At 46.3% G+C, this 53,374-nt stretch overlaps 4 protein-coding genes and 1 non-coding gene across 9 annotated transcripts; 2 read left to right on the forward strand and 3 right to left on the reverse strand.

Annotated features, from left to right (window-relative positions):
* The first annotated feature begins 5,249 nt into the window (after window positions 1-5,249).
* Window positions 5,250-5,355, forward strand: LOC118642957. The gene has a single exon (XR_004961866.1). It is a non-coding gene; the product is annotated as a U6 spliceosomal RNA (small nuclear RNA).
* Window positions 5,356-7,898: 2,543 nt separating this feature from the next.
* On the reverse strand, window positions 7,899-9,690 carry LOC118642298 (selenide, water dikinase 2-like). Its single transcript, XM_036279990.1, has one exon. The coding sequence runs from the start codon at window positions 9,544-9,546 to the stop codon at window positions 8,185-8,187; it is 1,362 nt and encodes a 453-aa protein (XP_036135883.1). The 5' UTR covers window positions 9,547-9,690; the 3' UTR covers window positions 7,899-8,184.
* A 13,669-nt stretch (window positions 9,691-23,359) lies between these two features.
* LOC118642315 (zinc finger protein 771) lies at window positions 23,360-33,705 on the forward strand. 5 transcript variants are annotated; one of them, XM_036280027.1, is made up of 3 exons: window positions 23,360-23,435; window positions 24,114-24,263; window positions 32,641-33,454. In XM_036280027.1, exons 2-3 carry the CDS (start codon window positions 24,123-24,125, stop codon window positions 33,451-33,453), a joined length of 954 nt encoding a protein of 317 aa, XP_036135920.1. In that variant the 5' UTR covers window positions 23,360-23,435; window positions 24,114-24,122; the 3' UTR covers window position 33,454. The 5 variants fall into 5 exon arrangements, with proteins under 5 accessions (XP_036135920.1, XP_036135921.1, XP_036135919.1 ...); XM_036280028.1 differs by having other exon boundaries at window positions 23,402-23,439; XM_036280026.1 differs by lacking the exon at window positions 23,360-23,435 and adding an exon at window positions 23,667-23,732.
* A 2,597-nt stretch (window positions 33,706-36,302) lies between these two features.
* On the reverse strand, window positions 36,303-39,436 carry DCTPP1 (dCTP pyrophosphatase 1). Its single transcript, XM_036280307.1, has 3 exons — window positions 39,307-39,436; window positions 38,492-38,602; window positions 36,303-36,790 (listed from the first exon to the last, which is right to left on the reverse strand). Exons 1-3 carry the CDS (start codon window positions 39,405-39,407, stop codon window positions 36,490-36,492), a joined length of 513 nt encoding a protein of 170 aa, XP_036136200.1. The 5' UTR covers window positions 39,408-39,436; the 3' UTR covers window positions 36,303-36,489.
* A 9,773-nt stretch (window positions 39,437-49,209) lies between these two features.
* Window positions 49,210-51,794, reverse strand: LOC118642833 (selenide, water dikinase 2-like). The gene has a single exon (XM_036280813.1). It carries the CDS (start codon window positions 51,648-51,650, stop codon window positions 50,298-50,300), a length of 1,353 nt encoding a protein of 450 aa, XP_036136706.1. The 5' UTR covers window positions 51,651-51,794; the 3' UTR covers window positions 49,210-50,297.
* Between the last annotated feature and the right edge of the window lie 1,580 nt (window positions 51,795-53,374).

Here is a 53,374-nt window from a genome sequence, read left to right on the forward strand (position 1 = left end):
TCCTTTCTCCCTCTATCTCCTCTACCTCTCTCCCTTTGACTCTCTCTAAAAAAATCAATGGAAAAAATATCTTTGGGTGAACACTAACAACAAAGGAAGAAGGAACGAATTGGAGAAGGGCAAGAACAGAATCAGGGATATGAGTGGCTGCAGTTGTCCAGGCAAGAGACGATGTTGACTTGGATCAGACTCATGGGTGGAAATGGAGAGAAATGGACAAATGGGAACATATTTTTGAGGTAAATATATTGGTTTTGTTGGTTTTGAACTAGCAGGATGGGAGAAAGGGTAGAATCAAGCATAGCTTACAGGTTGGGAGTGTTGAACAATTTGGTGGATGGATGACTCATACAGGGACAAAAAAAATAAGGTGCAGGATTGAACACATGTGGCTTAAGGAGTCTGAGTTATGACAAAGCAAGTTGAAGATGTATGTCAAGTTGGCAGGAGGGTGTATAAACCTAAGCACTAGCAGAGAGATCAGGAGAGATTTAGATTTGGTAGTCTCAGACATTTATTTAACTATTTATTTATTTATCCTCACCCAACGGCATTTTTCCATTTTTTGTCCGGATAGAGTGGGAGGGAGAGAGAAAGAGAGAAACATTAACATGAAAGGGACACATCAAGGGGCTGCCACCCACACAACCAACTAGGGCCAGGGACAAACTGCAACCGAGGTACGTGCTGTAAGTGGGAACCAAACCCGGGTCCCTCTGGACCGCAGGCTGACTCTCTAATCACTGAGCCAAACCGGCCAGGGCTAGATTTGATAGTCTCAGACATTTAGACAGTACTTAAAATCATGGAATTGGAGAAGCATAACTAATGTGACAGTCTATGTAGACAAAACCATGATTCCGGGTACTCCAACATCTGGCAGTGGAGCAGAGAAGAGGCAGGTGAGGTAAGAGGAAAATTGTCAGAGTATGCTGTTATGGTGGCTAAGAGAGGCGAGTGTTCCAGAAGGAGTGGGCATCTGATCTGGACGCTGCTGAGCTGCTGGGTGAGACTACTGGATTAGGCAACATGGAAGTTGGATATGGGATATAAGAGAAGAGAGGGAGTCCTGAGTAACCCCTTGAGTTTCTGGCTTGAGTAAATGGATGGATAGTTTTGCCATTTGCTGAAAAGAAGACACAGAGGACCTGGACGTTAGGGAACATAATAAATGTAGTTTGGGACACGAGGAGTCTAAGGTAGCTCTAGGACATCAGATGATGTCCGGCACACAGGTAGACATACAGGCCTGAAGTTCAGAGCATTGAGTTGTCCTATGGATCTGTGAACTTCAAGTTTCAGGAGGCGATACCTCCCGTAGAACCTTGCTTGGTGTTTGCTAAGCTTCTGCAGACAAGAACCCAGACTCTTTTACTGGAATATAAAACACACTTGGACAGCAACTTTTTCAGGAGTCTTCTGCACCTCAGATTTTTGAAGGGTCAGGGACTAGCACTTCTAGAGCTCACAAGCTAGATGGTCCTTGGAGATTGACAAGACTGAGGAGGCATTCTCTCCGGGACTGCCTCGCCCTCCTCCCTGGCAATCCCTGGCTGAGCTGCAAGGTTCTTGTGAAGCATCCTGCAGAGACATCCGAGTTCTTTGCTCCACAGCATCGTCCTCTGAAGACCAACCAAATCCAGCTCCAGTACAGCAGGGAGCTGAGGGTCAAGGGAGGCGCTCATGAGGGAAAATGAACAGACCTGCACATATGATTGGCCCTATCACAGGGACTCCTCATTCCAGGCTTTTTCTGCACCCTCCCCCACATCCAGTCAGTTTCACCATTCTCTGCAGTCATATCTACGGAGCCTGACCTCCCTACTTTAGTCAGGGCCACAGTGTGCTTGGTCTTACATTTTATCCAAGCTTGTGATTAACCCTTTATAAGGCTTTTCCTCCCCCTCCAGAGTTGAGTGCACTAGTCTTTTCAACTAAAGGTGTTTCTTCAGTGCAGGCTAATAAATGTCTGATGACAGGATGGACAGGCTGCGGCGGGCAAACATGCCCACGCACACACATGCCCTTCTGCTACTCAGAAGGGTTTCCCCACCTTCCACATTACAGCCAAGTGGGGCAACTGCTCCCAGTAAGGCTCTTTCGGAAACCCTGGAGTGGAAGAGGCGACAGCAGGTGGAGAACAAAGCAGTAGAAGCCCATGAGCTGTGTGGGTGTTAGGGGGTGGGAGAACCTGAGCCAGTCCAAGATCCCAGAGACAACAGTGTGTGATGGATACTAGGAGTCAGATGATTGGGATTCCATTCACAAATGCCCTTGGGAAGTTTGTTTCTCTTCATTGAGCCTCAGTTTCCTATCTAAAGAATCATGGCCAACAAGGCCCCTTCTTGTGTGTGGTGGGAGGACCAGGACACTAAGCATCTTGTCATGGTTGTATCCCCAGCCTATCCCAATGCTATTCTAATGAAAGGTGGGGCCATAGGCCTTGATTTTCAACTGGGGGATGAGAGAAAGGGTGTTGCTATCACTAAAATTGTTTGTTCTTGCCCTGGCCAGTTTGACTCAGCGGTTATAGCGTCGGCCCATGGTCTGAGCATCTCAGGGTTGATTCCTGGTCAAGGGGACATCAGGGTTGCAGATTCAATCCCCGACCCAGGTACAAGTCATGCAGGAGGCAACCAGTCTATGTGTCTCTCACGTTGCTGATTTGCTCTCTCTCTTTCTTCTCTCTTTTTCCTCACCCCTCCCTTCAACTCTTTCTAAAATCAGTAAGACATGTCCTCTGGTGAACATTAAAAAAAATAGTTGGCCCGGACAGTGTGGCTCATTGGTTGAGTGTCATCCCACGAGCCAAGAGTTCGCTGGTTCGACTAACGGTCAGGGCACGTGCCCAAGTTGTGGGCTTGATCCCCAGTGGGGAGCATGCAGGAGGCGGCCAATTGATGTTCTCTCTCACTGATGTTTCTATCTTTCTTTCTCTCTCCCTTCCTATCTCTCTAAAATCAATAAAGAAAAAAATTTTTTTTAAAGTTTGCTCTTATTAAATGTTTCATGGGGACTCATGACAGGCTTTTTAGGAATCTCCAGTATAGTCCGTTTGGGAGTATAGTAGCCAACACTCTTATAAGCCCTTCCCCAACTTACTTATCCAGTATTGCCCCCTTACAACATGCTGAAGTCCAGCTAGATATTCCCCACTCTCCCCCTTCCTGCCTTTGCTCACACAGTTCACTTCATCTGGAATGCCCTTTCCCCTTCTCTGCATATCCAAATCCAATTCTTCCCATCCTGTAGAGCCCTGCTTCAAAGCCACCTCCCCTGAGAAGCCTTGCAAAACTTCCTCCAAAAGGACATAACTCTGTTTCTTTTATTTTTTTTTTATCCTCACCCGAGGACGTTTTTCCATTTTTTGTACAGACAGAGTAGGAGGGAGAGAGAGGAAGAGAGAGAGAGGGAAACATCGACGTGAAAGGGACACATCGAGTGGCGGCCACCCGCACGACCAACCAGGGCCGGGGACAAACTGCAACCGAGGTACATGCCCTTAGCGGGAACCGAACCCGGGTCTCTCTGGACCGCAGGCGGACGCTCTAACCGCTGAGCCAAACCGGCCAGGGCATGTTTCTATAGTACTTCATCCACTCTAGCTCTCATGACAGCACTTTTCAACTTAATTTGGGGGTGACTGGTGTCCCTATTCTAGATCTCCTCCTAGACTGGGTCTCCTGGAGAACAGAAGCAGTGTCAGGCTTTTGTTTCCTCAGGGCCTGGTACTTGGAGAGATGAAATAAATACTGATTTATAGACGCACATCTCATGGGATCAGTTCCCTGACTTCCCTGCCATAGGTGGGTATGGCTGCACCTATTTTATGGATGAGAAAACTGAGACGCAGAGGCCTGTCTGAGATCACTCAGAAAGGCATGGGCTTCAGCTCACCAGCACTCCTCGGTGCTCCCCAGCAAGTAAAGACGTCTTCCTGCCCCCACAGGGAAGTGAAGTAGGCCGCTGACCCGTGCTTGCTGTGTGCCGAGGTCACCTAGTCACTGCCCTTCTGTCCCTTCTCTTCATCTTCCTCAAGCTTCAGCTTCCATCTTCTTTTTTACCATTGGCTCCCTTTTCCTTTTCTTCTCCTTCCTTTTCCCTCATCAACTTCCTTACCTCTGTTTGTACCCTTGATTCTTTTCTAATTTCCGTCCAAGGCCCTGTCACCTCCACTACCTACTACCTCCATTGTGATGCGCAGCCCCTCCCCAAGGAAAAGTTGGATGCCTGCCTTGCTCTCAACCCCTTCATTCATACATGCATATAAGTTCTGTGGTTTATCTCTCCTCTCCCCTCCCCACCCCCCTCTTCCGGGGATTGTCAGTCTGTACCCCACTTCCACGTCTCTGGGTCTACCCCGTTCCTCAGACTGTTATGTTCATTATATTCCACAAATAAGTGAGATCATGTGATATTTGTCTTTCTCTGCTTGGCTTGTTTCACTTAGGATAATACTTTCCAGGTTCCTCCATGTCGTGAATACTGTATATTATTATATTTTGTTTGGTATAAAAGGTTGTTTTTTTATTTTATTTGTTTTTATTTTTATTTATTTATTTTTTATCCTCACCCAAGGACATTTTTGCATTTTATCTTCAGATAGAGCAGGAGGGAGAGAGGAAGAAAGAGAGAGAGAGAGAGAGAAACATGGATATGAGAGAGACACATCAACTGGCTGCCACCCACACGACCCCAACTGGGGCCAGGAACAAACTGCAACCAAGGTATGTGCCCTTAGCAGGAACCAAACCAGGGTCTCTCTGATCTGCGGGCCAATGCTCTAACCCAAACCGGGCCAAGTTTTTTTTTAAATATGTTTTGATTGATTTTAGAAAGAGAGGAAGTAAGAGAGAAGGAGAGACAGAGAAACATTGATGTGAGAGAGAAACTTCAATCTGTTGCCTCCTGTAGGTACCCAGACTGAGGATTGAAACTGCAACCTGGGTATGTGCCCTGACTAGGAATTGAACTGGCGACCTCTTGGTGCATGGGTTAATGCTCAACCACTGAGCCACACCAGCCAGGCCTTCTACTGAATTTTAAATCTTAGCTATATTTGTATATTCTAAGTGCCTTCTTATCTTCTCATGGATACTTGTTTTACTTTGCTTGCTTTTTTTTCTTCCACTCCCTGTATTGTTCCTTTCCTGAAGTTTTTTTGTTAGCTTTGACTTCTTTCTAGTTGGAGTCTTGTCTTACAAGACTGCTCTTATTTAAGAATTAGGCATTAAAAAGAACGTGGTTGAGTGCTTGCTTCGGGAGAACATATACTAAAATTGGAAGATACCGAGAAGATTAGCATGGTCCCTGCGCAAGGATGACACACAAATTCGTGAAGCGTTTCATATTTTAAAAATAAAAATAAAAAGAATGTGGTTGAGTGAAGCTTGTTTTTTTCTTTTTTAATCCTCACTTGAGGACATCTTTCCTTTTTTTTTTTGTTCAGACAGAGTGAGACGAAGAGAGAGGGAGAGAGAGAAACATTGCCATTGCCCTGGCCGGTTTGGCTCAGCGGTTAGAGTGTCGGCCTGCGGTCCTGAGAGACCCAGGTTCGGTTCCCGCTAAGGGCACATACTTCGGTTGTAGTTTGTCCCTGGCCCTGGTCGGTTGTGTGGGTGGCAGCCACTCGATGTGTTCCTTTCACATTGATGTTTCTCTCTCTCTCTCTGTTCCTCTCTCTCCCTCCCACTCTACCTGAACAAAAAATGGAAAAATGTCCTCGGGTGAGGATAAAAAAAAAAAAAGAAACATTGCCATGAAAAGGACACATCGAGTGGCTGCCCACACGACCCACCCAGGGCCAGGGACAAACTGCAATGGAGGTACATGCCCTTAGCAGGAACCGAACCCAGAGTCTCTCTGGACTGCAGGCCAACACTCCAACTGCTGAGCAAAACAGGCCAGGGTGAGTGAAGCTTTTTATTTATTTTATTATTATTATTTTTTTTATTCTCACTCGAGGACTTTTTTTTTTTTTTTTTTTTTTTGATATTTTGTTCAGATAGAGTGGGAGGGAGAGAGAGAGGAAAAAAAAAAAAACATCGATGTGAAAGGGACACATCGAGTGGCTGCCACCCACACGACCAACCAGGGCCGGGGACAAACTGCAACCGAGGTATGTGCCTTTAGTGGAAACTGAACCCGTGTCTCTCTGGTCCGCAGGCCATCGCTCTAACCGCTGAGCCAAACTGGCCAGGGCAAGTGAAGCTTTTTAATTGGGAGATTTCCCACCACAGGGATTCTGACTGGAGTCTTCTTAAATGTTTATATTTATGTCTTTTTTTGTGAATATTCACTTTCTCCAGGAGCAGCAGAATAAGCTTCCAACACAGTACTTTTAGCAGCTGAGGAAGAGGTTTGGAACCCCATTTTGCAGTGTTTTTTTTTATCCTCACCCTAGAACATTTTTGGATTCATCTTCAGATAGAGTAGGAGGGCGAGAGGGAGGAAGAGAGAGAGAGAAATATCGATGTGAGAGAGACACATCGACTGGCTGTCACCCACACAACCCCAACCAGGGCCAGAGACAAACTGCAACCGAGGTATATGCCCTGAGCAGAAACTGAACCCGGGTCTCTCTGGGCCTCAGGCCGACACTCCAACCGCTGAGCCAAACCGGATAGGGCTCATTTTCCAGTTTTGTTTTTTTGTTTTTTTTTATCCTCACCCGAGGATATTTTTCCATTTTTTTTTTTGTACAGATAGAGTGGGAGGGGGAGAGAGAGAGAAACATCGACGTGAAGGGACACATCGAGTGGCTGCCACCCGCACGACCAACCAGGGCCGGGGACAAACTGCAACCGAAGTACGTGTCCTTAGCGGGAACCGAACCCGGGTCTCTCCGGACCGCAGGCCGACGCTCTAACCGCTGAGCCAAACTGGCCATGGCTCCAGTTTTTATTCTAGCTTTTTCTCAGGCCCCTTGTCCTCCGCTGTGCCTGGTGTCCTTGCCTACACAGTATTTTTTTAATTCACATTTTCCAGAAAATCAACCTCCTTTTATCGGCAAACCTAAGGAGCTGTCTTCTGGCTGTGTGAATCGGTATTTGAGATGTATTGATCCTGTATAAACTTTCAACCTGTATGTTTTTATCCCCACTCATGTTCAGCTCCCTTAGTACTTCTGGAGCACATCTCTCCATTGTTAGGTTCTCTAACTCTGAAGGTATTTACACTTTGGCTTCTTCTGTTCCCTAAGTCAGTTATCCCTCTTCCCCCTACTTTTCATGTTCCAAGAACTGTTGGCACTTTTGCTATTTCCTGTCCCACCTTCTAGTCCTTGGGGTCTATGTGTTTTGAGTCCTTTGCTGTCAACTCAGGAGAAAGATGCAAACCTAGATCTGGGTGTGAAATCACCTAGGCCAGGATCAGGAAAACTCTCTACTTTGCCTGACTCTAAACGTATCAACTGATTCACTTGAGAAGACTGTGAAAGACTCAGAATTCCAAGGATCCAAACTTTAGCCAGAAAAATTTTCAACAGTCCTTTTTATTTATTTCACTAGAAGTCACTTTATTGATTATATCACCAGGCATTTTCAGCACAAAATTTAACAGCTTAATGACCACCAAGGCCTGGGCTCTGGGACTCACTCTGCCTCTCCCAGTCCTTAAAGGGGGTTTACAGGAAGAGACATCATTAACAGAGACCAAGTCAGATGGTTGCAGATCCTCCTTTCCCAGTCATTGGACAAGCTGCTCAATTCTTGTCCAGAGCAGGAAAGAGAGTATTTCAGAAAAATTTAAAATAGAACATGACATTGCATTTTAAGATCTTTCTTAACAATTTATATCATTTATCAACAGTGCTGATCCAAATTTATTTGCTTCTGACATTGCATATATATATATATATATATATATATATATATATATATATATAATCTTTTTTGCAATTCCCTCAAACTGGAATAGCCTCATTTTGCTCTTGAAAAGAGGAAACAGGTTTTTCTGTTCCTGGTCTAAGCCAAATTTGAACAACCCTCCCCCAAAGTTCAAAATGTTACTTCTGGCCATGGAATGTGCAGCTTATGACCAGCTGATTCAAATCACCTAGACAGGCGAACTGTGAAACTTCTATGCAGGCAGCCTTCTTTGGAAATTTGTTCTTCAAATCAACTCTTCAGAATCCACTACTGTGAACAAAGGCTCAAAGGTCCAAACAACTTGTGCTATTCCGTCTCATGAGTTAGGTTCAGAGGAGGCATTGGAATGGTCCAGGGCAAGAGCTGTAGCAGTGGCCCCACGAGGTAGGACCTCAATAACTCGAGGCTTGTCAATGATTCGGGCCGTGCGGTTTCCCTTCTCCACAATGCCAACTATCCATGCTTGGTGACCCTCTCCATACTTGGAAGATTTGATTTCAGAACAAAAGCGAGCAGCCTGTTCCCTTGGCAAGCAAATTAGTAACCCTCCAGAAGTTTCTGCTGAGGTTCCCTGAAGGAGCCCAAAGCGCCCACTGGCCTTGCTGATGGCAGCCATCTTGGCAATGATGGGCAGATTATGGATGACAAAGGACACCTCGTTTCTTTGTTGTTTTGCAAGGTTCTGAGAGTGCCCCAGAATGCCAAAGCCTGTGATATCTGTGGCTGCATGGGCATTAAATGTGTGCATTAACCCAGCAGCAGTTCTGTTTAGGGTAGCCATATTGAACATGGCTTCCTGATAGGCCAGCTCTACCTCTTCTTTGGAGACCACCATCTTTATCTTATTCCATCTTTCAGGATTATCCAGCCATTGGTGGGCATTGACGGCAACTTGGGTTCCTAAGGGTTTGGTTAACACCAGCACATCCCCAACAACTGCACTGTCAGGCATTATGAATTCATTGGGCTGACAAACCACGGTGGCAACCCCACCCACGATAATCCAAGGGTTTACCACAGTTTGTCCACCAGTCACTGCAGTCCCTCCTTCCTCAGCAGCATCCCGAAAGCCTTTGACTATGAGCGGGGTTATCTTTTCCCGTTCCTCCTCAGTCATACTCTGGCTGACGCTGAGTAACATTAACATGTTGTCACATTCAGTAATGCCCATGGCATACAGGTCACTCAGCACGTTGGCACAAGCTATGCGCCCCATCATGTAGGGATCTTCCACCAAGGGGTAAAAGAAGTCCGTGGTCTGCACCAGTGACAGGCCTCCGTGCCTCAGCGGTATGACGCACGAGTCCATCCCAATGCCCAGGGCTGGGAAAGTTGGGCTGGATTCCGCCGTGACCGGCAGGCCGGCTTCCTGGGCCGCCTCTTCGTGGCCTCCGACCAGGCCCCGGCCCAGCGGCGGCCGCTCGTCCGGCCGCGTCAGTCCCGCCAGGAGTTTGAGCAGCGTCTCCTGCGGGACCTTGCAGCCTCAGCCCTTCATGCCGGAGAAGCCCGTCAGCCGCCAGCTCGGGCTGAGGCCCAACGCCTGGGGCTCAAAGGGCCGGTAGCTCGAGAAGCCGCGACCCAGAGACAAGACCGCCAGACCCGCGGAACCTGCCGCCGCCGCCGCCGCCGCTGCCGCCATCGCCTCCCCGCCGGCACCCGTCACCGCCGTTTCTGCCATCTAGCCTGCCGGGCCGGGAGGGAGAAGAGGAGAGGTCCCCTTTATTTCCTGCTCCAGGTAATGTCGAGTAACAGACGTTACCGCGGAGACGGTGGCCCACACGACTCGCGCCGCGGAACTTAAGGCACGCCGCGCGGTCCTGGCCTTCCTGGGGGAGGAACCGAGGCCGCCCACGTTTATTCCCTTGGTGATTGACAGCCCTTTCATCCAATAACGACTTTATCACGGAGAGGCGGGCTTCCTTTGCTGGAATAGACGGACGTATCACAAATCGACCACCAACTTGCGAAATTTGGTCCGGGCTACACAACAGGGCAAGTGCTGTGGGTCGTAATGTAAATGTCCTGTTGTAATGTAAATGTCCTGTTGTAATGTAAATGTCCTCTTGCGGGTGGCTGGCGGAACTCTGCGCCCCCGAAGGCAGTTCACCAAGTACAGCATCTTGAAAGATCGATAGCTTGCCAAAGTGCCAGCTGGCCTGAATTGTCCAAGGGTCACTTGACAGCGCCCATGAAAAAGTAGCCAGTGGGAAAATCGGAAAGAATAATAAGAAATTAGATAAGCACCCTGCTGCGTCAAAATGATGAGATGTTAAAACGAGCTTTATAGAATTTTAGGACTCCAGACACCTGCCTGGGTTCTGGGGCTGTTTCCACCACTAACTGTGTGGGTGAGTCACTTTCCGTCTCCCAGCCTCTGCTGACTCAGCCAGACAAGAAAGTAGGTCACCCAGGTCGCTTCTATTCTGCAGTTTCTGTATCTCTTTAAGTTAACAGGTATGAGAATCCATTATGTATCCTTGAAGGGTAGTTTGCCAATATCCATTGAAATTATAAACTACATGATACCTTTGATCCAGCAGTTCTAATTCTAGGACTTTATCCTACAGACGTAGTCACCAGGGTGAATGGAAGATGATATGTTAGTTATTGTTGTGCTGTTTGTAATGTCAACATACTGGAACCAACTTAAATGCTCATCATTATGATTAAAATAAATTGAGATACATTTATATAATAAGCACCAAGCAGCTGTAAAAAAAAAAAAAAAGGCAGAGAAAGCATTGATGTGATTATATTGATAATAGTTACAGTTCTAATAGGTGCAGTTCTAAATGCTTTACATATATTAACTAATTTAATTCCCATAAAACCTTTTGAGCCCTGGCCAGTTTGGCTCAGCGGTTAGAGTGTCCGCCTGCGGTCCGGAGAGACCCGGGTTCGGTTCCGCTAGGGGCATGTACCTCGGTTGCAGTTTGTCCCCGGCCCTGGTTGGTCGTGCGGGTGGGAGCCACTCCATGTGTCCCTTTCACATCGATGTTTCCCTCTCTCTCTCCCTCCCACTCTATCTGTACAAACAAATGGAAAAATGTCCTCGGATGAGGATTAAAAACAAAACAAAACAAAAAAAAAACCTTTTGAGGTAGGATTCTTTCCATACCTTACAATAAGGAATATAAGGCACAAAGCGATTAAATAACCTATCCAAGGTTATGGGCAGTTTCGAATGGAGCAATAGATGTGTCCAGTCTGCTCCAGAGACCAACTGGTTATATTACCTATGATGTTTGTTAAGAGAAATAATCAAGTGTCAGAACAGTATGTATAGAATGCTAACATTTGTTGTAAGAGAGGGAACTATATACAATAGCATATTTCTGGGAGGGTAATCACCAGAATTTGGTAATATTGATTGCCTCTGGGAAAGAAATGAGGTGATTAAGGAATTGGAAAATTTTTTTATTATATTGCCTTTTTGTTCCCTTAAAATTTGGAACTTTAAAATAGCAATTTTTTTTTTTTTTTTTTTTTGAGAGCGAAAGAGGAAAGGAGAGCTAGAAATATCCATGTGAGAGAAACATCGATCAGCTGCTTCCTGCATGCCTTCTTTTGGGGATTGATCCTGAAACCGTGACATGTGTATTGACCGGGATGATGCTCAATCCACTGAGCTACACGGGCTGGGCTAAAAACATTTTTAAACATTTGAATGTATTACATATGTTTTTAAAAAATAACTGCCTATGGGAGTATAAATTGTCGCAACCATTTTGGAAGAGTTTTGCCTGAATTGATAAAGCCAAACATATGCGAAACCATGCATTCCACCCAGTGGTGGACCGCCTCGGCAATTCTACCCATAGGACATGCCCTAGAGGAAATCTGGCACATGTGCCCCAGGATGTATGTACAAGAATGTAAGAGCGCTGGAGATGGATTGTACAATGGGAATGTACTTAACACTACTGAGCTGTACATTTAAAATTGGGTAAGATGGCTCACACCTGCCAGAATGGTTGCCATCAACAAATCATCAAACAACAAGTTATGGCGAGGGTGTGGGGAAAAGACTTTAGTACACTGCTGGTGGGAATGCAGACTGGTACAGCCAATATGGTATTACCTCAAAAAATTAAAAATTTTGCCTTGGCCGGTTTGGCTCAGCGGTTAGAGCGTTGGCCTGCGGTCTGGAGAGACATAGGTTCGGTTCCTGCTAAGGGCACGTACCTCGGTTGCAGTTTGTCCCCGGCCCTGATTTGGTCGTGTGGGTGGCGACCACTCGATGTGTCACTTTCACGTCGATGTTTCTCTCTCTCTCTCTCCCTCCCACTCTATCTAAACAAAATATTTTAAAAAAAAATTTTTAAATTTGACCCAGTGATCCCACTTCTAGGAATTTACCCTAAGAAGCCTGAAACACCAATCAGAAAGAATACATGTACCTCTGTGTTCATACCAGCACTATTTACAATCACTAAGATCTGGAAACAGCCCAAGTGTCCCATTAATAGATGAGTGATAAAAAAAAAACAAAAAACTGTGTACATATACACAATGGAATACTATGCAGCTGTAAGAGAAATCTCTTATTCTTTGAGATGAGATGGAGGGACCTAAAGAGTATTGTCCTAAGGGAAACAAGCCAATCAGAGAAAGACAAATACCACATGATCTCATTTATTTGTGGAATATAATGAACAAAACAAGCTGATGAACAAAATAGACCCAGAGACACAGAAGTAGGCTACAGACTAACAAACCTCAGAAGAGGGGGACAGGAGGGTGGAAGGAGGAGATAAACCACAGAACTTATATGCATGTATGCATAACCATGGACATAGACAACAGTGCTGGGGGGGGGGGGATTGGGAGGAAGGTGTTAGTGGGGGGGAAAAGGAGAAACATCTGTAAGAAAAATAAAAAATAAAAATGAAAGCCCGGCTGGGGTGGCTCAATGGTTGAGCATCAACACATGCCCCAAGAATTTGCCAATTCAATTCTTGGTCAGGGCACATTTCCAGATTGTGGGTCAAATCCCCAGTGGGAGCATACAGGAGGTGGCCAGTGTTCTCTCTCATCAATGTTCCTACCTCTCTCTCCCTCTTCCTTTCTCTCTAAAATCAATAAAGAAAAAAATTTTTTTAAATGGGTGAGATGGTAAATTTTATGCTATGTGTATTTTGCCATAATTAAAAATATAAGAGATATAGGAAATACATATAAATTTTATAGGATGTCATTACACTTGGTTGTTATGAGTGCACAACACAGTATTGAGACATGCAGTAAGTTGGAAGGAAACTGAATGTTAGAATTAGCTTGAGTTGTGATCTTGGCTTGGGTGAATTGACCTTGGGCAAGTTGTCTAACCTCTAGAAACCTCAGTTTCTATTGCCTATAAACTAGTCTTCACCTGAAGATAATGTTATGAGAATAACATTTTTAAATGTGTGTAAAACACCTAACATAGTTCCTGGCTGATGGTAAACTCAGATAAATGATAGACCCTATTATCATACAGTACTGTTAATGTATATATAGGAACTATAATTTAAATTCACAATATTTTTAACATCTTGGAAAGTTTTTGTTTTTGTTTTTTAATTAATTTTTTATTACAGAGATCCCTCCTTTTTACCCCATTGATCCTTCTTCCCAGCCCCCGCCCCAAGCCCAGATCCCCCTTCTCTGGCCTTCACTGCACTGTCGTCTGTGTCCATTGGTTATGCATATATGCATAAGTTCTTTGGTTTATCTCTTCCAGCCCCCTTACCCCCTCTTCCCTCTGAGGTTTGTCAGTCTGTTCCCTACTTCCATGTCTCTGGAAAGCTTTTTGTAAAAACAAATCCAGCCCTGGCCAGTGTGTGTCAGGTGGTTGGAGTGTTGTACCCTACAGTGAAACGTCTCAGATTTGATTCCTGGTAGGGACCATACCCAGGTTATGGTTTTGGTCCCTAGTAGGGGTGCCTATGGAAGGCAATAGATTGATGTTTCTCTCTCTCCTAAATAAATTTAAAAATAACAACAGCCCTGGCTGGTTTTCTCAGTGGTTAGAGCCTTGGCCCATGGACTGCAGGGTCGAAGATTCGATTCCTGGTGAAGAGCATGTATACCTGGGTTGCAGGTTTGATTCCCTGCATGGTTGGGGCACATGTGGGAGGCAACCAATTGATGTGTCTCTCTTACATTGATGGTTCTCTCTCTTTCTATCTCTCTCTCTCGCCCTCCTTCCATCCCTTCCACTCTCTTTAAAAATTAATTGAGCCCTGGCCAGTTTGGCTCAGCAGTTAGAGCGTTGGCCTGCAGCCCAGAGAGACTCAGGTTCAGTTCCCACTAGGGGCACGTACCTCAGTTACAGTTTGTCCGCAGCCCTGGTTGGTCGTGAGGGTGGCAGCCACTGGATGTGTCCCTTTCACGTCGATGTTTCTCTCTCTCTCTCTCTCTTCCTCTCTCTCCTTCCCACTCTATCTGAATAAAAAATGGAAAAATGGCCTTGGATGAGGATAAAAAAAAAAAAATTAATGGAGCCCTGGCCAGTTTGGCTCAGCGGTTGGAGCATCGGCCTGTGGACCAGAGAGTCCCGGGTTCAGTTCCCACTAGGGGCATGTACAAAAAAAAACCAAAACAATGGAAAGCCCTGGCCAGTGTGGCTCAGCAGTAGAGTGTTGACCCATGCACCAAGAGGTCACTGGTTCGATTCCTGGTTAGGACACATGCCCAGGTTGTGGGCCTGATCCCCAGTGGGGGGCATGTAGGGGGTGGCCAATCAGTGTTTTCATTGATGTTTCTATCTCTCTCTCCCTCTCCCTCTCACTTCCTCTTTCTCTAAAATTAAAAAAAAAAAAAAATACTTTTTTAAAAAAGAGAATACATAAATAAATGTGGTATAATCACACAGTGGAATATTATTTATTGGTGAAAATGAATAAGTTTAAGAATCAATATGGAGCCCTGGCCGGTTTGGCTCAGCGGTTAGAGCGTCCGGACGCCTGCGGTCCGGAGAGACCCGGGTTCGGTTCCCGCTAAGGGCACGTACTTCGGTTGCAGTTTGTCCCCGGCCCTGGTTGGTCGTGCGGGTGGCAGCCACTCGATGTGTCCCTTCACGTCGATGTTTCTCACTCTCTCTCCCTTCCTCTCTCTCCCTCCCTCTCTATCTGTACAAAAAAAATGGGAAAATATCCTTGGGTGAGGATAAAAAAAAAAAAAAAAAGAATCAATATGGATAATATGAAAAACAAAATGTTGGGAATAATAAACAAGTTACAGAATAATACATAAACTATTTTGCCATTTATCTAAAAGTTCAACACGAGTAGGGGAGAAGTTCGGCCAGTCATTCTAGTACAAGCACAGAGGCCCAGTCACTGGAAATCCTGTGTGATAAAGTCCTCTCCAAAGAAGTGGTAAAGAGTAACTTGGGTCCAGCCAGTGTGGCTCAGCAGTTGAGCATTGACCCATGCACCAGGAGATCACCAATTCAATTCTCAGTCAGGACACATGCCCAGGTTCTGGGCCTGATCCCCGGTGAGGGGCATGTAGGAGGCAGCCAACTCATGTCCTCTCTCTCTGATATTTCTATCTCTCTCTCCCTCTCCCTTCCTCTCTCTCTCAAATCAATAAAAGAAAAAAAAACCAAAACTTGGAATAAGCTAAAAAAGGAGGAATTAGGGGATGGGATGGGAGGCAGAGTGAAGAGTCAGCAGAGGCCTACTGGGAAATTCTGCCTCCCTGAGATTGTTATATTGGTCTAGAAATAGGTCATTTGGCTGCACATCCAAAGAGAAGACCAAGGGGACAGATACCTGTTTATCGCCTAGGAAAGGCAACTGTATTTCCCAGTGATCCATGTGTCTTTAGGAGCTGGACTCCAATTCCTAGATTTTTCCAAGGAAGGGCCAATAAAGAAGAAGGGGTGAGAGGAACTGATATGACTGTTCAGGGACAAAAAAGACTAGGGTGGTTCACTCACAGAGGAAATGAAGTACAAGAAGCTTTGCAGCCCTGGCCGGTTTGGCTCAGCGGTTAAAGCGTCGGCCTGCTGTCCTGAGAGACCCGGGTTCGGTTCCCGCTAAGGGCATGTACCTCGGTTGCAGTTTGTCCCCGGCTCTGGTCAGTCGTGCGGGTGGCAGCCACTCGATGTGTTCCTTTCACATTGATGTTTCTCTCTCTCTCTCTGTTCCTCTCTCTCCCTCCCACTCTACCTGAACAAAAAATGGAAAAATGTCCTCGGGTGAGGATTAAAAAAAAAAAAAAAAAAAAAAAAAAAGAAGCTTTGCAACTTCACTGGTTGGGTGTCTCAGCTAATCTGCATGTGGGAATGGTACCTAGATGGACACTTTTGAGAGATCATAATCGTTGGACAGGCTTGCCTAGAAACCAATAAAAGCTTGTTACAGTACAGTTCCTCCCAGTCCTCCCACCCTCTGCCAAGTTGTTATGCCCACTCAAAACCCTAGTTTTGCATTCAGGCCTGGGATTCCTGAAGGCTTTGGCACACACCCCCATAGTCCTAAATGGAGGCCTTTGAGGCTTTTGGGAGATCCTCCCTGCTGGTTTTCCTTGTCTCCCCTCCTTACCAGATTGGCCTTGAAGCCCACCTCCAGTGAACTTTATAAAATTGCATCTGATCATGTCATTTCCCAATTAAAAACACTGCCTATTTTCGCATGTCTTCTGTAAAACGGAACTTAGTTGAGGTTTCAAGGCCTTCCACTTGTGTGGTTTCAGCCCTGTGCCTGTTAATGCTGTTTCCTTTCATTAAATGCTCTGCCCCCTCCCCCCCCCCCACTACTCCATTAACCTCTACAATCCAAACACCTGCAGCATCATTACTTCCTTCCAGAAGCCTTCCCTGAGCCTCTATCCTGGGTTAGAATTCCCTTCATCTGAGCCCTCCAGTCACCTGGAGCTTCTCGCAGATAATTAGTCACTCAACAGCACCACCTAGTGTGTGCCGGTTACTGGGAATAGAAAGATGAAGAAGACAGTTTCTGCCTTCAGTTTCTATGCATAAGACTGACATTGAACCAGTGATTTCAAGCGTGGTAATGACTAAGCAGGAAGCACGCATGCAGCAGAGAATCCTGTGTGATAAAGGTCTCTCCAAAGAAGTGGTAAAGAGTAACTCGAAATAAGCTAAGACAGGAGGAAGTGGGGATGGGATGGGAGGCAGAGTGAAGAGTAAGCACCAAGTCCTTGGGGAATTCAAGAACTGAAGTTCTGCCCTGGTCGGTTTCGTTCAGAGGTTAGAACGTCGGCCCGCGGACCAGAGAGACCTGGATTCGGTTCCCGCTAAGGGCACGTATCTCGGTTGCAGTTTGTCCCCGGCCCTGGTTAGGTCATGTGGGTGGCAACCACTCGATATGTCCCTTTCATGTCGATGTCTCTCTCTCTGCCTCCTACTCTATCTGAACAAAATATCAAAAAATGTCCTCAGGTGAGGATTAAAAAACAAAACAAAACAAAACAAAAAACTGAAGTTCTAGTGAAGCTGAAGACAAATAATGAAATGCAGAGCAATGAGTATGATAAAGACTTTTCCAGCCTGGCTGGTGTGGCTCAGTGATTGAGCGACGACCCATGCACCAAGAGGTCACTAGTTCAATTCCTGGTCAGGGCACAGCAGGTTGTGGGCCCGATCCCCAGTAGGGGCATGCAGGAGGCGGCCAATCGATGTTCTCTCTCATTGATGTTTCTCTCTCTCTCTCCTTTCCTCTCTCTCTATAATCAACAAAGAAAAAAAAAAAAAAGACTTTTCCAAATTCAACTTTCTACTTCCCAGTCTTAACAGGGGCCGGGCACACAGTAGGCCTAACTAAATACTTTGCTGAGCCCTGGCCGGTTTGGCTCAGCGGTTAGAGCGTCGCCCTGTGGTCCGGAGAGACCCGGGTTCGGTTCCCGCTAGGGGCACGTACCTTGGTTGCAGTTTGTCCCCAGCCCTGGTTGGGTTGTGTGGGTGGCAACCACTCGATGTGTCGCTTTCACGTCGATGTTTCTCTCACTCTATCTGAACAAAATATCGAAGAATGTCCTCGGGTGAGGATAAAAAAAAAAAAAAAAATTAAAAAAAAAAAAAATACTTTGCTGATATGTCCTTGCACCATGATGTGCTCTGTACAAGACTTTACAAACTCACAAACTGCTACCTCTTTGTCAGTCTGGCAAATTCCCACTCATCTTAGAAGGTCCTTCACATCTGTCTCCTCCGTGAGGCCTGTACCCAATATCTACTCCCTTCAACAGACTTACTCAGTACCCCACTCTTCTGCCAGAAACACATTGTTTCCTTTTCATGTGTGTGGATATAGATATAGATATATAGATATGGATATATACTTTATTTATTTTTTAAATTAAATTATTTAAAAAGATGTTTAAATATTTTTTTTTTTTAAGGCAAAGATAAGATTTTTTATTTATTTATTTTTTTGTGGTATGTGCCCCTAGCGGGAACCGAACCCGGGACTCTCTGGTCCACAGGCCGACGCTCAACCACTGAGCCAAACTGGCCAGGGCGATTTTTAAATCTTTATTGTTGAATGTATTACAGATGTTCCTCATTTTCCCCCCATTGACCCCCTCCTCCCCCCTCCCGCCCCCCCTCCCGCCTTTTCCCACACTGTTGTGTCCATTGGTTATGCATATAAGTTCTTTGGTTTATTTCTTCCCACCCCCCAACCCCTTTCCCTTTGAGATTTGTCAGTCTAGCAATGAATTTGTACTTCTTAATCCCTTCACCTTTTTCACCCATTCCCCCAACCCCCCTCCCATCTGGCAACCAACAAAATGTTCTCTGTATCTATGATAATGTTTCTGTTCTGCCTGCTCATTTTGTTTGTAGATTCCATTGTCGATAGATATGTATTAATTTCCATTTGTTTGTTCATATATTTCATCTTTTTCTTCAAAAAGACCCTTCAACATTTCATATAATAACGGTTTGGTGGTGATGAACTCCTTTAACTTTTTCTTGTCGGAAACTCTTTATAAGGCCATCAATTCTAAATGAAGCTTTGCAGGATAGAGTAATCTTGGTTGTAGATTCTTGCTTTTCATCACTCTGAATATTTCTTGCCACTCCCTTCTGGCCTGCAAAGTTTCTTTTGAGAAATCAGCTGACAGCCTTATAGGAACTCCTTTGTAGGTAACGAACTGCTTTTCTCTTGCTGCTTTTACGATTCTCTCTTTGTCTTGAACCTTTTGCATTTTGATGATGATGTGTCTTGGTGTGGGCCTCTTGGGGTTCATCTTGTTTGGGACTCTATGTGCTTCCTGGATTTGTATGTCTGTTTCCTTCACCAAGTTAGGGAAGTTTTCTGCCATTATTGTTTCAAACAGGTTTTCAATTTCTTGTTCTCTCTCTTCTCCTTCTGGCACCCCAAGATGTGAATGTTGGCATGCTTGAAGTTGTCCCAGAGGTTCCTTATACTATCCTCATTTTTTTGGATTCTGTCTTCTTTTTGCTGTTCTGATTGGGTGTTTTTTGCTTCTTTATATTCCAAATCAATGGTTTGCTTCTTGGCTTTACCTACTCTACTATTGAATCTGTGTAAATTATTCTTTATTTCAGTTAGTGCCTCCTTCATTTCTGACTGTGCATCCTTCATTTCTGACTGGTCCTTTTTTAAATTCTTGAGGCCCTCACTAAGTTCCCTGAGGTTCTCACTAAGTTCATTGAGCATCCTTAGAAGCAGTGGTTTGAACTCAGCATCTGTTAGGTTGCTTATCTCCATTTTGCTTAGTTCTTTTCCTGGGGTTTCCTTCTGTTCTTTCATTTGGGACTTGTTTCTTTGTCTCATTTTGGCTGCCTCCCTGTGTTTGTTTCTGTGTATTACTTAACAGAGGTATGGGGCTAGCTGAGACCAGATGCTGCTTGTTGGAAAGAATTTAGGAAAACCTGAAGCAGGATCCAAGACAGGCCAATCCTATGGTAAAGCAACTGGCAACAGCTTGGGTGGGCCTGAAAGTTGGGTGGGGCAGGGCCTCAGGGAATCACCAGGGTGGGGCAAACAGTGTGAGCCAGGTTGCTGGAGTTTCAGGTATGGTGACTGTCTGCCGCCCCAGGGAAGGGCTCACCAAAGGAACAAAGGCCTCTGACAGCATGTCTGTCCAGGAGAAATCCCCCTCTCCAGCCTTCGCTCCAGTGCCAAACAGCTCAGTTCTTCCCTGTATGTCTCCGGTGCCCCTTGAGCTGCCTCCTCTCCAAGCTTAGAGGGAGAGAGTCCAAAAAGTTCGTGCGCGGGCCCTTTAAGGAGCTGCCTGGAGCTCCAGCCGCCTCAGCCTCCCTGAGCTTCCGTTCCTGCTGGTTTTTCCAGCCAGAAGTGATGGGGATTCTCTTCCAGGCACTGGAACCCTGAGTGGGGCACCTGGTGTGGGACGGGGACTTCCCAGCCGAGGTGTCCTCCTGATTTTTATCCGCCACACGTGGGTGTGGGACCAGCCTGTCCACCTCCACCCCTCCTACCAGTCTCCATGTAGCTGCTTCTTTAATTCCGTAGTTGTAGGACTTCCATTCAGCTTGATTTCAGGCGGTTTTGAATGAGGGTTGTTCTGTAGTTTAGTTGTAACTTTGATATGGTTGTGGGAGGACGCGATACCGAGTTTACCTACCCGCCATCCTGACCGGAAGTCCCCTATTTATATATACTCATATGTATTTTTCATCACAATCTTCTTTACTAGCCTATGAGATTCTCAAGAACAAGAACTAGCTCCAATTCTAGGCAAATACTTGTACCTCCTTGTAGAACAAATGGATGGGGTCCTTGTCCTCCTTTTCAAAGCAGAGTTCCAAAGTCCTTCCCCAGCAGAAGGCCCTTCCAGTAGGAACTTTCAGTGCTCGCAGCCAAGTCTCCTCACTGACTCTAATTCAGGGCGAGCAGGCCTTACCTTTGTTAGAAATGGGATTCCAGCCATAACGGGGTCTTGCCTAGCTCTCTTTCATCTCCCACACTACATTTTCCCTTGCTAACTTGCTTGGCTCCAGCCACATGAGCCTTTTTTCTTTCTTTTCTTTTTTTTTTTAATCCTCACCTGAGGACATTTTTCCTACAGATAGAGTGGGAGGGAGAGAGAGGAAGAGAGAGAGAGAGAGAAACATCGACGTGAAAGAGACACATCGAGTGGCTGCTACCCGCACGACCAACCAGCGCCGGCAACAAACTTCAACCGAGGTACGTGCCCTTAGCGGGAACCGAACCCGGGTCTCTCCGGACCGCAGGCCGACGCTCTAATCGCTGAACCAAACCGGCCAGGGCCTTTTTTCTTTTTTAAAATCTTCATAGGAGGACATGCTTTTATTGATTTTAAAGAGAGAGGAAGGGAGAAGGAGAAAGAAAAAACAACATCATTGTGAGTGAAACATCGATCAATTGCCTCCTGCACACTCCTTGACCCCATATAGAACCGCCAATATGCTTATGTGCTCTGACTGGGAATCGAACCCATGACCTCTTGATATGTGAGAGAACATTCCAGTCAACTAAGCCATATGGGCCAGGGCACAAGCCTTCTTTTTCTCAAATATGCCAAAATTATTCCCACCTTAATGTCTTTGTAGCTCTGTTTAGAACACTGTTTTCCCAGAATTTTAAATGGCTAACATTTTCTCATCATTTAAGGCAATTCAAATATTATTACCTCAGAGGTGCCTTCCCTGCCCACATTAAAGAAGCCCCCAACCACACCACTCCTTATTACATCCTCTTGCTCTTTTTCCTTCATGCACCTATCAGGATATGAAATTATCTTGTTTTATTTAGTTTTTTGTTAATCCCCACCCAAGGATATTTTTTCCACTGATTTTTTTTTTTTTTTAGGGAGAGTGAAAGGGAAGGAGGGAGTGTGAGAGAGAAATATCGATGTGAGAGAGACACATTGATTGATTGCCTCCCACACACGCCTGGCATTGAATTTGCCACTCAGGTATGTGCCCTTGACTGAGAATCGAACCCGTGACCCTTTGGTGTGCAGGTCGATGCTCTAACCATTGAGCAAAACTGGCCAGGGATATTGTTTATATTTTCTACACCCTTAGGGCCATAGTAGTCAAGATTTTTTGTCTATTTTGTTCATTACTGCTTCTCCAATACCTAGAATGGTGCCAGGCACATAGTAGGGCTCAATGAATACTTGAGAGAATGAACACAATCAAAGTGGCTTTTGGGATCTTGAGTGTGAGTATCCAGGCATTTGACCAGATGTAATTCCTAAATCCAAATTGTGCCCTGGGCTCCATGGACTGAAACTCAGGTTTGAGTCCTGGCTCTGCTACCAATTTCCTCATCTAACCTCATTTCTGACAGATAGTTTGGTACAATAGAAAGAACAAGAGCTTTGGAATCTGCTACTTACCAACTATGTGACTTAGAACAAATTACTTAAGTTCTCTAAGCTTTACTTCCTTCATTTGTCAAAGGGAGATGTTACTGATCCCCAGACAGAGCTGCTGTAAAGAGGCAAGGTAGGAATTTTTATTTACTGAATGTTATTTCTCTTTTATTTCATTATTTCTGATTCTTAGTTGCTCCATCGAAAAATGGAAGAATTAGATATCTTTTTCAAGAGAAATGGGAAATGCAGAATCTTTAAATGAATATCCCAATTTTTAAATGTAAATAAAAATTTGTAAAAGACCTTTTTTAAGCTTTTTTTTCTTCGTTTTTTTCACGTAGAGTGGGATGAAAGAAGAGAGGGAGGGAGAGAGAGAGAAACATCCTTGTGAGAGACACATTGATTGGTTGCCTCCCACACCACCCCATCCAGGGCCAGGGATTTAACTGCAACTGAGGTATGCGCCCTTGACCGGAATCGAACCCACAACTCCTTGGTCCGCAGGCGGATGCTCTAACTGCTGAGCCAAACCGGCCACGGCTAAGCTAATTTTTAAATGTAAAAACACCGAGGGTCAAACAAGATACTTCTGTGGATTGGATCTGGCCTGTGAGTTATCCATATTCTACCTAGACTTCTAGATTGTGTGTGTGTGTGGGTGGGTGGGTGGGGGGGATATGAGAACCCTTACTGCATAATTTAGGCAAATCAGTTTACTTCCCAGAACTTCAATAAGCTTATCTGTAAAATAGACCCACCTTTGTGCAGAGCAAAAGAGATCAACAACTCATAGATACACACAACACAGGAGAAGGTGGTGGGGGGAAGAGGGTAAAAAGGGTAAAATAAATGATATTTTATATTCTCCTAAGGAGAATAGATTTTGGGTGGTGATATTTTACGCCAATACATTTAATTTTAAAAAGATCAGGTATGTGAAACTCCTAGCATAAGGCTGGCGCATTGTAGGCACACCACATAAGACACGGCAGCTGTAGCTTTTTGTGGCTGTTGATTTCGTAAGTATGTGTTCAAAGAACAAAGTATCCCAGAGACTAGGAAACCTGAAAAACTACGCTGGTAAAGGAGAAAAGACTGCAAAGGAGGAAAAAGAGGAAAAGGAAGAGGTGAGGAGGCAACAGGGTCCGCCCTCCAGGCGGGGCGCCAGCGAGAGGCCCAGACCAAGGGCTGGAGCGCACGTGGCCTATTTTGGGCGGAGCGGACGTGCTTGGCAGCAGCCGAGACCTCTGAGCCAGCCACTGGAGACAAGCCTTGAAGGTAGGTAGGTCACAACCGGACTGCGAGGACCTTGAAAGTCGGGGTGGAGCTGCCTGGGATCCTAGGAGTTGGGGGACAGCGTCAGTAATTACGCTCCGGGTTCTACATCCTCCTGGGACAGTTGGGGCCGAACGCCTGGGTCCTCTGGCTGCCTCCCATAGGGGGCGGGGCTAGGTATTCTGACCAATGACAGGCCGCCCTGAGGTCTGGCCACGCCCCCGGAGCCGCGGCCTCTCTGAGTACTCAACCGCCGGTAGCCCTGTCCTTAGAGCTGCGCGAATGCGGAACCAGCGGCTGGTGAGTGTGCACCCTCAGGGTCTCCGCCCCGATCCCGCCTCCGGCCGGTGCCCCAGAGCTCCAGGCCGCAGACCCGGGCGCCGGGAAGTGACTCAGCGCGGAGAGGGTGGCGACTCGCTGGGAGTGGAAGTCGAACTGTTTAGGGCCTTGAATGCCGGGATGAATGCCGGGAAGGAGCGTCTTCGGAGCTGGTCCCGGGGAAGTGCTGGTGCCTAGGACCCAGCTGGGGTGGGAGGGGAGAGGGCCAGACCCGGAGACCAGGGTAGGGCTAGAGAAACTACGGCTTCACCGCATTGCCTGGGCCTGGGCCTGGGCCTGGACCAGGGCCTGGGCCACGGTGGGGGGAGGGTTCTGAGTTTCTGACACAGCTGCCTGCCCTAGGACACCAAGATGCCTGGCGAACAGCAGGCAGAGGAAGAGGAGGAGGAAGAGATGCAAGAGGAGATGGTGTTGCTGGTGAAGGGTGAGGAGGATGAGGGTGAGGAGAAGTATGAGGTGGTGAAGCTCAAGATCCCCATGGACAACAAGGAGGTACGTGTCCCACACCCTGGAGCCCAGTTGCCCTTAAATTAGTCCGGGGCCAGCCTCCATCAGACAGAAGCCAGAGATCCTGCCCCTACTTTCCCCTGAATCTCAGATCTAGAATCTGAGGGTTAGCAACCCATCCTTCTGCCCCAGTGCCCATGCTGCCATCAAACAGATGTCACACCTCCTGTGCCAGGCTCTGTGCTGGGTGCCGTAGAGTAAATGCTATCCTTGGTTCCCCATGGAGCTTGATGTGTAGCAGCGTTAGACTGCTAAGTAACCATGCAGCTACAATCCTGTGTGATGAGTGCAGGCACCAGGTGGAAGCCCAGAGCTGGGAACTTAATGCAGACTTGGGGTGGGGGAGGGGCCAGGTTCGGCAACAGTAACTTCTGACTCTTGGCAGCATTTACTATTCTCTAGACACTGTTTTAAGCACCTCAGTTCTATACCATAGGTAGTATTTGTTCCATGTTACAGATGAGGAAACAGGCCCAGGAAGATTGATGGTTTGGTCACTGGCCCAAGGTCTCAAAGTTGGTAAAGCGATGGCTTATCTGAGACCAGTGAGAGTGAGGGGTGAGGTGGATGACTGAAGAAATGGCCTTTCCATGGCTAAGAGGGCATGAATGGGGCACTGGGCGAAGTGAGGGCAGGTTGTTCAGTCATGCCGTAGCATGGGTGAGATTAGGGTGTTTGGCAGGCCAGGTGGCGCATTTGGATTTTATTCTGAGGGTGATGAAGGTTTAAACAGAGGAGTTTTAATATCAGAATATGAGTTAGATTTCCCCCTTCAAGACCCAAACTGCCACAACTTCCCAGAACCCTACACAACTCCCACCCCCAGCCAATGCAACCCTGTTTATACCTAGAGAACTCTGGCTGGGCCAGGTTTCTGGGCTCAGGTTCTGATTTCTTCCTGCATAGGAGCCAGTTCCCAGGGCAAGAGTTCTGCTGCCCCCTAGTGGGTGTGGTGGGCCCGAGGAGGGGGGAGGGGGGAGGGGAGGGGAGGGAAGGGGAGGGGCTAGCTGCTTTGGCCTCTTCTTCCAGGCAAAATAACTGTTTTTCTCAGGCCTCCTTGGCCTGTCATCCTAGCTTAGTCTGCCTCTTCTGGCTGTGGATCCTCTGATTCCCCACTCCACCTATAAGTTAAGAACTCAGACTCCAGAGCTTAGGGTGGACTTCCATCTCCATCATTTACCAGCTCTATGACCTTGAGCAAATTTTTTAACCTCCTTTGTCTCACTTTCCTCATTTGAAAATCATACCATCACCTACATAGGGTTGTGTGAGGATTAAATGAATTAATACATGTAAAGAGTTAGAATTGTATATGGTACATAATAAACACTGTGTAAGTATTTGGTGCTATCATTCATTCTTTTCCCTAAAGTTCAGGACTATGGTCTAGGTCATTCTTCTGGAGATTTTTCAACTCATTTTTATCATAGGCCTTTTTGATTAGAAAGGGGGGGGCGGTGGAGATGAAAGAGGAAACCAACATGGAGGCCTAGACAGAGGACTGAGGGCAAATAAGGCAGTGGGGAAGGCTTCACAGAGACAGCTTAGTGGGGATGTCAAATGGAGGCAGAGGAAGGGCATTCCAGGGAGGAAACAACAAAAGTAAAGGCTCAGAGGAGATGGGGCCAGAGAGTTAATGGTATTGAAAGCCAGCACAGGAATTTATCATACTGTGTGACGTTATGTGGTGCCATCAGAAGCCTCAAATCAGAAGAGGGACATTGGATTTTCTGTTTAGAAGATTCACTGGCTGTTGTGGAAGAACAGGCCATGTAAGGCTGGTAGCCTGCTCTCTGGTAGTGACCACAGTGGAGACAAGACAGAAAGTAGGGGATATTTGGGAACCTTGATTGGACTGGCTGGAGCTAAGGGTGGGATGGGGGAGGGGTGCACATGGCTAGGGCTAGACTCTAAATGGTCCATGTAGCAGTGAAAAGCACTGGTTCAGATCCTAGCTCCACCATTTATCAGCTTTGCCTTGGCTTTCTCATCTGTAAAATGAGATAATGAAAGTAAGATTTTTGAAAGCCAATCTAAGTATCGTCTGGGTGACTGGATTTGGAGGAGGAGGGTGGAACTGAGCATTACTTACACACGTCCCATAAACTGTGGCCACAAGGAAACTCATTAACTTGCTGTGTGGTCTCCCTGAGTCTCAGTTTCTATGAAAATTGTGATCTCGAAAGCTCTTTCCAGTGCTGACATCCTGTAACTCAGCTATCTCCCAATCCTAGGCCAGTCATTCATTGTCCATGAACTATGCTGCACACAGGCACTGAAGCATTCTCTCACTGCCTATCAAAATCCAATCTCTCTTTAATGGATACAAAGATTTTCTCCAAGAGCTCTATGCACATCCAATCGCCTCTCTCTGCTTAAACTTTTGAGTGGTTTTCTGTTTCCCTCAGGATCAAGTCTCAGCTCCCAAGCCTGGCATTCAGAGCTCTACACCATCTGACCTCATGTCCTGGCTTCATCGCCCAACACCAGTCCCATGCCCCAGCTTCAAACAGACCTGACCCCTTCCCACCTCACAGACTTTGCCGGTGTGGTTTTTCAGCCTGTAAAACCCTCTTCACCTTTTCCACCTGCTTTCTCCAGGACTTGCTCTTCTCTCTTCTAGATGAAGTGTCTTAATTTTAACGTGCATACAAATCACCTGAGAATCTTGTTAAAGTGAAGATTCCAATTCAGTAGGGCTGTGGTGGGACTTGGTGATATAATATGACTGGTCTGTGGACCACAGTTCCTGTAGCAAGGATCTACAGGGGATTATATTTTGCTCTTAGTACCAAAAAGAAGGGGATTCTGGCCGCGGCCGGTGTGGCTCAGTTGGTTGGGTGTCATCCTATGCACCAAAGGGTTGCTGGTTCTATTCCTGGTCAGGGCACATGCTTGGGTTGTAGGCTCGATCCCTGGTAGGGGGTCAGAGGCAGCTGCTCTCATTGGTGTTTCTCTTCTTTCTCCATCTCCCTCACCCTTCTTCCTTCCTTTCTCTCTAAAAGTCAATAAAAACAAATTTTAAAAAAAGGGTGGGGATTCTGAAAAGACTCCAGGGAAGGGAGACAAGCTGTACAGGTGACCTCAAACTTGTGAGAAAATTTCATCATGACTAAGAGAATAGGTATTTTGAATGATGACACTTCCAAGTTCAGACCCTGGTTCTGCCATTGATTAGCTGTAGGGCCTTGGGTAGTCAATCAGTCACTTCTGAGTCCTATTTCCTTAATTATAAAATGGAGGTAATGATAAAAGGGTGTGAGTATTTAACATGGAAACGTGGGTGAAAAGCACTTAGCACAGTCCCTGATACATGGGGAGCTCAATAAATGGTAGCTGTTGTTATTAATTAGACAAGTAATGATTGCCCTGGCCAGTTTGGCTCAGCGGTTAGAGCATCAACCTGCAGAGCAGAGAGTCCCTGATTCGGTTCTCGCTAAGGGCACGTACCTCAGTTGCAGTTTGTCCCCGGCCCCGGTTGGGGTCGTGTGGGTGGCAACCAGTCAGTGTGTCTCTTTCGCATTGATGTTTCTCTCTCTCTCTTCACCCCTCTTTTCCTCCTGCTCTATCTAAAGATAAATGTAAAAATGTCCTCTGGTGAGGATAAAAATAATAATAATAATAATAAAGAAAAGTAATAGCTGAGGAGGAAACTGGGGACTTTACTGTGTGTTTTTATTTTATTTATTTATTTATTATTATTATTTTTTATTAATCCTCACCCGAGGACATTTTTGCATTTATCTTCAGATAGAGTGGGAGGGAGAGAGGGGAGAAGAGAGAAACATTGATGTGAGAGAGACACATCGAGTGGTTGCCACCCACACGACTCCAACCGGGGCGGGTACAAACTGCAACCAAGGTACGTGCTCTTACAGGGAACCGAACCTGGGACACTCTGGTCCGCAGGCCAGTGCTCTAACCACTGAGCAAAACTGGCCAGGGTGCTGTGTGTTTTTTAAAAAATGTTTTTATTAATTTTTAAGGGAGAGAGATATAGAAACTTCAATGTGAGAAACATAGATAGGCTGCCTCCTGCATGCCTCCTACTGGGAATGGAGCCTGAAACCTGGGCATGTGCCCTCACCGGGAATCAAATCAGGACCTCTCAGTCCATGGGACAGTGCTCAATCCACTGAGCCACACTGGCCAGGCTTTGTTGTGGTTTAAAAAAATACATAAATAGGAAGACAGACTCAATAACTTCAAGAACTTGGATTATCATATTACTGTATTACATTGTCTCCCCATCGTACCCTCTTGTTACAGTGCAAATACCATTTATTCTAAATTTTAAATTTAATAGTTGTAGAATTTAAGATATGTAAGGGTCTTTAATGACCACCTAGTCTGGTATTTGCCAAGCTTCAGTACCATGTATATCGCTCACCCACTGTGCTCATTTACTTAATGCTTTGCTTCAGAGAGATTCACATTGTTTTTGTTAAATCCATTTTCATCCAAACAATATCATCGATGAAACTGTGTGTTTCATGTGATCCTTTGTTTTTCTAGTATCCATGAAAATAAATACATGATTATAATGAGATAAAAGTGTGCCTACAGAAAACTTAGAATCCTCTTGCATTCTGTGATGTGTGCATACCTCAAGTTGGGCAAGTTTTATCTTATCTAGCCTACCTCACCTTTGTTCACTGAGGCCTGGAAAGGGAGTGAATTGCCTGGGTTCTTTTTTTATTTTCTTTATTAATTTTTAGAGAGGTAAGGAGAGGGAGAGAGAGGTAGAAACATTGATGAGATAGAACATTGATTGGCCACCTCCTGCATGCCCCCCACTGGGGATTGGGCCCACAACCTGGGCATGTGCTCTGACTGGGAATTGAACCAGCAACCTCTTGGTGCATGGGTCGATGCTCAACCACTGAGCCACACCAGTCGGGTGCCTGGGGTATTAATGAGCTACTCTCAGCCCTTCTTCCTGGTGCTGCATATACCAAGAGTACTTGTGTGAAGAATTTCTTCCTAAATCAGTGAACCCAGCATAAGGTAGTCCTCAGGGTGGTCAAAGCCAACTTTAAAAAGGGTGCCAAAGAAAAAAGGGCCAGAAACAATGTAGATACAATTAAAAAGTTCTCTCCACAATGGCTGATGTGCTGAAATTAACCCAATAGGGGTCAAACCAGGCCAAGACTGGAGAGTGTCGCGGTAAATTCAGACTGTGCCAAATCTGCTATGGGGAATTTCTCGATTTAAAGTATCAAGTTGTATTTTAACTTTGAATCCCTCTTGGAGAGTGCCAGGGACTTGGAGTCCAGCCTGGGCCACATCTTGGCTGTGCAAATGCAGGGAAACGCAGTGTAGCCTACTAGTTAAGGGCCCTGACTCCCACTGGCTATGAGAACTTAATCTACCTGAGCCTGTTTTCTTAATTATCAAAGGACAACACCTGATTCAAAGGGGTGACAGGAGGATTTAATACAATAGCATACATTAACAAAAGCTTTACACTATAATGTTGGAATTATTATCATCATTATATATACAGTTTAAACCAGAGTTCTTATCTTCAAGGCCTTAAAGTTTCCCTCCTTGCAACTTAAAGTAAAGGTCTCTCCCTGGCCAGGGTGGCTCAGGTGGTTGGGTGCTGTGCAGAGAAGGTTGCTGGTTTGATACCCAGTCAAGGGCACATGCTCGGGTTGCATCTTGATTCCTGGCAGGATTCAGCCCATCCATGTTGCACTCTCACATCGATTTTTATCTCTCTCCCTCTACAAATCAATAAGCTATTCTTTTTTTTTTTTTTATCCTCACCCGAGGACATTTTTTTGTTTTTGTTTTTTGTTGTTCAGATAGAGTGGGAGGGGGGGAGAGAGAGAGAGAGAAACATCGACATGAAAGGGACACATCGAGTGGCTGCCACCCGCATGACCCAACCAGGGCCGAGGACAAACTGCAACCGAGGTACATGCCCCCAGCGGGAACCGAACCCTGGTCTCTCTGGACCGCAGGCCGATGCTCTAACTGCTGAGCCAAACCAGCCAGGGTCAATAAGCTATTCTTTAAAGAAAAAAAAAAGGGAAAAGAAATAAAGGTCTTAACTACTTGCTAGCTGTCACTTTCCTCCATTTAACTTGCTTCCTCCACAACCCGTCAGTGCCCAGGCTGATGCTCTAACCACTAAGCCATACCAGCTAGGGTACCTTCTCATTTCTAGGAAAGCAAAATGCCCTCAATATTCTTCCCTCTATTATTTTGTTTTTAATCCTCACCCGAGGATATTTTTCCATTTTTTGTACAGATAGAGTGGGAGGGAGAGAGAGGAAGGGAGAGACAGACAGAAACATCGACGTGAAGGGACACATCGAGTGGCTGCCACCCGCACGACCAACCAGGGCTGGGGACAAACTGCAACCGAAATACGTGCCCTTAGCGGGAACCGAACCCGGGTCTCTCTGGACCGCAAGCCGACGCTCTAACCGCTGAGCCAAACTGGCCAGGGCTTCCCTCTATTGTTAATACAAAATGTTAAAATACAATGTGTTCCCTTCACTGGCTTTTACAAAACATTTCTTTTTCTTGTTTTATCTCTAGAAGCCCAAGATTCGTGAAACTGGCACATTTTCAATTCAGGCCTCAGAACTGTATTTGGGTTTTACTCTTGCCTTCTTCGCAGCTTAAATAGTGTTAACGTGCTGGATCTTAAAAATTTATTAAAAAGCCTGGATTTGTTTTTGGCCTAGCTTCTAAGACACCATCCTCTCCTGTCTCACTGGGTGCTCCTCATCTTGCTGCCCCTGGTTCTCTCTGCCCATTCCCTGGGTAATCTCATTCAGTCTCAAGGCTTTAAAAACCATCTATAGGCCGATGGCTTCCCAATTAACATCTCTAGCCTACGCCTATCTCCTGTGCTCCAGACATGTCAAGAACGGTAGATGTGCCCTGGCCAGTTTGGCTCACAGTTAGATCATCAGCCCACAGACTGAAAGGTGGCCAGTTCAGTTCCAGTCAGGGGCTTGTGGCTGGGTTGCAGTTTAGATCCCAGGCCCAGTCAGGGCTCATATAGGAGGCAACCAATAGATGTGTCTCTCTCTTTCCCTCCCTTCTTCCCTTCCACTCTATCTATCTAAAAAAAATCAATGGAAAAATATTTGGGTGAGGATTCCCAACAAAAAAAACAAAGAATTGGAGATGTGATCTAAAACAGATCTCACCTGTCAACTTGCTGTCCCACCATCATTATCTGCAGGTGGCAGCTCCACCTTTTTAATGGCTAAAATCAAAATCCTTGGAGTAATTTGACTCTTCTTTACATCTCATAGTCTTATTTATCAAAGTGGTTGTCTCAAATATATTTAGAAGCAGACTGCTTCTCACCACCTTCACTTTTCACTTGTCACCTGGTTCTCAACCACTGTATTCTCTCTTTTTTTTTTTTATCCTCACCTGAGGACATTTTTTCCTTTTTTTGTTCACGTAGAGTGGGAGGGGGAGAGAGGAAGAGAGAGAGAAACAATGACATGAAAGGGACACATCAAGTGGTTGCCACCCACACGACCCAACCAGGGCCAGGGACAAACTGCAACCGAGGTACATGCCCTTAGTGGGAACTGAACCAGGGTCTCTCTGGACCGCAGGCTGATGCTCTAATCGCTGCGTCAAACCGGCCAGGGCAACCACCATATTCTCTTGCCAAATGACTGCAGTACAGTAGCCTGCTGCTCCCTGGACTCCTGCCCCTTCACCTCCTTAAACCCCAGCAACCTGATGGAGGCTTGAATAATGAGTCTGATCTGGCCATGTTCCTGCTTAGTACCGTCTAACATCTGTTCCAATAATTCCCCATCTCATTCATATTACAAGGCCCTAAGCTAAGAGATCCCCTCCAGGGCCACCCCATCAATTACTCTCCACCTCGTGCATTCTGCCCTAGGCACTTTTTCTTGCCACTGCAGGGTCCTAACTGGCAAAACTGCTTCAAGGTCTTGCTGTGCCCTCTGTAGCCTGCTTTCTTACCTCCTTTAAGTCTTTCCCCTAGTTACAGCAGTAGTTTCTTAACAGTATTTAAATTTGCAGCATTCCCCCCAGTACCAGCAATCATCCCCTTTTCCCTGAAAGCAGGAATTTAAAAGTTTAATACTGATTCCCCAGTGCCTAGAACAGAGTCTGGCACATTATAGCCCTTAATAACTCTTTTCTGAATTTATAAAGAATAGATAGAACGACATTAGGCATTATGCTATGTGCGTTAATGCAATATCTAATTTAAGGCGCACAGCCAGGCTCTGAGGCTGGCACGCTTGCTTTCCTTACACAGAGGTAAAAGATTGCAGCTTTCAGAGACCCATGCCTGTTGCTTCGGGGCCTGTAGGTCAGGACTGACCTGTACCCCCTCTCTCCGCAGGTCCCCAGCCAGGCGCCAGCGCCGTCTGCCGACCCGGCGCGCCCACACGCGTGCCCGGACTGCGGCCGAGCTTTTGCGCGCCGCTCCACGCTAGCCAAGCATTCGCGCACGCACACGGGTGAAAGGCCCTTCGAATGCACCGAGTGCGGCAGGGGCTTCTCGCAGAAGTCGGCGCTGACCAAACACAGCCGCACACACACCGGCGAGCGGCCCTACGAGTGTCCCGAGTGCGACAAGCGCTTCTCTGCCGCCTCCAACCTGAGGCAGCACCGGCGGCGGCACACTGGCGAGAAGCCCTACGGGTGCACGCAGTGCGGCCGCCGCTTCGCGCAGAGCTCCAACTACGCGCAGCACCTGCGCGTGCACACCGGCGAGAAGCCCTACGCCTGCCCGGACTGCGGACGCGCCTTCGGCGGCAGTTCGTGCCTGGCCCGCCACCGACGCACGCACACCGGCGAGCGGCCCTACGAATGTGCCGACTGTGGCACACGCTTCGCGCAGAGCTCGGCGTTGGCCAAGCACCGGCGCGTGCACACGGGTGAGAAGCCGCACCGCTGTGCCGTGTGCGGCCGCCGGTTCGGCCACCGCTCCAACCTGGCGGAGCATGCGCGCACGCACACAGGCGAGCGGCCCTACCCGTGCGGCGAGTGCGGCCAGCGCTTCCGCCTCAGCTCGCACTTCATCCGCCACCGTCGCGCACACATGGTGCGCCGTCTGTACATCTGCGCTGTCTGCGGCCGAGACTTCAAGCTGCCTGCTGGTGCCACAGCCACCACTGCGACCGAGCGCTGTCCAGAGTGCGAGGGTAGCTGAGCAACGTGCTTGTCGCCGTGGAGTGCTAGTGTCCGGCTGAGGAGGGTCGGTTAGGGCCCCAACACCCAGTAGCTGAATTAACCAGGACGATGAGTCCCCGCCACCCTGGTCCGGGAAAGGGAGGGATGACAGGACTGGCTGCCTGGAACCTGGGTGACATGGCGAATCCCCTACCAGGATTTCGGGAAACCTTGGCCACTTGTCCCTACTACAAGTCCTCAGCCCGTGTTAGTAAATAAAGTGTTATATACTCACCCCACCGGTGCCTGTGAATGTGGCGGGTGGGGAGAGGAGCAAAGTTGGGGCTTTCCCCAGGCTCGGGTGACTTAAGTGAATTTTCAAACCAATTGGGGATGGATATAAGCCCAAAGGGCTCCTGGAACTGCATTTGTGTGTGGAGTCATCCCACACTCTGCCCTTAGTTATGTCCTCATAACCTCCGATCTGCAAGGGTCCATATGTAGAGCACATTCGTGCTCAACAGGCACTGCACTTGGCAGAGCTTTGGTGAGCAGCCATGAACGTCATGCAGCTCAGTGTACTGAAGAGACAGACAAAAGTACTTTATAGCACTATGTTAAAGGTGCTAAGTGCTTCATTATTGTTATTAGCTCCTTTTCTTCCTCAGCATCCCCTTTAGGTAAGTCGTATCTTCATTAACACAGATGAGTAAATAGGTACTGACAGGCAGTGAATGGCAGAGCAGGGACAAGTATTTAGGCGTTTGTAGTCCAGTCACCTGGTATAGGGGAGTTGTTGGTAGGTCTTTGATGCAATCCTGGAGTTAAGAGAGGTGTTTCTTGGAGGTGATAAGTTTAAGCTGGTCTTGAAGGCTAAGAGAGAGGTAGGGTGGGGGAATCCCATGAAAGTGCATTCCAGACCTGTTAGAGCTTGCAGACATTCCCTGGGGTGGAAGATAGGGACAAGCAAGGAGGTGGCAGGAGATAGAGCATTAGGGGTCTTAAGAAGCCTGGTGAAAGGATCCAGGGCAGCAAGGAAGCCTTGAGGGATGAAAGGAGAGGGATGGAGTGGACATATTAAGGAGCTAAAATGCTGAGAATGAGGGAGGTGGGGCTAAGTTCATTATTTAGCTTGGATGATGGCAAGTAGTGTCACTGAGATGGTACAGGGTGAAGAGGACAGTTGAAGTGGCAGCAGTTGTTACCCCCAATCTGGAATTGTTGAATGTAAGGTAAATGTGGAGGGCTCAGAGAGGTGATTGGGAATAACAGGTTGTGGATATCAGGTCTGGAGTGTGACACCTCATCCAGAAGAGGGACCCAAGAGGAACCTGTGCAAGAACAGCCAGAGGTAGACAGAAAACCAGAAGTGTCTTGTTTGGGAAATGTAAGGAAAGTGTCACAGAGGGAGTGGTCAGCTCCATCAGATTCTTCTCTGGAGTTTGGGCAAGCGATGAGCAGTGTTAGTGGAGAGAGAGGGGTAAAAGCTAGTCTTGAGTGGGTTCGTGTATAAATGGCAGGACAAAGCAGAGTGGATAAGTGTACACAACCCTTTTTAAGAGGCTTGGTTGTGGAAAGTGAGGGAAGTAGCTGGAGAGTTTGTTGGTTTTGTAGGGAGAAGACTCAGTTTTTGTGCTGGTGTGAAAGGAAGAGAACTCGATTATATATAAGGGAGAGGAGAGGAGATAGTTGATCAAGGAGATGGAATGAAATCTGACCAGTAAGGATAAGGCTCCAACTATCACTGGTAGGGTTTGGGAACACAAAGCTGAAGCAGTTCTAATCTGGATTGTTTTACCTGGGAAGTAAGAGAGGTCACTGGTAAGAGGGATATCACTAAGAGGGATGAGGCCAGTAAAGGGAAATGCCTCATTTTACTGATAAGGAAACAGGCTTAAAAGGGCAGCAAAAATAATGTAAAGATCTTTTGTCCAGTATTACCACACCCTATGAAAGAGGCAGGCCAAGGGCATCTCAGGAGAGAGAGTGATGTGCCTCAGGTAAATCATACCCACCTAACACTGTCCTTAGGTACAGAAATGCATAGAGACATTGGTCTTGGGAGTGCAGAGCAAGGGACAAGAGACCCAAGCCCAAGAGGAGTAGAAGCCCTATTCTGCTCCATGCCAGAGACCTGACCCAAGTTTGTGCTGGGGTCTGAGGTTCAGTCCTGGACCCAGGCCTACCTTAGCTGTTGACATTTCCTGCTGAGCCTCGCAAAATTTTGAGTTGAAAAACAATGAGCCCTGGCAGGCATTGCTCAGTGGTTAGAGTGTCAGTCTAAGCACCGGAGGGTCTTGGGTTCGATGCACAGACCCGGCTGGGGCTCGTGCAGGAGGCAACCAATTGATGGGTCTCTTTAACATTAATGTTTTTCTCTTTCTCTCCACTTCCCTCCTCCCTCCCACTCTCTCTAAAAAAAGAAAAATCAATGGAAAAAATATCCTTGGGTGAGGATGAACAACAAAGAAAGACAGATAATAGTTGCAAACTTACAAAGTTCTATATGCCAGGCACTGTCCTAAGCACTCTACTGACAGTAGTAACTCACTTAAACTTTACAACACTAACAGGTAGATAATACTGATTTCTATTTAGATGAGGAAACCAATGAAGATCATCCAGCTAAGTATCAAAGATATGGCATTTGATCCCTGATGGCTTGGCTCCAAAACCTGGGCCCTTGAGGCAATGTACAGCCTCCAATCTGTTAGAGGCCCCTAAGGGGAAGGAAACTTGCCGGAGATCCCACAGACAGATATCTGGCCTGAAGGTTTAAAGTACAATAGACAAATGTGGGAGTTGGACTCAGAAGCAACCCTGGTGCCCCTCTCTAGTACGTGCTGAGACAGCCCCCACTGCCACACCAGAAGGAATCTAGAAGCTGCTAAACAAAACTTTTATTGAGAGAAGAGTACCAAGAGGCTGTCTTCCAGAGGTTCTTGAGCCTCGGACCTCAGGAAGTGGGGCCCCAGGCCAGGGATCTGTTAGGAAAGGACTAGAATGAGGTTCCATGGCCAGGTCACCATCTGTTCCTCAGATGCCATGCTGAGCTGCAGATCCTGGGCCCATGTGTCTAGGTTGAGGCCTGACCTGTGGACTCACAGGCAAGGTCTGCAGTCCCCACAGTCTGGTCTTCAGAGGTGGCCCCATGGGGCAGGTCTGTATACTTGCGGGAAGAGCCACGGGACAGATGTGCTGGGTAGCGTCGCCGGTTGGTGTCCATCTTGGAGAGCACTGCTTGGGGTAGATCCACACGGCAGCGGGCTGCTAAAGCTACCAGGTAGATGAGGACATCACTAAGCTCCTCTTGAAGGGCTGCCCGTTCCTTAGGGGGCCAGGCTTGGGGACCAGGTTCCTCATCGGGCTTCCACTGACTGGGGATGGAACACACAGATAGGCACGCTAGCTAGGACAACGGGCTCCACCTCTCAGAGCACCGCAGTCCCTGCAGCAATGAATTCCCATGTCCTAGAAACTTCCTCCAAGGACAATTAAACCCAATGGATCCTGGGTAGCATCAGGGTGAGGAAGAGACTCCCAACAGATGAATCACCCAGACTTCTGTGTCCCCACTTGAGCCAAAGAGTTGGCAAGAGATCATTTCACTGCTCAAGACCCAATTCTACTCTCTCCCAGCTCTAGCCACTGCCACCCGAGACTTAACCTCAGACCTGGACCACGGGGGAAGCCGGCTAACTCATTATTCTTGCCCAGTATCATCTTTTAAAAGCACAAGTTACAGTTTGTCCCTTTTGTGCTAAAACTTCCTTAGCTGTGCATAGAATAAAATCCAAACCCCTAACCATGCCCTTCAGGTCCTGCATGAGCTCACTGACTCTTGTGCCTTCCAATGTCATTATCCACTACTCTAACTCCCCACTTAAAAGTCACAGTTTTTTTTCTGTCTTGTAAACAGGGCAAACTGTCACAGGGCCTTAGCACTTACTTTCCCTTTGTCTTGAATGATCTTCTCCCTGCTCCCCGCAGAGCTTTCCCATGGCTGGCTCCTTCCTGTTATTCAGGTCTCATGTGTTACATCTTCTGAAAAACCTTTTCCCTGTTTCCTTCTTTCTCACAACCTTGTGTTATTTTCCTCATAGAACTTATCACAATTGCTCATGTTTTAATATTAGTTTCCTTAATTATTGTCAGTGTCCCTTGCACTGTGAAGGTAAGAAGGATGTCTGTCTTATGGACAGTCATATCTCTTGATTCTAAAAGACCAAGAACACAGATGATGCTCATAAATCTGCAATAAATGAACAGCTTGCCCTCACATGCCTCTGTGCCATGACTTCTCCATCCCCGCAGTGACTTCACTGGCTTAGGCCTCACCACCTCTGGCCTGATCTACACCAGCTTCCTCACTGGTCTCCCTGACCTAATTCTTTTGGTGATTCAATGCTCCCTGTGACACAGTGCTCTTTCTACCACTCAAATCTGGTCAGGTCTTCTGTCCAAACTCCATCAATTTCTAACCCCAATTTATCATTGTGGGTTCATATCCCACCCCTTTCCTCTACAGCCCTATCACTTATTCAGTAGATATGAACTGAATGTCTATTGTGTGCCAGGCACTTGGAACACACCAAGTAACAAAACAGATACAAACTCGTTGCTCTTCTTTGAGAAGCTTACAACTAAAGTTTCAGGTTCTCCCTGAATCAAAAAAATATGTTTACTGTTGAAAGGATTACAGATGTCCTCCCCTTTCCCCCCAGGTTCTCCTTGAATTTAACTTCCCCTTTCCCACTTGACTAGCTATTCACATGAAGTTCCCCGGCCTGGAATGCCACAGGCAGGTCTTCTATAAAATACCTTCCTTTGCACCCCACAGGTAGAGGTACAGGAAGGTTGCCACTACCCCTTCTTAGACCAAGATCTGCCTTCCTGTTTTCTCTCACAGGAGGCTGGGCACCCCTAGAGGGCAGGGACAGTGGAGTCATCTGTGTCCCCACAACCAAGAACAGAGGCTTGCAGTGAGAAGGGGAAGGATTCCATGGATATTGATGATCAAATACCCGCCCCCCCTGCCACAACAAAAAGAGTGTTCCAGAAGCCTTTCATCTACTCACAAGAGCTCTGCCAGCTCCCCCACTTCTCCCACCAAGGCCAGGAGGAGGTTCCGAGGCTGGTGGAACTGGTCCCAGTCTCTTTCAGCGGCAAACTCAGCATGGAGGCGGCGGCTGATATAAGAAAAAGGAGTAGAAGCAGGTCCCAGGGTTAGAGGAGGGGGTAGAGATGCAGGGCTCAGACAGATATCTCAGTGATATGTAACAGGGAGGACATGGGTTTCCACCGGGATTCTGCAGCTAACTCCTTGGATGGCCTTAAGTTATGTGTTTTCTCTGTGGTATAAAATAGGCAAACCCCTATACAGACCCTAAACTCTATGGAAACCTAATAATACCCTCTTTTCCATTCCATGTTCTGCTGCTGCTGCTGCTTCTGCAGCACCTTGTATATCCCTAGCTCTGCATATCTAAATTCTGTGAGCTTACAGAGATTTGCAGATCCACGAAAAGGCATTGCTCTAAGAAGACTTTCTCGGTTTCCTCCAACAAGAAATAATGCCTCCCACCTCCCACTGCATTTGCCTATGTTCTACCTCCCACTCCTGAGGGCTGAGGCAGAAGTAGCATCGGAGCTGTGTATCCTCAAGGGCCGATTCTAAACATTACTCACCGGGCGTCACCACTTGCCATGCCTCAGGTGTGCACTGCTAAACCCATTTTGAATATGAGGTTAGAAGGTAAACCCGATTTCGGACAGCAGAGCTGGGTCTTGAGCACAACTGCTAGCCCTCTTCCCGACCACGTGGAGGGACCCTCCCTAATAAAAGGAAGCAAGGGGGCGATTTTCCCAGCTCAGGCTGGGCAAAGCGGCTTACATGTCCTCTAGCGTGGGCTCTGCGCTGAAGCTGAAGAGGCCGGCAGCATCCGTGCCCTCTCTCTCCGCGTCCCCATTCTTCTCCCCACCCACAGTGGACATGTCGCCCAACGCGCTGCAGCCCGACTACACGGAAGAACCCCGCGCTCGGCTTAGATCCCGCCTTCAAGGTCCTGACCAGTTACAGGAGTAATCGATTACTTCACGGGGCGGAGCCTCAAGAAAGGCCAATTAGTTATGTGAATTTTGCTATAGCCCGCCCCTTACCCTGACTAGACCAATATGAGCAAATATCAAGCGTGAGCTATTAGGCCTCTGCACTCCGAAGTCTTCAGTCTTGGCCGAGCATCTTAAAGGTGTAGGGTACCAGATTCCACCAGGTGAAGAGACAAAGGGCAAAGGGCGGGGAGAGCACAGGCGCGTAACTTCCCTGTGGGCGCCAGATGGCGCCAAAGCGAAATGACCGGATGTGAAAGGGAAGGGCGCTCGGGGAAGAACGCAAGAAATGGGGGGTTGCAGAATATCTCTAGAATACAGCTGGGTTCTAGGAATGAACTGGAACTGGGGTAGGTGTTTTAAACATTTTACATATTTAATCCTTAAAGCAAACCATTAAATCCTCACATCAACCTTATAGGTAGGTAATATCATCATCATCCCCATTTTACAGATAAGGAAACTGAGACATTGAGTAATTTAACTCAACTAATACAAAAGTAGTAGCCAGGTTTCAAATCCAGGCGGTTTGGCCTCAGAGCCTGTTTGGCCTACACAATATTGCTTCAAGCGTTGATAAGTACTATGAAAACAAATTGTAATGTATTTAAACATTATGAAAAGTGGGGGCAACTTTAGGTTGCAGGGTCCAGGAAAGATGTGATAAGCACTGTTGTTTATCTGCTCAACTGCACTTTTCAGCCTCCGTCTTTGCAGAACAGTGATTTTATTCTGGAGCCCAGCTTTCTCTATTTGATCGATTATGTGGCCCCATTGCCCTACCATTGATCGATTTATGGGTAAGCATGTGGCCAATTCTTGACAATGAGGAGAAGGGGAAGTCTTTTAGAGGCTTCTAGGAAAGGTTCTTAGTTCTTTTTTAAAAAAGGACACAATACTTTTCTACCTTTGATATTGGTATGTGAAGATTGGATTGTGAGGAGAGCTAGCCCACCAGCTGAGACTGGTAGGTAGCGAGCTGGAAAGGACAAGGATCCTTGATGATATTGCTGGGCCACTTATTTTTACAAGTTCCAGAAATGCCCTAATTTAGGATTCTGGGTATATAAGTTAAAAAAATATCTTTATTGGTCAAGCCACTTTCAGGTAGTTTTTCTGTTACTTGTCTTTGAGAAAGTGACATTGAGGCTGAGCAGAAATTAAGGGGAATAGAGCTCTAGGTAGAGGGAACATCAATGCTTAAAGAAGGAAAAGCTTAGCATGTTCTAAAGACAAAGGAATTCCAGGAATGTAGTGAGCAAGGAGGAGAGTAGTTGAATATGGTTTTAGAAAAGTGAACAGAAGCCAGATCAGATCAATTACCTGTGAATTTTATATTTTATGTTACTTTTTATTTTATTTTGGATTTTAAGTATTATGGAAGCCCTTTGGAGGATTTTAGGCAGGGGAGTCATATAATCATATTTTGTAATTATGAGTTCCTCTGGCTATTGTGTTAAGAATGAATTGGAGGAGGGCAATAACAGAAGCAGGGAGATGAGTGGCTGCAGTTGTCCAGGCAAGAGACGCTGGTGACTTAGATCAGGCTGATGGTGGGTAAAAATGGAGAGAAGTTGACGATTGGGAACATATTTTGAGGTAGATATATTGGCTTTGTTGGATGTGAACTAGCAGGATGGGAGAAAGAGTAGAACCAATCATGGTGTACAGGTTGGGAGTGTTGAACAATTTGGTGGATGGATGACTCATATTGGGACAAAAAAGAATAAGGTGCAAGATTGAACACTTGTGGTTTCAGAGGTTTGAGTTATGACAAAGCAAGTTGAAGATACATGTCAAGTGGCAGGTGGGTTTATAAAGCTAAGCACTAGAGGAGAGATCAGGAGAGATTCAGATTTGGTAGTCTCAGACATTTATTTATTTATCCTCACCTGAGGACATTTTTAAAAAAATCCTCACCCGAGGACATTTTTCCATTTTTTATTCAGATAGAGTGGGAGGAAGAGAGAGAGAGAGAGAAACATCGATATGAAAGGGACACATCGAGTGGTTGCCACCCGCACGACCCATCCAGGGCTGAGGACAAACTACAACTGAGGTATGCGCCCTTAGCGGGAACCGAACCCAGGTCTCTCTGGATCACAGGCTGATGCTATAACCGCTGAGCCAAACTGGCCAGAGCCTGAGGACATTTTTGCATTTATCTTCAGATAGGGAGAGAGAGAGAGAAGAAAGAGAGCGAAACATCGAGTGGTCATCACCCACACGACCCCAACTGGGGCAGGGGACAAACTGCAACCGAGGTACCTGCCCTTAGCGGGAACTGAACCTGGGACTCTCGGGCCTGTGGGCCAACGCTTTAATCGCTGAGCCAAACCAGCCAGGGCTAGATTTTGTAGTCTCAGACATTTAGACAGTACTTAAAATCATGGAATTGGAGAAGCATAACTAATGTGACAGTCTATGTAGACAAGACCATGATTCCGGGTACTCCAACATCTGGCAGTGGAGCAGAGAAGAGGCAGGTGAGGTAAGAGGAAAATTGTCAGAGTATGCTGTTATGGTGGCTAAGAGAGGCGAGTGTTCCAGAAGGAGTGGGCATCTGATCTGGACGCTGCTGAGCTGCTGGGTGAGACTACTGGATTAGGCAACATGGAAGTTGGATATGGGATATAAGAGAAGAGAGGGAGTCCTGAGTAACCCCTTGAGTTTCTGGCTTGAGTAAATGGATGGATAGTTTTGCCATTTGCTGGAAAGAAGACACAGAGGACCTGGGCGTTAGGGAACATAATAAATTTAGTTTGGGACACGAGGAGTCTAAGGTAGCTCTAGGACATCAGATGATGTCCGGCACACAGGTAGACATACAGGCCCGAAGTTCAGAGCATTGAGTTGTCCTATGGATCTGTGAACTTCAAGTTTCAGGAGGCGATACCTCCCGTAGAACCTTGCTTGGTGTTTGCTAAGCTTCTGCAGACAAGAACCCAGACTCTTTTACTGGAATATAAAACACACTTGGACAGCAACTTTTTCAGGAGTCTTCTGCACCTCAGATTTTTGAAGAGTCAGGGACTAGCACTTCTAGAGCTCACAAGCTAGATGGTCCTTGGAGATTGACAAGACTGAGGAGGCATTCTCTCCGGGACTGCCTCGCCCTCCTCCCTGGCAATCCCTGGCTGAGCTGCAAGGCTCTTGTGAAGCATCCTGCAGAGACATCCGAGTTCTTTGCTCCACAGCATCGTCCTCTGAAGACCAACCAAATCCAGCTCCAGTACAGCAGGGAGCTGAGGGTCAAGGGAGGCGCTCATGAGGGAAAATGAACAGACCTGCACATATGATTGGCCCTATCACAGGGACTCCTCATTCCAGGCTTTTTCTGCACCCTCCCCCCACATCCAGTCAGTTTCACCATTCCCTTCAGTCATATCTACAGAGCCTGACCTCCCTACTTTAGTCAGGGCCACAGTGTGCTTGGTCTTACATTTTATCCACGCTTATGATTAACCCTTTATAAGGCTTTTCCTCCCCCTCCAGAGTTGAGTGCACTAGTCTTTTCAACTAAAGGTGTTTCTTCAGTGCAGGCTAATAAATGTCTGATGACAGGATGGACGGGCTGCGGCAGGCGAACATGCCCATGCACACACATGCCCTTCTGCTACTCAGAAGGGTTTGCCCACCTTCCACACTACAGCCAAGTGGGGCAACTGCTCCCAGTAAGGCTCTTTCGGAAACCCTGGAGTGGAAGAGGCGACAGCAGGTGGAGAACAAAGCAGTAGAAGCCCATGAGCTGTGTGGGTGTTAGGGGGTGGGAGAACCTGAGCCAGTCCAAGATCCCAGAGACAACAGTGTGTGATGGATACTAGGAGTCAGGTGATTGGGATTCCATTCACCAATGCCCTTGGGAAGTTTGTTTCTCTTCATTGAGCCTCAGTTTCCTATCTAAAGAATCATGGCCAACAAGGCCCCTTCTTGTGTGTGCTGGGAGGACCAGGACACTAAGCATCTTGTCATGGTTGTATCCCCAGCCTATCCCAATGCTATTCTAATGAAAGGTAGGGCCATAGGCCTTGGTTTTGAATTGGGGGATGGGGAAAAGGGTGTTGCTATCACTAAAAATGTTTGTTCTTGCCCTGGCCAGTTTGACTCAGCAGTTAGAGCATTGGCTCACGGTCCGAAGCATCTCAGGGTTGATTCCTGGTCAAGGGCACATCAGGATTGCAGGTTCAATCCCTGACCCAGCTATGGGTCATGCAGGAGGCAACCAGTTCATATGTGTCTCTCACGTTGCTGTTTTGCTCTCTCTCTCTTCTCTCTTCCTCCTTCCTTCCTCCCTTCAACTCTTTCTAAAATTAATAAGACATGTCCTCTGTTGAACATTAAAAAAAGTTGGTCCAGCCCTGGCCAGTTTGGCTCAGCAGTTAGAGCGTCGGCCTGCGGTCCGGAGAGACCCGGGTTCGGTTCCCGCTAGGGGCACGTACCTCGGTTGCAGTTTGTCCCTGGCCCTGGTCGGTCGTGTGGGTGGCAACCACTCGATGTGTCGCTTTCACGTCGATGTTTCTCTCTCTCTCTCTCCCTCCCACTCTATCTGAACAAAATATCGAAAAATGTCCTCGGGGTGAGGATAAAAAAAGAAAAGAAAAAAAAAAGTTGGCCTGGACAGTGTGGCTCAATGGTTGAATGTCGACCCATGCACCAAGAGGTCCCTGGTTTGATTCCCAGTCAAGGCACTTGCCCAGGTTGTGGGCCTGATCCCCAGTGGGGGGCATGCAGGAGGCAGCCGATGGAAGTTCTCTCTCACTGATGTTTCTATCTCTCTCCCCCTCTCCCTTCCTATCTCTCTAAAATCAATAAAGAAAAAAAAAATTTTTTTTTAAATGTTTGTTCTTATTAAATGTTTCATGGGGACTCATGACAGAGGCTTTTTAGGATTCTTTAGCATAGTCCATTTAGGATGAGTAGCCAACACTCTTATAAGCCCTTCCCCAACTTACTTATCCAGCATTGCCCCCTTACAACATGCTGAAGTCCAGCTAGATATTCCCCACTCTCCCCCTTCCTGCCTTTGCTCACACAGTTCACTTCATCTGGAATGCCCTTTCCCCTTCTCTGCATATCCAAATCCAATTCTTCCCATCCTGTAGAGCCCTGCTTCAAAGCCACCTCCCCTGAGAAGCCTTGCAAAACTTCCTCCAAAAGGACATAACTCTGTTTCTATAGTACTTCATCCACTCTAGCTCTCATGACACCACTTTTCAACTTAATTTGGGGGTGACTGGTGTCCCTATTCTAGATCTCCTCCTAGACTGGGTCTCCTGGAGAACAGAAGCAGTGTCAGGCTTTTGTTTCCTCAGGGCCTGGTACTTGGAGAGATGAAATAAATACTGATTTATAGACGCACATCTCATGGGATCAGTTCCCTGACTTTCGTGCCATAGGTGGGTATGGCTGCACCTATTTTATGGATGAGAAAACTGAGACGCAGAGGCCTATCTGAGATCACTCAGAAAGGCATGGGCTTCAGCTCACCAGCACTCCTTGGTGCTCCCCAGCAAGTAAAGACGTCTTCCTGCCCCCACAAGGAAGTGAAGTAGGCCACTGACCCGTGCTTGCTGTGTGCCGAGGTCACCTAGTCACTGCCCTTCTGTCCCTTCTCTTCATCTTCCTCAAGCTTCAGCTTCCCTCTTCTTTTTTACCATTGGCTCCCTTTTCCTTTTCTTCTCCTTCCTTTTCCCTCATCAACTTCCTTACCTCTGTTTGTACCCTTGATTCTTTTCTAATTTCCGTCCAAGGCCCTGTCACCTCCACTACCTACTACCTCCATTGTGATGCGCAGCCCCTCCCCAAGGAAAAGTTGGATGCCTGCCTTGCTCTCAACCCCTTATCCTTTCTAAGTTAACTCAGAGGGCCCAGGCCAGGGAAGCATCCAATCATTTTCCTTCCCTTTCTACTGCCCACCCCAAGCTGGAAAATGAACCAGTTAGAGAGCTGTGTAAAGGGATAATCAGGACCAAGGTCTGAATTTCTTTTCCAAAGCCTCATGGTAAGAGGTTGGTGGTATCAGCCTTCACTGCTAAGAGATAGCAAGAGCTATAAAAGTTGAAAATAGAGGTGGCAAGGGTCCCCAGTGTGTACTTCAGTTATTCATTCAATATACCCTGAACACTAACTATGGGCAGACATTGTTTTTGATGCTGGGGATATAGAACATCCCCTGGCATCTTGGAGTGTACATGCTAGCAGAGAGAAATAACTATAAATAATAAAATCTCAAGATAAGTATAGATTAGGATAAGAACTATAAAGCTAATATATAGGGACAGTAGATAGGTGTTTGCTCAGGTCAGAGAGGGGTTTTATTTTGTCTTAATATCTTTTTAGCCCTGGCCAGTTTGGCTCACCGGTTATAGCGTCGGCCTTCTGTTCCTGCTAAGGGCATGTACCTCGGTTGCAGTTTGTCCCTGGCCCTGGTTGGGTCATGTGGGTGGCAGCCACTTGATGTGTCCCTTTCATCTCGATGTTTTTCTCTCTCTCTCTCTCTCTTCCTCTCTCCCTCCCACTCTCTCTGAACAAAATATGGAAAAATGTCCTCAGATGAGGATAAAATATATATATATCTTTTTAATCCTCACTGATGGATATTTTTCTATTTTTCTTCAGAGAGAGTGGGAGGGAAGGAGAGAGAGGGAGAGAGAAACATCAATTTAAGAGAGACACATCAACTGGTTGCCTCCCGCATGACCCCAACCAAGGCCAGGGATGAACCACAACTGAGGTATGTGCCCTTGACCAAAATCGATCCCATAACTCATGGGTCTGCAGGCCAACGCTCTAGCCGCTGAGTCAAACTGGCCAGGGCAGAGAGAGGGCTTTTATGGAGGTTTTATTTGAGCTGAGTCAGGATTGAGAATGAGCTAGCCAGGTAGAGAGCCTGAGGCGAGCTTCCAGATGAAGGGAACTGAGAGCACAAAGGATCTTGTTTTGTTGAAAGCACCATAAAAAATCTACTGGGCTAGTTTAGTGAGAGAGGTAGGGAGAGTGCCATGAGATACAGATGGAGATATGTAGCAGAAATCTTACGGAAAGCTATTAGGAGCTTTGAGCAGGAGAAAAACTGATTTAAAAAACTGATTTAAACAATCAATTAGTTAACTTACTTATTTTTCTTAGATAGTATTTACATTAACTATGTAAAAGTTCATTGATGAATATTATACACGATTAAAGATTATTTTATATACAAGATTTTGTTTTTGACTGGATCATTCTCGGCCCCCCCCCCCAGTTTTCAATATTATTGTTAAGTGCCATTGAGTTGGCTCCAACTCTTGGCTTGAATGATTGATGTCCACAGTGTTCTGTCCTCCACAGCCCTACTCAGCTCCTGTAGACTCATGCCAATGGCTTCTTTTATAGAGCCAATCCATCTCACATTTGGTTTTCCTCCTTTCCTGCTACCTTCTATTTTATCCAACATTATTGTATGTTCAAAAGAACTCTGCCTTCTCCTGATGTGCCCAAATTAGGACAGATTCAATTTTGTCATTTTTCTTCTTCAATGATGTTTCAGGCTTAATTTGTTCTAGGACCTATTGTTTTTTATAAGATCATCACTAACTCTTTTTAAATCTTCCATTAATCTTCCCAGAAAACTTTTCACAAAATTAAATGCATCAATACTCCATCTTCCACTGTCCTTTTTCTGGAAGCCTTCCAGGATCTTTTTCCAGCATGGACTGTTGCTCCCCAGGCCTGTTGTACCTTGATACCCCCTTTCACCTCTCTACTGTGCTGGGTTGGATTTCCAGAACCCCATGTTTCTTTCTTCCTTGGTTTGCTCCCTTGTTTTGCTGGAGCACATCTTCCAGGAGTTTCTTGAGAAAGAGTACATGGGATAAAACCACTTTGACACCTAACATGTCTAAAAATACCTTTATTCTACATTTTTGAAAGATATGGCTAGGTATAAAATTTACATTTTATTTTTTATTGATATTTTAGAGAGAGAGAGAGAAACATTGATGTGAGAGAGAAATATCAATGGATTACATCCCCACGTGCCCTGACTCGGGATTGAACCCAAACCCAGGTATGTGCCCTAAAGGGTATCAAACCCGCCACCTTGTGGTGTACCAGATGCTGCTCCAACCAACTGAGCCACACTGGCCAGGGCTAAAATTATACATTTTAGAAAATCATTTACCCTCAGAATTTTGAAGGCATTCCTTCATTGGCTTTTAGCTTCCAATTTGCTGTTGAGAAGTCTGATACTATCTTATCCCAAACCTTTGCATGTGATCTTCCCTTCTCCCCAGAAGATGTTAGGAGAGCACAGTGATTAGAAGCATAAACTCTGGAGTAAGGCTGCCTGTGTAACCTTCAGCAAGTTTCTTAATCTTCTGCACTCGGCTTTCTTATTGACACAATGAGATTGGTGGAATTTTAAATGTTAATACATATAAAACATTTAGAACAGTGCCTTGCAAAGAGTATGCACTACATAAACATTTGCTATTATTATTATCTCCTTATCCTGGCATTTAAATTTTTAGTAATAAAACTAGTGTATTTTTTCACTCACCACGCTGGGAATTAACAGGTATGTGCCACAGCTTTTAAGTTTTTTCTTTTTTTTTGGTGGTATGTGCCTCTAGTAGGAACTGAACCCAGGACTCTCTGGTCCGCAGGCTCAACCACTGAGCCAAACTGGCCAGGGCAAGTTTTAAAAAACTTTCTCGTATCACTCTTTGATAATTTTCTTTGTTCTGTCTGCTCTATTACTTCTTCCTTGACTTTCTCTTAGATATTGAACCTCCTGGCTCACCTATGATTTTCATATATACTTTTTCTTCTATTGTGCATCTTTGTTTTGTTTTACTTTCTGGAAAATTTCCTCAACTTTATTTAATGTAATCCTCATTTTGGAGAAAGGAGGGGAGAGAGAAGAGAGGGGGAGAGAGAGAGAAACATCGATTGAGTGCCTCTTCAACTTGGGATGAAACCCACAACCGAAGCATATGCCCTGACCTGGAATCAAACCCACAACTTTTCAGTGTATTGGACAATGTTCCAACCTACAGAGAAACCAGGCCAGGGCTCAATTTTATCTTCTAAGAATTATATTGAATTTTTAAATCTTAGCTTTATTTTTATATTCTAAGTGCCTTGTTCTTATCTTTTCATGGATATTATTCCTTCTTTTATCTTTGCTTGCTTTTTTTTTCTCTTCCATTCCCTGTTGTTCCTTCCTGAATTTTTTGTTGTTAGCTTTGTCTTCAAGTTGGAGTCTTGCCTTAAATGACTACTGTTATTTTAAAATAAGGCATTAAAGAGAATGTGTTTGAGTGAAGCTTATCAATTGGGAGACTTACCCATACAGAGATTCTGACTGGAGGCTCCATAAATGTTTATGTTTATATGTCTTTTCCTGTGCACATTCATTTTCTCCAGGAGTAACAGTATAAGGTTCCCACACAGTGTTTTTAATAGCTGAGGAAGCTTTTTGGGGTCTCATTATCCAGTTTTTATTCTTGTTTTCAGTCAGGTGCCCTGTCTTCTGTTGTGCCTGGTGTCCTTGACTCCACAGTATTTTTTAAATTCACATTGTCTAGAAAATAAACCTCCCTTTATCACTCAAGTTAAGGAGCAGTCTTCTGGTTGTGTGAATCAGGGAGAAGTTTGAGTGAGAACTTTAAAGATCTAATGACCCTGTATAAACTTTCAACCTGTATCTATTTTTATCCCCACCCCTGTTCCTTCCTCATTAAGTACTTCTGGAGCACATTTCTTCACTTCCTGTTAGGTTCTCTAACTCTGAAGGTGTTTACATTTTGGCTTCCTCTATTCGCTAAGTCAGTTATCCCTCTTCCCCCTACTTTTCATGTTCCAAGAACTGTTGGCACTTTTGCTATTTCCTGTCCCACCTTCTAGTCCTTGGGGTCTATGTGTTTTGAGTCCTTTGCTGTCAACTCAGGAGAAAGATGCAAACCTAGATCTGGATGTGAAATCACCTAGGCTAGGATCAGAAAAACTCTCTACTTTGCCTGACTCTAAACGTATCAATTGATTCACTTTGAGAAGACTGTGAAAGACTCAGAATTCCAAGGATCCAAACTTTAGCCAGAAAAAATTTCAACAGTCCTTTTTATTTATTTCACTAGAAGTCACTTTATTGATTATATCACCAGGAATTTTCAGCACAAAATTTAACAGCTTAATGACCACCAAGGCCTGGGCTCTGGGACTCACTCTGCCTCTCCCAGTCCTTAAAGGGGTTTAGAGGAAGAGGCATCATTAACAGAGACCAAGTCAGATGGTTGCAGGTCCTCCTTTCCCAGTCATTGGACAAGCTGCTCAATTCTTGTCCAGAGCAGGAAAGAGAGTATTTCAGAAAAATTTAAAATAGAACATGACATTGCATTTTAAGATCTTTCTTAACAATTTATATTATTTATCAACAGTGCTGATCCAAATTTATTTGCTTCTGACATTGCATATATATATCTTTATATATATATGTGTATATTTTGCAATTCCCTCAAACTGGAATAGCCTCATTTTGCTCTTGAAAAGAGGAAACAGGTTTTTCTGTTCCTGGTCTAAGCCAAATTTGAACAACCCTCCCCCAAAGTTCAAAATGTTACTTCTGGCCATGGAATGTGCAGCTTATGACCAGCTGATTCAAATCACCTAGACAGGCGAACTGTGAAACTTCTATGCAGGCAGCCTTCTTTGGAAATTTGTTCTTCAAATCAGCTCTTCAGAATCCACTACTGTGAACAAAGGCTCAAAGGTCCAAACAACTTGTGCTATTCCGTCTCATGAGTTAGGTTCAGAGGAGGCATTGGAATGGTCCAGGGCAAGAGCTGTAGCAGTGGCCCCACGAGGTAGGACCTCAATAACTCGAGGCTTGTCAATGATTCGGGCCGTGCGGTTTCCCTTCTCCACAATGCCAACTATCCATGCTTGGTGACCCTCTCCATACTTGGAAGATTTGATTTCAGAACAAAAGCGAGCAGCCTGTTCCCTTGGCAAGCAAATTAGTAACCCTCCAGAAGTTTCTGCTGAGGTTCCCTGAAGGAGCCCAAAGCGCCCACTGGCCTTGCTGATGGCAGCCATCTTGGCAATGATGGGCAGATTATGGATGACAAAGGACACCTCGTTTCTTTGTTGTTTTGCAAGGTTCTGAGAGTGCCCCAGAATGCCAAAGCCTGTGATATCTGTGGCTGCATGGGCATTAAATGTGTGCATTAACCCAGCAGCAGTTCTGTTTAGGGTAGCCATATTGAACATGGCTTCCTGATAGGCCAGCTCTACCTCTTCTTTGGAGACCACCATCTTTATCTTATTCCATCTTTCAGGATTATCCAGCCATTGGTGGGCATTGACAGCAACTTGGGTTCCTAAGGGTTTGGTTAACACCAGCACATCCCCAACAACTGCACTGTCAGGCATTATGAATTCATTGGGCTGACAAACCACGGTGGCAACCCCACCCACGATAATCCAAGGGTTTACCACAGTTTGTCCACCAGTCACTGCAGTCCCTCCTTCCTCAGCAGCATCCCGAAAGCCTTTGACTATGAGCGGGGTTATCTTTTCCCGTTCCTCCTCAGTCATACTCTGGCTGACGCTGAGTAACATTAACATGTTGTCACATTCAGTAATGCCCATGGCATACAGGTCACTCAGCACGTTGGCACAAGCTATGCGCCCCATCATGTAGGGATCTTCCACCAAGGGGTAAAAGAAGTCCGTGGTCTGCACCAGTGACAGGCCTCCGTGCCTCAGCGGTATGACGCACGAGTCCATCCCAATGCCCAGGGCTGGGAAAGTTGGGCTGGATTCCGCCGTGACCTGCAGGCCGGCTTCCTGGGCCGCCTCTTCGTGGCCTCCGACCAGGCCCCGGCCCAGCGGCGGCCGCTCGTCCGGCCGCGTCAGTCCCGCCAGGAGTTTGAGCAGCGTCTCCTGCGGGACCTTGCAGCCTCAGCCCTTCATGCCGGAGAAGCCCGTCAGCCGCCAGCTCGGGCTGAGGCCCAACGCCTGGGGCTCAAAGGGCCGGTAGCTCGAGAAGCCGCGACCCAGAGACAAGACCGCCAGACCCGCGGAACCTTCCGCCGCCGCCGCCGCCATCGCCTCCCCGCCGGCACCCGTCACCGCCGTTTCTGCCATCTAGCCTGCCGGGCCGGGAGGGAGAAGAGGAGAGGTCCCCTTTATTTCCTACTCCAGGTAATGTCGAGTAACAGACGTTACCGCGGAGACGGTGGCCCACACGACTCGCGCCGCGGAACTTAAGGCACGCCGCGCGGTCCTGGCCTTCCTGGGGGAGGAACCGAGGCCGCCCACGTTTATTCCCTTGGTGATTGACAGCCCTTTCATCCAATAACGACTTTATCACGGAGAGGCGGGCTTCCTTTGCTCGAAAAGACGGACGTATCACAAATCGACCACCAACTTGCGAAATTTGGTCCGGGCTACACAACAGGGCAAGTGCTGTGGGTCGCTGCCCTGTGGTAATGTAAATGCCCTCTTGCGGGTGGCTGGCGGAACTCTGCGCCCCTGAAGGCAGTTCACCAAGTACAGCGTCTTGAAAGATCGATAGCTTGCCAAAGTGCCAGCTGGCCTGAATTGTCCAAGGGTCACTTGACAGCGCCCATGAAAAAGTAGCCAGTGGGAAAATCGGAAAGAATAATAAGAAATTAGATAAGCTCACTGCTGCGTCAAAATGATGAGATGTTAAAACGAGCTTTAAAGAATTTTAGGACTCCAGACACCTGCCTGGGTTCTGGGGCTGTTTCCACCACTAACTGTGTGGGTGAGTCACTTTCCGTCTCCCAGCCTCTGCTGACTCAGCCAGACAAGAAAGTAGGTCACCTAGGTCTCTTCTATTCTGCAGTTTCTGTATCTCTCTAAGTTAACAGGTATGAGAATCCATTATGTATCCTTGAAGGGTAGTTTGCCAATATCCATTGAAATTATAAACTACATGATACCTTTGATCCAGCAGTTCTAATTCTAGGACTTTATCCTACAGACGTAGTCACCAGGGTGAATGGAAGATGATATGTTAGTTATTGCTGTGCTGTTTGTAATGTCAACATACTGGAACCAACTTAAATGCTCATCATTATGATTAAAATAAATTGAGATACATTTATATAATAAGCACCAAGCAACTGTAAAAAAAAAACAACAACAAAAAAAAAACAAAGGATGAGAAAGCATTGATGTGATTATATTCATAATAGTTACAGTTCTAATAGGTGCAGTTCTAAATGCTTTACATATATTAACTAATTTAATTCCCATAAAACCTTTTGAGGTAGGATTCTTTCCATACCTTACAATAAGGAATATAAGGCACAAAGCGATTAAATAACCTATCCAAGGTTATGGGCAGTTTTGAGTGGAGCAATAGATGTGTCCAGTCTGCTTCAGAGACCAACTGGTTATACTACCTATGATGTTTATTAAGAGAAGTAATCAAGTGTCCGAACAGTATGTATAGAATGCTAACATTTGTTGTAAGAGCGGGAACTATATGCAATAGCATATTTCTGGAAGGGTAATCACCAGAATTTAGTAATATTGATTGCCTCTGGGAAGGGAATGAGTTGTTTAGGAAATGGGAGATTTTTTATTGTATTGCCTTTTTGTTCTTTTAACATTTGGAACTTTAAAAAGAATATATGAATCTATTACTTTTTTTTTAAAGTAACTGCCTATGGGAATATAATTTTTGCAACCATTTTGGAAGAGTTTTTCCTTAACTGATAAAGCCAAGCAAATATAAAACCATGCATTCCACCTGTAGGAAGGCCACCTCAGTAGTTCTACCCATAGGACATGCCCGAGAGGAAATCTGGCACATGTGCCCCAGGATATATGTACAAGAA

The sequence above is a fragment of the Molossus molossus genome, unplaced genomic scaffold, assembly GCF_014108415.1.
Source record: "Molossus molossus isolate mMolMol1 unplaced genomic scaffold, mMolMol1.p scaffold_m16_p_3, whole genome shotgun sequence".
Classification (NCBI taxonomy): domain Eukaryota; kingdom Metazoa; phylum Chordata; class Mammalia; order Chiroptera; family Molossidae; genus Molossus; species Molossus molossus.

Coding starts and splice junctions, on each gene's coding strand:
- DCTPP1 (XM_036280307.1), bottom strand. CDS start 39,407: ATGTCCACTGTGGGTGGGGAGAAGAATGGGGACGCGGAGAGAGAGGGC. Junction 38,603..39,306: donor GAGCCCACGCTAGAGGACAT/GTAAGCCGCTTT, acceptor TTCTTATATCAG/CCGCCGCCTCCATGCTGAGT. Junction 36,791..38,491: donor GGGGAGCTGGCAGAGCTCTT/GTGAGTAGATGA, acceptor TTCCATCCCCAG/TCAGTGGAAGCCCGATGAGG.
- LOC118642315 (XM_036280025.1), top strand. CDS start 23,896: ATGCCGGGAAGGAGCGTCTTCGGAGCTGGTCCCGGGGAAGTGCTG. Junction 23,941..24,113: donor CTGGTCCCGGGGAAGTGCTG/GTGCCTAGGACC, acceptor TGCCTGCCCTAG/GACACCAAGATGCCTGGCGA. Junction 24,264..32,640: donor TCCCCATGGACAACAAGGAG/GTACGTGTCCCA, acceptor CTCTCTCCGCAG/GTCCCCAGCCAGGCGCCAGC.